General features: G+C 42.2%; 1 protein-coding gene across 1 annotated transcript; it reads left to right on the top strand.

The window, feature by feature from the left end:
- Positions 1-4,125: 4,125 nt before the first annotated feature.
- LOC128699293 (zinc finger protein 271-like) lies at positions 4,126-42,116 on the top strand. Its single transcript, XM_070081397.1, has 2 exons — positions 4,126-4,249; positions 33,549-42,116. Exon 2 carries the CDS (start codon positions 36,213-36,215, stop codon positions 37,437-37,439), a length of 1,227 nt encoding a protein of 408 aa, XP_069937498.1. The 5' UTR covers positions 4,126-4,249; positions 33,549-36,212; the 3' UTR covers positions 37,440-42,116.
- Positions 42,117-58,450: the final 16,334 nt, after the last annotated feature.

The following is a 58,450-nucleotide window of genomic DNA, read 5'->3' as shown; positions in this document are numbered from 1 at the left end:
TTCCATCTCATATTAGAAAAAATTTAGAGGGTACTTCTGAAGAAATGTTGAAACTGCTCCTGGAGAGGATGGTATAACCTATGATATTCTCAGAACCCTAAGGCACGTGCCTGATAACCCTTTGTTGGCACTGTATAATCTCAGTTACATTGAGGGCGTTCTTCCTACTTCCTGGACCAATAGTCTCATTGTGCCTATCCCTAAGCCCCAACAGCCTGATACATTTAGGCCGATCTCCTTAACTAGTTGTCTTTGTAAAACTTTTGAAAGAATGATGCTTAACAGACTGTACTACAGAATCAGAGATCAACTTTCCCCCTACCTCTATGGGTTCATGAAAGGTAAAAGTGTGCAGAACTGTATTTCCACCTTTCTCACTGCACACACCTCTACTAGTTTTACCACTTTTCTTGATCTAAAATCTGCATTTGATATTGCGAACAGAACCGTTATACTACATGAACTAGCCAAAATGAATATTGGTGGTAGCTTACTCTGCTGGATAATAGGATACCTGTCAAATAGAGTATCCTCTGTCCTTTACCAAGGCTTCAGAAGTGATTCTAAAGAAATGTCTTTAGGTACACCGCAGGGAGGAGTTCTTAGTCCCATGCTATTTAATATTCTGATTAATGCTCTCCTAAATGCTCTACCTGCCTCACCTAAACATATAGCTATAAGCTATGCTGATGATATCATGATCCATACAACAGGGCATAAGAAGATGAATACCATTCTTAATGAAGTTCAAGCAATTTGTAATCGACTAGGCCTCATAATATCTTCCTCTAAAACTAAGATATTAACAAGCAAACGACATCCCCCACCCATCTATTTGCAGGGTGAAATCATTAGCTACGTTAAAACTTACAGATATCTTGGTGTAGATGTACCCTTTAACAAATCCACTATACCACAACTAAACAAGAAATGTAAAGCTAGGCTAAATGCTCTCAAAGCTGTTGCTGGCTACAATCCCAACTATGGTGCAAATGTGAGAATCGTGAGAATGATGTACATAGCTTATGTTAGGTCCTTAATTGATTATGCTGCTCCCATGTTGATATTAGCTAGAGAAAGTTCTCTCCGACCCTTGGAGTTAATGCAAAATGAAGCTCTCATGATTATTCTTGGCTGTCCCAGATCTACAAAAGTTCTTAACATGAGGAAGGAGCTTGGTATTTCTAGTATCAGTGATAGGATTGTTGAAATTAACACTGTACTCGGTATTAGAATGTTGAGAAACGAACCAGACACTGTCACAGTGAATCTTACCAAGTGTCTAGAGGTAAATACACACAGATCTAAAAGGATTGTGAAAACGTGCAATTGCATTAAGTTTTATAACCTGCATGAACTGTATCACTGTAGGCAACAAGAGCATTTCACCCCTCCATGGAAGATGTGTTCATTTAATATCACATACCTACAAGTCCCTCCCAAGAAGCTCATTGCTAGTAATCCCTTCCTTAAATCTCTTGTTAGAGCAACTGCTCAAGAAGAAATTTCTCACCTAGCTGGTAGTAACAAGTTATCACAAGTTATATACACTGATGGATCTAAACAGGAGTCTTCTGGCAGGGCTGCATCTGCTCTTGTTGCCACCTTCCTAGTTAAGAACGATAATAAATTTGTTGAGTTAGGCATAAGAATTAACAACTGGGCGTCTACACTGCAAACTGAATTGTTTGCAATCCTAATGGCGCTAAAGCTAACCTATGACACTGAGCTTGACTCTATCATCATTACTGATTTTAAGCCAGCCCGTAATGCTATGCATAGTATAAGTGGCTTTGGCATGCTGCTCTTATCTGTATTTTTTTTTGTACCTCTGTATGTGTGCTCAAATTAATAAATAAATAAATAAATAAATAAATATGTCATCATTGAAGGCTCTTGGCTCATATAATGACTCCAACAACATGCTCATTGGGGAAGCCAGGTATAGATACTCAATCTAATCTAAATCTTCTCACAACACTGAAGGTACGGCCGGAACACTGTAGAACGTTCACAAAGGCATTCTGGGGTTCAGAACAGATGTAGCCTTATCCCATATGTAGATAATGGCGACAAGTTAAGGGATACCGGTGAATAGGAAAGTCGAGGAAGGGACATTCACCTCACTAGACACACGCAGTATGGGTGTAAGTGGCATGCGGGTCTTAGAGTGCCATTTTCAAGGTCACCCAGCAGGCCAGACATTCCTCACTCATTTTAAGCCTACGTAGGTACTGATGGTAGCACAATGTCCTAAGTCAGCGTAATCCACTCATGCAAATAGTTACAACAAATCTGCAGCACTTGCGGAACTCACATATTCGAGTACCAGTGGGGCAGCAAAATACACCTCTACACTGCACGTCGTTGATAGAGGCGAACGGCTGAGTTTAAAGGCGGGGAGTTGTAGGTACAGAACAGCAGGGGTAACTGAGCACGCACATTCGCCTTTATTCACATAGTCAATATGGGCGAAAGTCTCAGGCAGATGATGCAGTGCCTCGCTCAAGGTCACAGGCTGAGGCAGACTTCTCAAGAGTTACCAAACACTGCAATATTTGTACAGATTGTTACTCACTCCAACTTGCAAAACTTCTAGCACACCTGTCTTGGAGTGAAAGACGAATTTTCAGTGTGTGGACACCTGGGTTACCAACTCACGTAGGACTGCACACTCGTCGTTATTCCTCAGGTTGGTAAAGCGATGAGTTGTGAGCATTTTGAGAGGCACGAGTAGCAGTGGACTAGCAAAATTCGCCTCTACACTGTATGTTGATAGAGGCGAAAGGCTGAGGTCAAATGAAATGCAGAGGGGAAGCAAAGGCCTGTGAGGGCCTTTGCAAAAAGGAAGACTATTTCCAGTGTTTCACTAGGTATATCCTTAGTCACAGCTCGCACATAAGAGTTCTCACAACACTGAAGCTGTCTTCCAACAGTAGGAGTTTTAATGATGACTTATCAGTCGGGAGAAATGGGTAGGCCTGCGAATTAGTAGGTCCAGATCCCCAGCACACGTCTACTCCCCTCAACCCCTCAGCCGAGACTGTGTTTCCATTGTGTCGGTATTTTATACCATTTATTTTCATTGTAACCCTTATAGAGAATAAACTTGATTTGATTTGATTTGTGTATTTGATTTGGGTGCGCAAATTGTCTTCTCCTTTTCCAAATTATTTTATTGAAACCGTTCCTTGCTTTCTCATGGAAGTGTGTTGATTGAGTCCACTCATCTTTCTCGCCCAGTCATTATGCCAATTTTTTTCTCATACATCACCAAGAGAGGCTTGAAATAATTTGTCTAGGTATTATGCACTCTAAGGTTGAGGATTATTATTATTATAATCAAGGGGGAAGAGCTAAACCCGGAGGATTATACAGCGCCTGGGGGGGAGGGGGAGTGGAAGGCATTCAGGCTTAATTCGGGGAACTGGAGCACAGATCCAATTCCCTAAATCAAGAGCCCCTCACCAACATCAAGAAACCTTCCTTGAGGGGTCAGGTTGAGGAGATCATTATATTGGTGTCCTGTATGCTGAGTTTTCCTGCATTTCGGTTATGTCGACTCATTAGTTTTGTAACTACAAGATTATTATTTATTAAATTCCTAGACAGTGTCAGGTTCATAATTCCTGGACAGTGTAAGGTTCATTACTCCTGGACAGTGTCAGGTTCATAATTCCTGGACAGTGTAAGGTTCATTACTCCTGGACAGTGTCAGGTTCATAATTCCTGGACAGTGTCAGGTTCATAATTCCTGGACAGTGTCAGGTTCATAACTCCTGGACAGTGTCAGGTTCATAACTCCTGGACAGTGTCAGGTTCATAACTCCTGGACAGTGTCAGGTTCATAACTCCTGGACAGTGTCAGGTTCATAATTCCTGGACAGTGTCAGGTTCATAATCCAGTACACCTGGAGATACATTTAATAAACTAAGTTTTCTGCAGTTGATTCCCAATATATTGTTCTCATTTCTGTTTTTAAAGGAAACTTCGTCTCTTTTTCCAGCTAGCCGGCCGGCTGGCTGGCTGGCTGGCTGGCTGACTGGCTGTGTCTGTCTGTGTCTGTCTGTGTCTGTCTGTGTCTGTCTGTCTATAAGGTTCAATACGGTGTAATCTGTGGTGGCCTCAAATCCTCCAACAACAACAACAACAGTGGCGGTATTACGGGACAATTATTTAACATTTTTGTAGATTATCCTCAGTTAATTTAGTGATGAAGTAACTAGCGCTGTCAGACTGATTTATGAGGTAAGTTGGAAAATTGGGATAATAATATATATTGAGACAATATGGTAAATGCGAAGGACGGAAGGACAGTAATAGTTTCTCAGCGCTGCCTCACCATTAACACTCCCTACCCTGGGTTATCCTGGGTGGCTAACACTCCCTACCCTGGGTTATCCTGGGTGGCTAACACTCCCTACCCTGGGTTATCCTGGTTGGCTAACACTCCCTACCCTGGGTTATCCTGGTTGGCTAACACTCCCTACCCTGGGTTATCCTGGTTGGCTAACACTCCCTACCCTGGGTTATCCTGGTTGGCTAACACTCCCTACCCTGGGTTATCCTGGTTGGCTAACACTCCCTACCCTGGGTTATCCTGATTGGCTAACACTCCCTACCCTGGGTTATCCTGGTGGCTAACACTCCCTACCCTGGGTTATCCTGGTTGGCTAACACTCCCTACCCTGGGTTATCCTGGTTGGCTAACACTCCCTACCCTGGGTTATCCTGGTTGGCTAACACTCCCTACCCTGGGTTATCCTGGTTGGCTAACACTCCCTACCCTGGGTTATCCTGGTTGGCTAACACTCCCTACCCTGGGTTATCCTGGTTGGCTAACACTCCCTACCCTGGGTTATCCTGGTTGGCTAACACTCCCTACCCTGGGTTATCCTGGTGGCTAACACTCCCTACCCTGGGTTATCCTGGTGGCTAACACTCCCTACCCTGGGTTATCCTTGTTGGGTAACACTCCCTACCTTGGGTTATCCTTGCTGGGGAACACTCCCTACCCCGGGTTATCCTTGTTGGCTAACACTCCCTACCCTGGGTTGTCCTTGTTGGGTAACACTCCCTACCCCGGGTTATCCTGGGTGGCTAACACTCCCTACCCTGGGTTATCCTGGTTGGCTAACACTCCCTACCCTGGGTTATCCTGGTTGGCTAACATTCCCTACCCTGGGTTATCCTGGTTGCTAACACTCCCTACCCCGGGTTATCCTAGTTGGCTAACACTCCCTACCCTGGGTTATCCTGGTTGGCTAACACTCCCTACCCTGGGTTATCCTGGTGGCTAACACTCCCTACCCTGGGTTATCCTGGTTGGCTAACACTCCCTACCCTGGTTTATCCTGATTGGCTAACACTCCCTACCCTGGGTTATCCTGGTGGCTAACACTCCCTACCCTGGGTTATCCTTGTTGGGTAACACTCCCTACCCCGGGTTATCCTTGTTGGCTAACACTCCCTACCCTGGGTTATACTTGTTGGCTAACACTCCCTACCCCGGGTTATCCTTGTTGGGTAACACTCCCTACCCTGGGTTATCCTTGTTGGGTAACACTCCCTACCCTGGGTTATCCTGGGTGGCTAACACTCCCTACCCTGGGTTATCCTGGTTGGCTAACACTCCCTACCCTGGGTTATCCTGGTTGGCTAACACTCCCTACCCTGGGTTATCCTGGTTGCTAACACTCCCTACCCCGGGTTATCCTAGTTGGCTAACACTCCCTACCCTGGGTTATCCTGGCTGGCTAACACTCCCTACCCTGGGTTATCCTGGTGGCTAACACTCCCTACCCTGGGTTATCCTGGTTGGCTAACACTCCCTACCCTGGGTTATCCTGGGTGGCTAACACTCCCTACCCTGGGTTATCCTGGTTGGCTAACACTCCCTACCCTGGGTTATCCTGGTTGGCTAACACTCCCTACCCTGGGTTATCCTGGGTGGCTAACACTCCCTACCCTGGGTTATCCTGGGTGGCTAATCTCAGTAGTAGTAACCAGTTACCAGTAATATTTTTACTTGTAAATTTCAATGTAATTTTTATTTTGGCCAACAGTTCTTTACATTGAGTTGTCCTTCCTCTTGCAGTGTATCTTAGACATTTTTTTATTACTTATGCAGAATTGTTAAGCATTTTCTTCCACTTAAGCTTACTGTGTCATTTCTCTATTGTTTTTTTGCCTTATGCCCTTGAGTAAGTTCCCTGAGATCATGTCCCAGTCACTTTTGAATGTTCACTTAGTGTATCATGCCAGTCAAAGTCAATATGAATCAGTCCACAGTACCAACATTCCCTTACTGACTGAAAGACAATACCTAGCCCTTGAGCAATGTGTTTGTTCTCACTGCTTGTATCTGAGATTTGTTAAAGTGCTGCGAAATGTGAAGTTCAGATTAAGTTCCTATAGATCCGTGAATTACTTATTAACGTAGCCGAGCGGTCAGGCACTAGTAATACTGTCACTCCTGTCTGGACTCCAGCCACAATATCATGCACGCAGGATAGTGTGACTACTATCCTTGCGATGGCGACTTGTTCAAGTATTCGTTCCTTCCCAGGGGACGCTTTGAGAAGAACTTTACTTGCAACGAATTATGCCATCTCTTGCTGATGCCACAAGCCGTTGCAGAAAGACGTTTCTGTGGCTAGTGTGCTCACTTGTGTTGTTGTTGTCCCTTCTGTTTTAGATTGTGATCCCATCCTAGTTGACAGTAATCAGTGCATTGTAAGAAGTTATTTCTCGAGTAACTTCCACGTTGTTAACGTTTGTAAGTGAAGTTTATAGCTGATACCTCGTGTCACTGTGTGCGACTCAGATTGAATATCAGCATTGTTCACCGTGTTTATTTCTTTGCCTTTATGTCTCACATACCGTCAAGTGATACTTTAGTGAATGTCGACACTCAGACCTCTCAGGCTACTGCTGCTCCTGTCATCAGTCCTCACAGTTCCTTAGCGACTGACAGACCGACCCAGACACTGAGATACTATAGTTATACTCGTGATTCCCTTGATGCGTTACCTTTATTCAGTGGCCATGTACATAGTCTTGAAGCATGGTTTACTGCCATTCGTTCTCGTGCTAATGCTCTAGTTGAAGGTCCTCCTTCAGAGGAAAGTCTTATCAGACTTGCTAAAGAAGCTCTTCATCGATCCCACCGCTGCCACCATGTCATGTGGGGTTCGAACACGTGGATAGGGTAAAGAAATACTCACGTAGGCTGGTAGTACGTATATTACGGATAGTGTGGGAAGCGCCAAACAGCCGTGACCTGCCTCCTTGCTCTCACTCGTAAGACTGACTAACCCCAGTACCCATATGTGAGGGGGTGTTTGAAATACTGCTGTGGTCAGCAGCAATATGAATACGGACAGTGATTCATGCAGAGACGGTTGGTAGTGAGTCATCTACTGGTACACTGGTTACTGGTAACTGGTTACTACTACTGAGACTAACACTCCCTACCCTGGGTTATCCTGGGTGGCTAACACTCCCTACCCTGGGCTATCCTGGGTGGCTAACACTCCCTACCCTGCGTTATCCTGAGTGGCTAACACTCCCTACCCTGGGTTATCCTGGTGGCTAACACTCCCTACCCTGGGTTATCCTGGGTGGCTAACACTCTCTACCCTGGGTTATCCTGGGTGGCTAACACTCCCTACCCTGGGCTATCCTGGGTGGCTTACACTCCCTACCCTGGGTTATCCTGGGTGGCTAACACTCCCTACCCTGGCTTATCCTGGGTGGCTAACACTCCCTACCCTGGGTTATCCTGGGTGGCTAGCACTCCCTACCCTGGGTTATCCTGGGTGGCTAACACTCCCTACCCTGGGTTATCATGGGTAGCTAACACTCCCTACCCTGAGTTATCCTGGGTGGCTAACACTCCCTACCCTGGGTTATCCTGGGTAGCTAACACTCCCTACCCTGGGTTATCCTGACTGGCTAACACTCCCTACCCTGGGTTATCCTGGTGGTTAACACTCATTACCCTGGGTTATCCTGGTGGCTAACACTCCCTACCCTGGGTTATCCTGGTGGCTAACACTCCCTACCCTGGGTTATCCTGGTGGCTAACACTCCCTACAGTGGGTTATCCTGGTGGCTAACACTCCCTACCCTGGGTTATCGTGGGTGGCTAGCACTCCTTACCCTGGGTTATCGTGGTGGCTAACACTCCCTACCCTGGGTTATCCTGGGTGGCTAACACTCCCTTCCCTGGGTTATCCTGGTGCCTAACCCTCCCTACCCTTTGTTATCCTGGTGGCTAACACTCCCTACCCTGGGTTATCCTGGGTGGCTAACACTCCCTACCCTGGGTTTTCCTGGTGGCTAACACTCCCTACCCTGGGTTATCCTGGTGGCTAACACTCCCTACCCTGGGTTATCCTGGTGGCTAACACTCCATACTGTGGGTTATCCTGGTTGGCTAACACTCCCTACCCTGGGTTATCCTGGGTGGCTAACACTCCCTTCCCTGGGTTATCCTGGTTGGCTAACACTCCCTACCCTGGGTTATACTGGCTGGCTAACACTCCCTACCCTGGGTTATCCTGGCTGGCTAACACTCCCTACCCTGGGTTATCCTGGGTGGCTAACACTCTTTACACTTGGTTATCATGGGTGGCTAACACTCCCTAACCTGGGTTATCCTGGCTGGCTAACACTCCCTACCCTGGGTGGCTAACACTCCCTACCCTGGGTTATCCTGGGTGGCTAACACTCCCTACCCTGGGTTATCCTGGCTGGCTAACACTCCCTACCCTGGGTTATCCTGGCTGGCTAACACTCCCTACCCTGGGTTATCCTGGCTGGCTAACACTCCCTACCCTGGGTTAATCCTGGGTGGCTAACACTCCCTACCCTGGGTTATCCTGGGTGGCTAACACTCCTTAACCTGGGTTATCCTGGCTGGCTAACACTCCCTACCCTGGGTTAATTCTGGGTGGCTAATGCTCCCTACCCTGGGTTATCTTGGGTGGCTAACACTCCCTACCCTGGGTTATCCTGGGTGGCTAACACTCCCTACCCTGGGTTATCCTGGCTGGCTAACAATCCCTACCCTGGGTTAATCCTGGGTGGCTAACACTCCTTACCCTGGGTTATCCTGGCTGGCTAACACTCCCTACCCTGGGTTATCCTGGCTGGCTAACACTCCCTACCCTGGGTTATCCTGGGTGGCTAACGCTCCCTACCCTGGGTTATCCTGGGTGGCTAACATTCCCTACCCTGGGTTATCCTGGGTGGCTAACACTCCCTACCCTGGGTTATCATGGGTTGCTAATGCTCCCTACCCTGGCGGCTAACACTCCCTACCCTGGGTGGGCAACACTCCCTACCCTGGGTTATCCTGGGTGGGTAACACTCAATACCATGGGTTATCCTGGGTGGCTAACACTCCCTACCCTGGGGTATCCTGGTGGCTAACACTCCCTACCCTGGGTAGCTAACACTCTGTACCCTGGGTTATCCTGGGTGGCTAACACTCCCTACCCTGGGTTATCCTGGGTAGCTAACACTCCTTACCCTTTGTTATTCTGAGTGGCTAACACTCCCTACTCTGTGTTATCCTGGCTGGCTAACGCTCCCTACCCTGGGTTATCCTGGCTAGCTAACACTCCCTCCCCTGTGTTATTCTGAGTGGCTAACACTCCCTTCCCTGGGTTATCCTGGGTGGCTAACACTCCTTACCCTGTGTTATTCTGAGTGGCTAACACTCCCTACCGTGGGTTATCCTGGCTGGCTAACACTCCCTACCCTGGGTTATCCTGGCTAGCTAACACTCCCTACCCTGGGTTATGCTGGGTGGCTAACACTCCCTACCCTGGGTTATCCTGGGTGGCTAACACTCCCTACCCTGGGTTATCCTGGTGGCTAACACTCCCTACCCTGGGTTATCCTGGGTGGCTAACACTCCCTACCCTGGGTTATCCTGGCTGGCTAACACTCCCTTCCCTGGGTTATCCTGGGTGGCTAATGCTCCCTACCCTGGGTTATCCTGGGTGGCTAACATTCCCTACCCTGGGTTATCCTGGGTGGCTAACACTCCCTACCCTGGGTTATCCTGGGTGGCTAATGCTCCCTACCCTGGTGGCTAACACTCCCTACCCTGGGTAGGGAACACTCCCTACCCTGGGTTGTCCTGGGTGGGTAACACTCCCTACCCTGGGTTATCCTGGGTGGCTAACACTCCCTACCCTGGGCTATCCTGGTGGCTAACACTCCCTACCCTGTGTTATCCTGGCTGGCTAACACTCCCTACCCTGGGTTATCCTGGCTGGCTAACACTCCCTACCCTGGGTTATCATGGGTGGCTAATACTCCCTACCCTGGGTTATCCTGGGTGGCTAACACTCCCTACCCTGGGTTATCCTGGGTGGCTGACACTCCCTTCCATGGGTTATCCTGCATGGCTAACACTCCCTACCCTGAGCTATCCTGGGTGGCTAACACTCCCTACCCTGGGTTATGCTGGGTGGCTAACTCTCCCCACCCTGGGTTTTCCTGGTTGGCTAACACTCCCTACCCTGGGTTATCCTGGTGGCTAACACTCCCTACCCTGGGTGGCTAACACTCCATTCCCTGGGTTATTCTGGGTGGCTAACACTCCCTACCCTGGGTTATCCTGGGTAGCTAAGACTCCTTACCCTGTGTTATTCTGAGTGGCTAACACTCCCTCCCCTGTGTTATTCTGACTGGCTAACTCTCCCTACCGTGGGTTATCCTGGCTGGCTAACACTCCCTACCCTGTGTTATCTTGGCTGGCTAACACTCCCTACCCTGGGTTATCCTGGCTGGCTAACACTCCCTACCCTGGGTTATCCTGGCTGGCTAACACTCCCTACCCTGGGTTATTGTGGGTGGCTGACACTCTCTACTCTGGATTATCCTGGGTGGCTAACTCTCCCTACCCTGGGTTATCCTGGCTGTCTAATACTTCCTACCCTGGGTTATCCTGGTGGCTAACACTCCTTACCCTGGGTTATCCTGGGTGGCTAATACTCCCTACCCTGGGTTATCCTGGGTGGCTGACACTCCCTTCCCTGGGTTATCCTGCATGGCTAACACTCCCTACCCTGAGCTATCCTGGGTGGCTAACACTCCCTACCCTGGGTTATGCTGGGTGGCTAACTCTCCCCACCCTGGGTTATCCTGGTTGGCTAACACTCCCTACCCTGGGTTATCCTGGTGGCTAACACTCCCTACCCTGGGTGGCTAACACTCCATTCCCTGGGTTATCCTGGGTGGCTAACACTCCCTACCCTGGGTTATCCTGGGTAGCTAAGACTCCTTACCCTGTGTTATTCTGAGTGGCTAACACTCCCTCCCCTGTGTTATTCTGATTGGCTAACTCTCCCTACCGTGGGTTATCCTGGCTGGCTAACACTCCCTACCCTGTGTTATCTTGGCTGGCTAACACTCCCTACCCTGGGTTATCCTGGCTGGCTAACACTCCCTACCCTGGGTTATCCTGGGTGGCTAACACTCCCTACCCTGGGTTATTGTGGGTGGCTGACACTCTCTACCCTGGATTATCCTGGGTGGCTAACTCTCCCTACCCTGGGTTATCCTGGTTGTCTAATACTTCCTACCCTGGGTTATCCTGGTGGCTAACACTCCTTACCCTGGGTTATCCTGGGTGGCTAACACTTCTTACCATGGGTTATCTTGGGTGGCTAACACTCCCTACTCTGGGTTATCTTGGGTGGCTGACACTCCCTACCCTCTGTGGCTAAGACTCTGTACCCTGGGTTATCCTCAGTGGCTATTCCTCCGGGTTAAAAATCCCAACAAAATCTTATGAGTATTTGATTCTCAGTTAGTTAGACACTTAAGGTGGTAATTAAGGTCGTAATTAAGGTGGTAATTAAGGTGCTAACTAACTTGCTAATTCAGATACTAGGTGTTATATTTTCTTTCTTATAGTGTTAAAATCAATTGTTTGCCTCACATCTTTATAACCTTATAATACACCCAGTGTAATATTGCATCATCATAATTGTACTACAATAATTTTTAACTAACCCTCTTTTTTTATTCTTTTTTATTTTTTTTTAAATTTCCCATTAGTTACCATTATAAACTGTTAATATAGAACAGATAACGTCTGCAAGTTTATATTGTCAAACTTGTGCCATAGTAAGAGATAGCAATATCCCTTTATTATATAATTGCTCATTTTAATCTACTATTTATAAACTATAAGGTTTTGCTTCTTTACTTTCTCTTTTGACTACCATTACCTACAGACTATTAATTTTAATTATGACTTCCAGTACCGATCAGTATTATGGTGTTCAGTATTATTACAACAGTTCAATATTAAATCATAAAATTGTACCATATTAAGAGCTAACAGTATCTCTTTAAAAATTTTTTTGCTTTAAAAACTTCTTGAAACAATCCATTAGCTAGTAAGATAATTAAGTTTAGTATCATAATATTAAGGTCAACCCAATACTTTGTTTAAAAGTCTAGTTGTAGAATCACACACACAGTCATATGATTACAAGCATTGATCCTGATATCAACCTTGTATTAAATGACTTACACGCATCAAACAACAACTGTAATTGTTATACAGCAGACAAAGCAAAGACATTACTCAGAGCCAACAATAACATAACTATCTTTAACCCTTAAACTGTCCAAACATAGCTCTACGTTTGCAAGCGTAGCTCTCCTAACATAGATCAACGTTTTATTTTTCATTCCTTCAAATTTGGCACAGTAGGCTGAGTCGCCTAGACATGAAAGAATGGGTCTGTGCACTCAGTGTGTGCAGTATTAAAACAATCTGGGAGCATTTAGTACCTTGTGTGAACACCAGTTCAATTGAGCGCCAGCTAGAGCAAATTGTGTGTCAAACACCACGGATTCACTGATGCCATGTCGCATTGACACTCCCATTTTAAGAGGAAAGTAAAAATAGGTCAGATAAATACATGAGTGAGTGTGGGTGAGTGTGAGTTGGACCTGACTACCTTGTGCTACCAGGTCTGATGTCATGCTCCTTCCTTCAATGGATGTGACCTGATTAGGTGGGTCATTGGTCTAAGCCGGGGGGAGGGTGACACAGACCTGTGTTGCATGGACCAGTAGGCCTATTGCAGTGTTCCTTCTTTCTTATGTTCTATTGTATTCGGCAGGCTGGCTTGCTTTGGCTGTCTCTGGCTGTCTCTCTATCTAATCTCTATCTGTCTATATATCTGTCTGTCTATATCTCTGTCTCACATGTACACATAAGTACAGTTATTATACATTGTGTAAATTATCTAGGATAACCCAAAAATTCCAGGCAAAGGTAGACAGACAGAGGCAGATAGACAGATAGACAAACATGTTTGTGTGTATCATTGAAAACAAATAAAGCCAGGGTTCCTCGAGCACCCATTTATCAAGTGTTGCTGAACTGTCAACAGATGTTATAACACCATTCTTCAAGGAAATTCATATACATATACTCCAGGCAAACAGAAAGACAGATAAGTAGAGATAGACAGACAGACAGGCAGACAGATAGAGACAGACAGACAGACAGACAGACAGATAGATATACAGACAGATAGATAGACAGACATGTTTGTGTGTAATGGTGATAAATATATCAAGGGTTAGCTAAATACATGAGTGGGTGTGGGTGGGTTTGAGTTGGGCCTGACTAGCTTGTGCTACTAGGTCTGATGTTGTGCTCCTTCCTTCAGTGGATGTGACCTGACTAGGTGGGTTATTGGTTTAAGCTGGGGAAGGGGAGGGTTACATGGACCTGCCATGCATGGGCCAGTAGGCCTGCTGCAGTGTTCCTTCTTTATGTTCTTATGTATTTGGCAGGATGGCCGGCTGGTCGGCTGGCTGGTCGACTGGCTGGCCGGCTGGCCAGCTGGCATGTATGTATGTATGTATGTATGTTTGTGTTTGTGTGTAACAGTGATAACAAATACAGTGAGGGTTAGCTGGAGCAGTGGGCATTTATCAAATGTCACTGGGCTGTCAACAATATAGGGATGCCTTTCATAACACCATGCTTCAAGGTATATGCCATGGTATCTATAAATACTTTGGGGACCTATAAATACTTTGTATATATTTCTAGACAATTGTAAATAACCTAGGCAGGTGTAAATGTTCACCTGTCAATGTGATTGTGACTATTTGAGCACTTTTTCAGTACCTAATATTAGTGTCAGAGCAAAGATTGGCCATGAAATCACAAGAACTATTATAAATTGTAATTATCAGAACATAAAAAATATATAAATTAAAATAAAAATGAGAAAAAAAGGTATGTCGGCAACACCCCTGCAAGCGGCAGGAGTCGATGTTGCCATCAATGTTGCCCGAGTCGAACCTGGGCATATGCTTACAATTTTCACACACTGTGTCACACACATCTGTCATGTTCACTCACAAGAAATAACTGAGTAAGGGCTTGTGTATCAGTTATCAGTATATAAAATATGCCCCTTACCAAGATATGGTTCCATCATTGTTCTAACTACATCACCAGAGATACTCAGTAACTTCCTGGTATCTTGCAATGTACTACTGCCAGTTTACACAATTATATCCAAAACCAGACCACTTTTGCAATCACACAGCACAAATAACTTTATACCAGTTTTAATATATCATGGAATTCCCCTAATAATGGCAATCAAGTCTCTGTCCCTGACTTCCGCTTGGCTGATTTCATAGGACTGAAAAATTACTTAGGTGGGCTGAACTGGAATGACCTGACTAAGGGTCAGGTAGGTGGTGATGGATGCCGACATGACGCTTTCCAGGGCATAGTTCTAGCTGCTCAGTCAAATTATGTTCCAAATAGGGAAATCAGATCAAACAAAAATGATCCTAAATGGATGAACAATAGATTAAAATATCTAATTGGTCAAAAGAGAGGCATATATAGGCAAATCAAAAGAGGAGAGGGGCAATTAAGAAATCGATATATTCAGTTAAAGAGAGAAATAAAAAAAGGAATTAGAAAAGCAAAAAGAGATTATGAGGTTAAATTTGCAAGAGATTCGAAGACTAACCCAAAAGGATTCTTTCAGGTATACAGAAGTAAGATCAGGGACAAGATAGGCCCACTCAAAAGTTCCTCGGGTCAGCTCACTGACAGTGATAAGGAAATGTGTAGAAGTTTTAACACATATTTCCTCTCAGTTTTTACACAGGAGGATACCAGCGATATTCCAGAAATGATAAATTATGTGGAACATGACGATAATAAACTGTGCACGATTAGGGTCACAAGTGACATGGTCCTTAGGCAAATAGATAAATTAAAACCTAACAAATCCCCAGGCCCTGATGAACTGTATGCAAGGGTTCTAAAGGAATGTAAAGAGGAGCTTAGCAAACCTTTGGCTAATCTTTTCAACATATCACTACAAACTGGCATGGTGCCAGATAAGTGGAAAATGGCAAATGTGATACCTATTTTCTAAGCAGGTGACAGGTCCTTAGCTTCAAACTATAGACCAATAAGCCTAACCTCCATAGTGGGAAAATTTATGGAATCAATAATTGCTGAGGCAGTTCGTAGCCACCTTGAAAAGCATAAATTAATCAACGAATCTCAGCATGGTTTTTCAAAGGGGCGTTCCTGCCTTACGAATTTGTTAACTTTTTTCACTAAGGTATTTGAGGAGGTAGATCATGGTAATGAATATGATATTGTGTACATGGACTTCAGTAAGGCTTTTGACAGGGTTCCACATCAGAGACTATTGAGGAAAATTAAGGCACATGGAATAGGAGGAGAAAATTTTTTCCTGGATAGAGGCATGGTTGACAAATAGGCAGCAGAGAGTTTGCATAAATGGGGAGAAATCAGAGTGGGGAAGTGTCACGAGCGGTGTTCCACAGGGGTCAGTGTTGGGCCCCCTGCTGTTCACAATATACATAAACGACATAGATGAGGGCATAAAGAGCGACATCAGCAAGTTTGCCAATGACACCAAAATAGGTCGTCGAATTCATTCTGACGAGGACATTAGAGCACTCCAGGAAGATTTGAGTAGACTGATGCAGTGGTCGGAGAGGTGGCAGATGCAGTTTAAATATAGACAAATGCAAAGTTCTAAATGTTGGACAGGACAATAACCATGCCACATATAAACTAAATAATGTAGATCTTAATATTACGGATTGCGAAGAGGATTTAGGAGTTCTGGTTAGCAGTAATCTGAAACCAAGACAACAGTGCATAAGTGTTCGCAATAAAGCTAATAGAATCCTTGGCTTTATATCAAGAAGCATAAATAATAGGAGTCCTCAGGTTGTTCTTCAACTCTATACATCCTTGGTTAGGCCTCATTTAGATTATGCTGCACAGTTTTGGTCACCGTATTACAGAATGGATATAAATTCTCTGGAAAATGTACAAAGGAGGATGACAAAGTTGATCCCATGTATCAGAAACCTTCCCTATGAGGATAGACTAAGGGCACTGAATCTGCACTCTCTAGAAAGACGTAGAATTAGGGGGGATGTGATTGAGGTGTATAAATGGAAGACAGGAATAAATAAAGGGGATGTAAATAGTGTGCTGAAAATATCTAGCCTAGACAGGACTCGCAGCAATGGTTTTAAGTTGGAAAAATTCAGATTCAGGAAGGATATAGGAAAGTACTGGTTTGGTAATAGAGTTGTGGATGAGTGGAACAAACTCCCGAGTACAGTTATAGAGGCCAGAACGTTGTGTAGCTTTAAAAATAGATTGGATAAATACATGAGTGGATGTGGGTGGGTGTGAGTTGGACCTGATAGCTTGAGCTACCAGGTCGGTTGCCGTGTTCCTCTCTTAAGTCAATGTGACCTGACCTGACTAGGTTGGGTGCATTGGTTTAAGCCGGTAGGAGACTTGGACCTGCCTCGCATGGGCCAGTAGGCCTTCTGCAGTGTTCCTTCGTTCTTGTGTTCTTGTGTTTCCTCCTGCTTGGTATGTACTGCTTGAATGACAATCTGCCATTGAACAAAATCAAAGAATCATCAGTAACGGGCTTCCTGAAGGGATAAAAATACATACAACACTTTTATTTCAGGTACATAAGCACATTCCTGATCTTATATAACCTGTCGCTTCTGTTAGGCCTTGTTTTGTCTGAGAAGTGTAGCAAACAGTAGCACAAATCTATTCATTGGTATAATATCACTGAAAGCTGAGGTTGAAATCAGGCAGTCTGTTGACCAGTATGTGTTGACACATCTCTGCCACAGTTGTGTCCTTCCACTGATGTAGGCATGATCTTGGTGAAAGAATTGTGTTTGCTATGGTGTACTCAAAGTATGTATTGCTTATCCTGACAATAATATCCATCATGGGTTCATCGAAGAGTAACTGAAAGCATTCCAGTTCAGTGGCATTGTTCCCAAGTGTACACGATGGCCGTATTTCACTTTGTATTTCATCAAAGTGACGGGGATTGGAAATAAAATTGTCACCTTGCTGCCAATCCCAGATGCGGTCTGCTGGTGGGTACTGGATATTTACAGGTTGTGGATGTTGTGGGAGTGTGGGTTCGTTGAGGGTGGTTGTGGCTGGGCTGAATTTGCAGCGTGGGTAGTAGCATGGCCCGCTGCTGGTGCCACATGACTCATGCCACCACCACCTGCTGCCCCACTCACATTATTCATCCCCATTGTAACAATATCGTCATCTTCACTATAAGTTCTTGGTGTAGGGCCACGGGATGTGCTCCGAGATTTACTCCTTCCCCTTGAAACAACATATGACACACTACCAGAATGCATGCTGCATCATACGTACTGCCACTTCATTGGAGAATATTCACCCTCACTGTCGCAACTGGAATTGCTTTCAATAGCTTGGAAATTACTATCATTATCACTTTCACTGCTCACATCTGAGTTTTGTACATGGCAAAATAGTTTCCTCTTTTGTCCTGGTACAGGTGAATGTGAATGAGACGGCCCAGTACCAGAGGTGAAAGGTTGTGGGTCATCTGGATTTTCATGACTAATTACGTTATCATGGGCACTGCTTTCAGTCACACCCTCTCCAAAACCACGAAATTCACTTTCACTGGCACTTCCATCACTGTTAGAGCTATCACTTGGGAACAAAAGACCTCAAATCCGCCGAGGAGTGAGGTACTTCTTACTGCGAGGCATGGTGAACGAGGACTTCCAAGATGGCGTTCCCACAATGCACCACTGAGTCCCTGATTTTTTTCACTGGGTGCACACCCACCACACAGACCCATTCACTCACATGTAGGCCTACCAGCTTTCTCCCGCTTGATTTGAGGCCACTAGAATTTATGCGTATTGATACGTCAAACATGGTGGCTCGTAAGACGTATATATACGAATGAAACAGTCAAAGGATTAAGGGTTAATTACAATGTCAGATCTTTGAGCAAACATTACGATGACCTCACAGCATTACTCAGTTCCCTGCACACCAGTATGTCAATCATCACATTCACCAAAACCTGGCTAAAACCTGGTACTACAGATGTCTATGCCATTCCTGGTTACACAGCCATACACAACTGTAGGACAGACCAGCAAAAGTTACGAACACGGAGAATATATAATAACTAAATTTAAATCAAAAGACCTGCAAAAACCCCTCAGAGTCATAACCATCTACAGAGTACCACAGTCGAACATTTACCATTTTAGTGACAAATTAGGAAACATGATAATTGATGTGCACATGAACAAAGACCACTTACTGCTCACAGGAGATTTCAACATAAATCTCCTACATGACCAGGATCCACAAGTAACCGAATTCACAAACACTATGAGTAACTGCTTGTTGCTACCAACAATAACAAAACCCACAAGAATCTCTGAGACAAGTGTCTCCTTATTAGACCACATCTAGACTAACACCATATCCTCTTAAAAATCAGTCATTATCACAGACAACACCACAAACAACTACCCAACTTTCTCATAACCAACCTAGGTAAATTGCCCCAAGACACTACTACAGTTACCTTCAGACTACATATTGAGACAGTTAATAATAACTTTATAACAGCTATGAGTAACATCGACTGGAGTAATGAGTTAGAAACATATACAGATACTGATGAATGTGTTAATAATTTTCTACAAAAAAAACCACTACCTCTATAGCAAGCATTGCCCCCAAAAAACTAAACAGATCGCAGCTAAGAGACTAAACAGTCCCTGGCTAACACCCAGCATCCTTAAATCCAATAATACAAAGCACCTATATAAAAAAGTATAGAATGGGCCAAATAACCAGAGACTATTCTAAATGTTACTCGTCAATCCTTACCAGTCTGATAAGGTCAAAAAATTTATATTGTGAGAATAGATTGCTTAACATAAAAGATGATTTGAAAAAGACCTGGAAAACCCTATCTGAAATTCTAGGAACTAAAAAGATATCCTTTAAAAACAAAACACTCAAATTAACAAATTCAGGTGAACCCCCTACTCCCACTAACTGAAACAGCAGACTCAATGTTTTCTTCTCCACCATAGGAAAGAATCTAGTGAGCAAAATCCCAAGTTCAAACACCCTTCCATCAGACTACCTCACAGGTACCTACCTGAATACACTATTCTTAGCTCGAATCAACCCAACAGAAGTCTTGCTCATCATCAACACCCTTAAAAACAAGGCAGGAGATATAAATAACTTACCATCTTTTTATTATTTTATTATTTTTTTATTATCACACTGGCCGATTCCCACCAAGGCAGGGTGGCCCGAAAAAGAAAAACTTTCACCATCATTCACTCCATCACTGTCTTGCCAGAAGGGTGCTTTACACTACAGTTTTTAAACTGCAACATTAACACCCCTCCTTCAGAGTGCAGGCACTGTACTTCCCATCTCCAGGACTCAAGTCCGGCCTACCGGTTTCCCTGAACCCCTTCATAAATGTTACTTTGCTCACACTCCAACAGCACGTCAAGTATTAAAAACCATTTGTCTCCATTCACTCCTACCAAACACGCTCACGCATGCCTGCTGGAAGTCCAAGCCCCTCGCACACAAAACCTCCTTTACCCCCTCTCTCCAACCTTTCCTAGGCCGACCCCTACCCCGCCTTCCTTCCACTACAGACTGATACACTCTTGAAGTCATTCTGTTTCGCTCCATTCTCTCTACATGTCCGAACCACCTCAACAACCCTTCCTCAGCCCTCTGGACAACAGTTTTGGTAATCCCGCACCTCCTCCTAACTTCCAAACTACGAATTCTCTGCATTATATTCACACCACACATTGCCCTCAGACATGACATCTCCACTGCCTCCAGCCTTCTCCTCGCTGCAACATTCATCACCCATGCTTCACACCCATATAAGAGCGTTGGTAAAACTATACTGTCATACATTCCCCTCTTTGCCTCCAAGGACAAAGTTCTTTGTCTCCACAGACTCCTAAGTACACCACTCACTCTTTTCCCCTCATCAATTCTATGATTCACCTCATCTTTCATAGACCCATCCGCTGACACGTCCACTCCCAAATATCTGAATACATTTACCTCCTCCATACTCTCTCCCTCCAATCTGATATTCAATCTTTCATCACCTAATCTTTTTGTTATCCTCATAACCTTACACTTTCCTGTATTCACCTTTAATTTTCTTCTTTTGCACACCCTACCAAATTCATCCACCAATCTCTGCAACTTCTCTTCAGAATCTCCCAAGAGCACAGTGTCATCAGCAAAGAGCAGCTGTGACAACTCCCACTTTGTGTGTGATTCTTTATCTTTTAACTCCACGCCTCTTGCCAAGACCCTTGCATTTACTTCTCTTACAACCCCATCTATAAATATATTAAACAACCACGGTGACATCACACATCCTTGTCTAAGGCCTACTTTTACTGGGAAATAATTTCCCTCTTTCCTACATACTCTAACTTGAGCCTCACTATCCTCGTAAAAACTCTTCACTGCTTTCAGCAACCTACCTCCTACACCATACACTTGCAACATCTGCCACATTGCCCCCCTATCCACCCTGTCATACGCCTTTTCCAAATCCATAAATGCCACAAAGACCTCTTTAGCCTTACCTAAATACTGTTCACTTATATGTTTCACTGTAAACACCTGGTCCACACACCCCCTACCTTTCCTAAAGCCTCCTTGTTCATCTGCTATCCTATTCTCCGTTTTACTCTTAATTCTTTCAATAATAACTCTACCATACACTTTACCAGGTATACTCAGCAGACTTATCCCCCTATAATTTTTGCACTCTCTTTTATCCCCTTTGCCTTTATACAAAGGAACTATGCATGCTCTCTGCCAATCCCTAGGTACCTTACCCTCTTCCATACATTTATTAAATAATTGCACCAACCACTCCAAAACTATATCCCCACCTACTTTAACATTTCTATCTTTATCCCATCAATCCTGGCTGCCTTACCCCCTTTCATTTTACCTACTGCCTCACGAACTTCCCCCACACTCACAACTGGCTCTTCCTCACTCCTACAAGATGTTATTCCTCCTTGTCCTATACACGAAATCACAGCTTCCCTATCTTCATCAACATTTAACAATTCCTTAAAATATTCCCTCCATCTTCCCAATACCTCTAACTCTCCATTTAATAACTCTCCTCTCCTATTTTTAACTGGCAAATCCATTTGTTCTCTAGGCTTTCTTAACTTGTTAATCTCACTCCAAAACTTTTTCTTATTTTCAACAAAATTTGTTGATAACATCTCACCCACTCTCTCATTTGCTCTCTTTTTACATTGCTTCACCACTCTCTTAACCTCTCTCTTTTTCTCCATATACTCTTCCCTCCTTGCATCACTTCTACTTTGTAAAAACTTCTCATATGCTAACTTTTTCTCCCTTACTACTCTCTTTACATCATCATTCCACCAATCGCTCCTCTTCCCTCCCGCACCCACTTTCCTGTAACCACAAACTTCTGCTGAACACTCTAACACTACATTTTTAAACCTACCCCATACCTCTTCGACCCCATTGCCTATGCTCTCATTAGCCCATCTATCCTCCAATAGCTGTTTATATCTTACCCTAACTGCCTCCTCTTTTAGTTTATAAACCTTCACCTCTCTCTTCCCTGATGCTTCTATTCTCCTTGTATCCCATCTACCTTTTACTCTCAGTGTAGCTACAACTAGAAAGTGATCTGATATATCTGTGGCCCCTCTATAAACATGTACATCCTGAAGTCTACTCAACAGTCTTTTATCTACCAATACATAATCCAACAAACTACTGTCATTTCGCCCTACATCATATCTTGTATACTTATTTATCCTCTTTTTCTTAAAATATGTATTACCTATAACTAAACCCCTTTCTATACAAAGTTCAATCAAAGGGCTCCCATTATCATTTACACCTGGCACCCCAAACTTACCTACCACACCCTCTCTAAAAGTTTCTCCTACTTTAGCATTCATGTCCCCTACCACAATTACTCTCTCACTTGGTTCAAAGGCTCCTATACATTCACTTAACATCTCCCAAAATCTCTCTCTCTCCTCTGCATTCCTCTCTTCTCCAGGTGCATACACGCTTATTATAACCCACTTCTCGCATCCAACCTTTACTTTAATCCACATAATTCGTGAATTTACACATTCATATTCTCTTTTCTCCTTCCATAACTGATCATTCAACATTACTGCTACCCCTTCCTTTGCTCTAACTCTCTCAGATACTCCAGATTTAATCCCATTTATTTCCCCCCACTGAAACTCCCCTACCCCCTTCAGCTTTGTTTCGCTTAGGGCCAGGACATCCAACTTCTTTTCATTCATAACATCAGCAATCATGTTTCTTGTCATCCGCACTACATCCACGCACATTTAAGCATCCCAGTTTTATAAAGTTTTTCTTCTTCTCTTTTTTAGTAAATGTCTACAGGAGAAGGGGTTACTAGCCCATCTTTTATGTACAAAAATGCTTCTCAAGTAGTGTCACCAATTATTGCATCACTCTTTAATATCTATCGAATCCTCAACTTTCCCATCAATTTTCAAAATAGCAAGGGTCACCCCAGTTCACAGAGAGGAGATCAAACAGACTTGAATAACTATAGACCAATATCTGACTTACCTCTGCTCACTGAAATCTTTGAAAAATTAATTCATAGGCAGATCTATTCCTACCTCATCTCTCAAGACATACACCACCCCTCTCAGTTTGGATTCAGGACTAATAGAAGCACAAATGATGCTATTGTACACATGCTAGAACTAATATGTACCACTCTCGAGAAGAAAGAATTCCCGCTGGGAATCTTTATTGATTTACGTAAAGCTTTTGATACAGTTGACCACGATATGCTGCACATTAAATTAACACACTATGGTATAAGAGGGCACATCCTTAATTACCAGAAGCCAATATGTGCACACAAATGGAGCTAACTCTTCCACACAACCAATTACAGTTGGGGGTCCCACAAGGAAGTGTCCTTGGCCCTCTCTTTCTCATTTACATCAATGACCTACTGAATGCATCACGTATTATTTGCAAATGACACAACATGCGTCTTCTCTCACCCAAACCCAGTCATATTTGCCAACACTGTTAATGCTGAATTTCAGAAAATGTCTACCTGGATGATGACTAACATGCTTACACTCAATACTGACCAAACCTATTTCATTCAGTTTGGAAACAGAGCCACAAATGTTCTACTTAACTTAACATAGCACTAAATGGATCACCCATCACAAGATGCACAGAAGGAAAATTCCTAGGAATCCACCTTGACAGTAGGCTTAAATTCCAGACCCATATACTGTACAACAAATTTCCAAGAAGATCTCTTAGACAGTAGGCATACTATTAAAGATACGGTACTATGTTTCACAATCAACTCTCCTTGCACTGTATCACTCACTCATCTACCCTTATCTCACCTATGGAATTTGTGCATGGGGATCAACAACAATAAATCACCTGAGATCACTAATAACCCAGCAAAAGGCTGCAGTCAGAATGAAAACAAATTCCCACTCCAGACAGCATACTCTACCAATATTCAAAAGTTTAAAACTACTCACCGTAAAGAACATCCATACATATTCTTGCACCTACTACATACACAGAACACTACACTCAAACATAAACCCTTCACTCAAACTTCTCCTCACCAACCTTAATAGGACGCACGACCATAACACAAGGCAGATCACTTTTTGATGTACCCTGTGTCCACACCACACTGTAAGAACTCTATGCACATAAAGGGCTCCGAAATTTGGAACTCGTTACCAGGAAATACTAAAGTAACCTAGTCTGAACATCAATTTAAGACTTTTTTTAAAAACCATCTTCTCACCCTAAACTAAATATTATATACTCAGTACTTAAATTAAGATCTCCCAATTACGTAAATTGTAACACTTCAAAATTTAAATACCCAATGTTCATGCATAACTTAATACTACATTGTAGTATAAATACCTGCACAAAATTATACTGCCTTACACCATATTGTAGCATTCTCATACTGTAAGCTACTTTCACCAATGCTCAGTATTATATTCCAGTAATATAACTTAAATATTTACTCAAGAGTAAATATTGTTGTACACAACCTACAAATTGTCCCAATGTAATACACAAATTGTCCTAATGTAATAGCTCCAGATTGTAGCTTGAGTTAACTTACTGTCTGCTTTAAATAAAAACAGATGTACTGTTTAAACAAACTGTAATCAATATCTCTAGTATTAAGTAATCTGTAAGCCATTAATTTAGTCTGCCCATAATGTCGTGGTATGATAGTGGCTCTCTTTGCACTTCAACTCATTATTGTAACTACAGAGTCTCAATGTAAACTTGCAAAGAAATAAAAATTGTATTGTACTTGTAGATAACTACACTGATAATTGTTAGGCTGGTCACTATCAACACTGATGATTGTTAGGCTGATCACTAGTAGATAGCAATATATGAGTGATGATTGTTAGGCTGGTCACCAGCAGGTAACATGAGTGAAGATTGTTAGGCTGGTCATCAGCAGGTAACATGAGTGATTGTTAGGCTGGTCACAAACAGATAGCAGCGAAAATAAACTCAAAGACTTAAACCAGATGGTTTTATTTAGATTATTAATGCAGTGGGTTAGTAAGCCAGGAAAGCACAACAAAGACACCATTGTTATATTGGCATATTTCTGTTGGTACTCCTTAATCTCCCCAGGATGCATCCTAACAACAGTCAGCTAAGAAGCAGGTACCTATTTACAGCTAGGTGAACATGAGCAGCAGGTTTAAGGAAACAAAACAGTGGAACACTACAGTAGGCCTATTGGTATATGCTAGGCTAGTACAACCCACACCCATCATATACCCATCTAACCTATATTTCAAGCTAGCTATCTGAAGTTAAAGACACTATTTCATACCCGTACTTACCTGGATCGTGTTCTGAGGGTCACTGCCCCTTCAGCCCGATCCATGACCAGGCCTTGCAGTGGATCAAGGCCTGATCAACCAGGCTGTTACTACTGGTCACACACAAACCGTCGAATGAACCACAGCCCGGCTGGTCAGGTACTAACTAGGTACCTGTCTATCTCCCTCCTGAAGACAACCAGGGGTCTATTGGTAATCCTTTATGTATGCTGGGAGGCAGGGCCCCTGACGCTTACTGTGTTGTCCCTTAGTGTACTAATGACACACCTGCTGAGTCTTTTGCTTTCATATGAAGTGATTTCCTTGTGCAGATTTGGGACTAGTTCATTTTTGGATTTTCTAGGTGTATACAATAGACCCTTGGTTATCGGCCATAATCCGTTTCAGAAGCTTGGCCTAAAACTGGAATGGCCGAAAACTGAAATAATATTTCCCACAAGAATTAATGTAAATACAATTAATCTGTTCCAGACATCAAAAAATATTAACAGAAATACATTTTTTAAAGATTAATTATAGTTTTACATACAGAAAACAATGAGAACTAAATAAAATATACATTTAAATTACTATTACATACCTGTATTGAAGACTCTTGTTGGCTTATGGAAGACAGGGAGGAGGAGAGAGAGAGGACTGATTATTGTTTGGAAGGGGAATTCCCCACCATAAGGAATTCAGGTATCAAACCCCTCTCTGGGGTTACATCCCTTCTTTGTCTTTTACTGCCACCAGGACCAGCTTGTGCACACCTGTTGCACAAAAAAACTGTCCAGAGAGGTCTGTTTCTGGCATCTCTTTAACCCCTTCAGGGTCCAAGGCCAAAATCTGAAGTGGTGCTCCAGTGTCTAAGAAATTTTGAAAAAAAAAAAAAAAAAATTTTCTTACAGAATTAAAGAGCATATTTTTGTGAAGGTAATAAGACAATTTTTTTTTTCTGATCAGTACTTACCGAGATACAGCGGCGGGAAGTTGACCAAAATGACCAGGTGGCGGCAACATAAGTGACTTCCGTAAAATCCCATTTTTTTATTTTACGTTTTTTATACTTTTTTATTTTCTTTTTTAATTTTTTTCTTTTTCTAATAACATTTGTGGCCTGTGAGACCAGTGTAATGTATATTGTATAAGTGTACACTCATTGTATTCAACACAATAACTGCACTAATTTGTTTATCTTTATATTGCTTACAAAACTTGTTTACAAGTTTATTGTAAACAAAATGATGAAAATACTAGTGCGGTTATTGTGTTGAATACAACAGTACCATATAGTATCATATGGTACAATGGTGCTATAGGGTGCAATGGTACCATATGGTACAATATGGTACAATGGCACATGATACAATGGTACCATATGATACAGTGGTACCATATGATACAATGGCACCATTTGGTACAATGGTACCATATGATACAATGGTACCATATGGTGCAATGGTACCTTATGGTACCATATGGTGTAAAGGTACCATATTGTACCATATGATGCAATGGTACCATATGGTACATTGTACCATATAGTACAATGATACCATATGGTTCATTGTACCATATGGTACTGTTGTATTCACAATAAACACACTAATATTTTCATTATTTTGTTTACAATAGTTGTTTACAACAAAAATATGCAAAAATGTTATATATTAGTAATGTTGTATTATACATTTATAAGTGTACAGGAACTTGACGTGTTCCTTGAGGTGGATGACAAAGCACTTTGTCTCGGAAACTGGGGAGTCAGTAGGTAGCTTGTGTCGCCACTCACTTAGTCTTGGCTGGTGTCTCATGCCACCAACACCTATTGACCATATGGTACATGGTATCATGTGTCACAGGGTACCATATGGTACATTGTACTATATGGTATAGGGTACCATGCAGTACAGGATAACATATGATGCAGGGTACCATATGGTGCAGGGTACCATATGGTACAGGGTACCATATGGTACAGGGTACCATATGGCACAGGGTACCATATGGCACAGGGTACCATATGACACAGAGTACCATACAGTACAGGACACCATATGGTACAGATACAGGGATAACTATGGAAATAAGTCACCCTGACTTTTTTGGGTTATCCTAGGATTTTATATGTATGCTGCTATGTATGATAATCTATGTAACTGTATTTCTGTACACCTGAATAAACTTACTCAAGTGCATGTGGCATCATAAGTAAGTTTATTTAGTTATACACAAATAAAGTTACATAGAATATCATACTTAGCAGCATATGTTTGGAGAACCTAGGATAACCCAAAAAAGTCAGACAGACTTATATCCATTAGGGTCCCTGTACCATATGGTATAATGTACCATATGGTACAATATACTATATGGTACATTGTACCATGTGGTACTACTCTACCATACGATACCATTGCACCATATACCATTGTATGACATGGCACCATTGTACCATATGGTACCATTGTACCATATGGTACCATTGTACCATATGGCACAATGGTATCATATGGTTCAAAACCATAGAATTCATCTTCAGCTCCACTTCCATCAGTCTTAGAACTGTAAGTTGTGAAGAGGAGAGTCAGAATTCGCCCGGAGAGTGAGTGGGGAGTGAGAGCTTCCTTGCCGCCAGGCACAATGAACAAAGCTACTTTGACGGTGTTCCCACAATGCCATGCGGGCGTCCAGATTTTTTCTATGGTGTGCACACTGACCACCCAGACCCATTCTCTCAGATGTAGGCCTACCAGCCTTCTCGTGCTAAATTTGACACTGCTAGAATTTTGGCGTAGATCTACGGTTTGGACCCTGAACGTAAAGCCGTAGATCTACGGGACGGACCCTGAAAGGGTTAAGATTTCCCTGAAGTGGGACAACGTTTTATCACTGAACATGTAGCAGATATGGCTTGTTTCAGCTAGGTCAGGGTAATATTTCTCCACAAAAGTTTGCACCTCCACTTTGCACAAATGTTCTTAATCACTGAAGAAGGCATCTTCACCCCTCTCACTCCTCCTCCTCTAAATCAATTTCCTCAGCTGTGGCCTGTTGCTGTTCCAGACGAAGGTCTTGCAGCTCTTCGGTGGTTAGCTCTTCCCTGTGGTCCTCCAGCAACTCTTCCACATCCTTGCCACTAACCCCCAACCCCATGGCCCTCCCCAAAGACACAGTACATTCCACAACAGGAGTAGGGTCCTCAGGGTCAGCCCCAAACCCTTCAAAATCCTTGTTGAGGACACATTCTGGCCACAATTTTCTCCGAGCAGAGTTCAAAGTCTTGGAAGTCACTCCCTGCCAAGCCTTACCTATAAGGCTTATGCAATGGAGGATATTGAAGTGATTCCTCCAGAATTCTCTTAGGGTCAAGTCAGTGTCCGAAGTCACTTCAAAGCACCTCTGAAACACTGCTTTCATGAAGATTTTTTTGAAGTTAGAAATGACCTGCTGGTAAGCCTGTCTTTCATAGGCATGTGTCCTGGCAGTGCCTTTTCCTCCTGCGTGATGTAGGTCCTCTTTGGCATTTTCTTCCAAAAGAGGCCTGTTTCGTCACAATTGAACACTTGTTGGGGGGGGGGAATCCTTTAGCCTCTACGTACCCTTTGAATTCATGCATGAATTTTTCAGCTGCACATTTGTCAGAACTTGCAGCCTCACCATGCCTTACCACACTGTGTATGCCACTACGCTTCTTTAACCCATAAACGGTCCAAACGTATATATACATTCTTACCGCTAGTGCCCCAAACATACATAAACGTTTTATTTTTCCTGCCTTCAAATATGGCACAATTGGCCTGAGATGCGTTGTCAACATAGAATGGGTCAAAACATTCAGTGTGCACTGTATTAAAAAAATCTGGGACCACTTAGTACCTTGTGGGAGCACCAGTTCAAATGAGTGCCAGCTAGAGCAAACAGCAGGGCAAACACCTGGGATTCACTGATTTCATGTAGTATTAACCCTCCCATTTTAAGAGGAATGTGATGTTGACCCCGAGTTTAGTGGCTTTGAGGTGGATGTGGCCATAAATGGTCGAGAAAATATCAAAAAACGTCGATAATAACCCATGTGCAACATTTATGCAACACCCTTTCAGAATGTCTTACAACCTATGCTGGCCCTAAATTCACTAACAGCAGCACTCATTCCAGGCATTTTCTTTACGAGATCCACATGCAACTGTCTTGCCTTTTCACAATTGATCGACTCAACAACACTATCTCCTGCTAATTGTTTTTGGTGATCCACAAGAGCAATAACTTCTCCATATCTTCCATTATTGGTGACCTTTGTTTCGTTAGCACATTTACTCCTTTCGCAACATTAGCTTCCTTGATTTCTACTTTCTTTGCTAGGATGGAAGTGATTGTTGATTTGGGTTTCCCATGCATCCTGGCAAGTTCCAGCACCCACACACCACTTGCATATTTTTCAATAACTTCTTTCTTAACCCTTTGACTGTTTCAGTCGTATATATATGTCTTATGAGCCACCGTTTTTGACATATATATACCCATAAATTCTAGTGGCTTTAAATCAAACAGGAGAAAGCTGGTAGGCCCACATGTGAGAGAATGGGTCTTTGTGGTCAGTGTGCACCATATAAAAAAAATCGTGCAGCATGCAGTGCATAATGAGAAAAAAAACCTCCGACTGTTTTTTTAATTAAAATGCTGAATTTGTGGTCTATTTCGCATAGTATTTATGGTTGTATTCTCGTTTTCTAGGTCTCATTTGATAGAATTGAAAACATATTATAGAAGTAGAGGTGATTTTGATTGGTTTTACTATGAAAAGAACCTTGAAATGGAGCTCAAAGTAAGGGAAATGTTTGATTTTTACCGATGTTCAAAAGTAAACAAATGATGTAATTTTCCAATAAATATCCAAGTAGCCATTCTAATATGCAGTCATGAATGGGTTGACATTATTTATACAATTATTACAATATTGCAGTAGTCTGCATAACAGTAAATCTTCTATTTTTTGTTTGAATAAAAATTCAAAATAGAAAGCAAGAGTAATATCAAAAGGGGCCTGGAGACGTGACTGATGAACAAAGAAAATGTTATTTTAGAGCCAGGAATGTCTGCATTGTTCATTCTGGACCCTACTTTGAAATTGTCATATTTTTTAATTTTTGTGAAATTGGCCAAATTGCAAATTTCTGACCACATTATTGGGTAGTTGAAATTGGTAAATGGGCAGTTTCTTGTACTCAGTCGATAGAAAAAATGGAGCTCTAAAGAAATAGCTATGAGTTTGGTCGACTGGAACAATGGAATTAGCTGAAAATAGGGCTCAACATGGGCGAAATATTCATAAATATCGCCAAGGTCACTAATTTTGAGAGAGCATAATTCCATCAGTTTTCCATCAAATTTTGTTCCTTTGGTGTCATCACAATCAGGAATGGATTCTCTATTGTTTCATGAGAAAAATAGTTTTTTTTCTTTTTCAGAAATTCTGTGACACCAGGAGACACCTCAGGATTTGGGGTTGCAACAGTTGAAGGGTTAAATTCCATCATGTTTCTCACTTTCTTTACCAAAAAAACTTTACTAGGAATTTTTTTTGGGCTCATGGTTGCTTATTTTGCAGTTGCACTCAGTCAGTAACCACAAAAAACAATGGATTATAGTGAAATGTTTGGATGAATGAGCAGAAATTGTCTCACTCGCTCAGACAAACAGCCACCCTGACTCATGAATGTGCGAGTGGCTGGCAGTTGGATGTGTCCGGTACGGCCGATAAGTGAAACAACTGCCGATAACTGGAATAAAATTTCGGCCCAAACCTGGCGATAACCGAGTTGGCCAATATCAGGAACGGCCGATAACCTAGGGTCCACTATACTTTGTATGTACAGTGGACCCCCACCTTATGAACGCATCGCGTTACACTAAATCTGCCATACGAAGCATTTGAACGCAAAAATTTTGCCTCTCCTCACGATAAAAAACTCGCCTTACATGATTCATCCAGGACGTATCCCACATGTGGCCCCAGTGCCAGTGTTTACAAGCCAGCCAGTGCGGTTGCATCTATGCATACATTCTGTACATTTCACATTATCCCAGTGTTTTTAGTGCTTGTAACTGCAAAATAAGTCACCATGGACCCCAAGAAAGCTTCTAGTGCCATCCCTGTGGTAAAAAGGGCAAGAATTAGTATGGAATTGAAAAAAGAGATTAAGGAAATGTGTGCAAAGTGGGTTGAACTGCAAACCTTTACAGTGGGCAGTGGAGAACAACATGATGTTCAATGGTGATAAGTTCCAGCTGCTTAGGTATGGAAAGAATGAAGAACTCAAAAGGAGCACTATATACAAAACTCAAGTGGGTCACCAAATAGAATGTAAGGAACATGTGAAAGACCTAGGAATAATTATGTCAGCCGGCCATTCTTTTAAAGACCATAACAAGACAAAGATCACGACAGCCAGGAAAATGACTGGGTGGGTATTGAGAGCTTTCAAAACGAGGGAAATAATGCCGATGGTGACACTCTTCAAATCGCTAGTGCTCCCTCACTTAGAATATTGCTCAGTGCTGACGGCCCCGTTCAGGGCAGGAGAAACATCGGGGCTGGAACAAATACAGAGATCGTTTACGGCTCACATTGAGCCAGTAAAGCACCTAAACTACTGGGAACGCCTGCAAGTCTTGAACATGTACTCATTGGAGCGGAGGAGAGAGAGGTACATGATAATACATACCTGGAAGGTACTCGAGGGCTTGGTCCCAAATCTGCACACTGCCATAACAACATACTGGAGTGAGAGATATGGGAGGAAGTGTAAAATAAACCCAGTGAGGAGCAAGGGCGCAGTGGGGACAATAAGGGAACACTGTATCAACATCCGGGGTCCCAGACTTTTCAACATCTTGCCAGAAGATATCAGAAACACTGCTTGAACAAGTGGTGAAGCCTTCAAGAGAAAACTAGACAAGTATCTTCACCAGGTGCCAGATCAACCAGGCTGTGATGGATATGTGGGGCAGCAGGCCTCCAGCAGCAACAGCCTGGTTGACCAGGCAAGCACCAGACGAGTCTGGTCCATGGCCGGGCTCAGACAGTGGATATACTCTCGAAATTCTTCAAAGGTATAAGGTAGACCCTGACACAGCTACTGCAAGCCGTGTTGGCAACCTGTACAATGACAACGTTATGGCCCATTTTAGGAAAGTCTTAAAGGAATGGGTGGTATAGAGCTCTATGGACAGATTTGTTGTGTGACAGAGGTCCAGTGACTCTCAAGCTGGTCCTAGTGGCATTAAAAGAAGAAGGGAAGTAACCCCTGAAAAGGACTTGCTACCTCAAGTCCGAATGGAAGGGGATTCCCCTTCTAAACAATAACTTCCACACTCTCCCCTCCTCCCATCCCATCAATCATCACCAGATCTTCAATAAAGGTGAGTGTCATGTATTCTATTCTTAGTAGAGTAGTAATTGTGCATGTCTTCTTCAGTTTGTGTGTATTAAAATTAATATTTCATGTGGTAAATTTTTTTTTTCATACTTTGCGGTGTCAGGAACGGATTAATTTGATTTCCATTATTTCTTATGGGGAAAATTAATTCGGCTAACGATAATTTCGGCTTACGATGAGCTCTCAGGAACGGATTAATATCATAAGGCGGGGGTCCAATGTATTTCTAGACAATAGTAAATGACCAATGCAGGTGAAAATGTTCACCTTTTGGTATGATTGGGACTATTTGTGTACTATTTCAGTACCTAATATTAGTGTCAGAACAAAGATTGGCTATGAAATCACAAGAGCTACTATAAATTGTAATTATCAGAACATAAAAAATTATATAAATTAATATAAAAATAAAAAAAATGGTATTTCCGCAACACTTCTGGAAGCAGCAGGACTCAATGTTGCCGTCAGGTGAGTATCAATGTTGCCGTCAGGCGAGCATCAAGTGCCAACTTTGCGGTCTTATATCTTGGTAAGTACTGATCTTAAAAAATTTTTTGATATTATTACACACAGGAAATTGCCCTCTTTAATAATTTTTTTTTTTTTAAATATTCGGAGCACTGACAGTGAAAATGTAGATCTACGTCTGGATAGTTTAAGAGTTAAAGAAAATGTTTAACAGAAGATTGTAATATTCAGTTATTTCTTTTATACAGGTCATCCTGGTAGCAGAGACTGGTACTTTTAGTGCCAGTACTGCAGGTCAACCTGGTAGCAGAGGTTGGTACTTGTAGTACCACCACTACAGGCCATCCTGGTAGCAGAGGTTGGTACTGGTAGTACCAGTACTGCAGGTCATCCTGGTAGCAAAGACTGGTACTTGTAGTACCAGCACTTCAGGTCATCCTGGCACCAGATATGTTATTCTTGTAGTGTCAGTTTTCATTATCATAAGGCTTCCGTAAGTGTCAAATTCTGAAGCATATAGGGACAACACTGTGTTACTACAGTGTTAGAAATATATAGTGACAACACTGTATTACTACCATGTTAAAAATATATAGTGACAACATTGTGTTACTGCAGTGTTAGAAATATATAGTGATAACACTGTGTTACTACAGTGTTAGAAATATATAGTGCTGCTACAGTGTTAGTTATAACATTTACAGTGTCATCCGTGTCATGAAATTGTGTAACAATACTGTTAAACATCACCTTAACATTTTACTGTTAAGCATAACCTTAACATCCTACTGTTAAACATCACCTTAACATCCTACTGTTAAACATCACCTTAACATCCTAGTGTTAAACATCACCTTAACATCCTAGTGTTAAACATCGCAGTAACATGTTAAACATCACATTAACATAATGTTCAACATCATCTTAACATCCTACTGTTAAACATCATCTTAACATTCTATTGTTAAACATCACCTTAACATCATAGTGTTCAACATCACCTTAACATCCTGCTGTTAAGCATCACCTTAACATCATAGTGTTCAACATCACCTTAACATCCTGCTGTTAAGCATCACCTTAACATCATAGTGTTAAACATCACCTTAACATTCTAATGTTAAACATCACCTTAGCATCCTAGTGTTAAACATCACTTTAGCATCCTAGTGTTAAATATCTTAACATCCTAGTGTTAAACATCACCCTAACATCATAGTGTTAAACATCACCCTAACATTGTAGTGTTAAACATCACCTTAACATCCTAGTGTTAAACATCACTTTAGCATCCTAGTGTTAAATATCTTAACATCCTAGTGTTAAACATCACCCTAACATCATAGTGTTAAACATCACCTTAACATCCTAGTGTTAAACATCACCTTAACATCCTAGTGTTAAACATCACCCTAACATTGTAGTGTTAAACATCACCTTAACATCCTAGTGTTAAACATCTAACATCCTACTGTTAAACATCACCTGAGCATCCTAGTGTTAAGCATCACCTTAACATCCTACTGCCAAACATCACCTTAGCATCCTACTGTTCAACATCTTGCTGCATTGACAAACATCATTGTATTGTCACTGTAATAAGAACTTTTTCATAATATTTGTTGTTACAAAACTGTTGTGAAAGCTTTATCAAGAAACATTGAAATTCATGTAGATTATTAGAGAAGCCTTCAAGGTAGGTGCTGGTCAACTGCTTGCTTGATCCAAGGAATTGGAGATATCAAGCACAGTTTAAACCTTACTGGTTTAGTGCTTGGCCATGTTTATAATATTGTAATAATAGAGTATTACAGACATATTTTTTTTCATTGTAAGAAAGTGATCACAAATTGTATGTGGTTAAGCACTTCATAATTCATTTATAAGAGTATTACCCCATTTTACTCTATATTAGATAGATCAACATTATTGACCTTAGTGTTATTCATGTATATTTACATTACTGAACCCAGTGTTACTCATGTAAATCTGCATTATTGACCACAGTGTTACTCACGTAGATCTACATTAACCCCAGTAGCACACATATAGGTCTACAATTTAAGCACAGCTCTCTCACATATGCTGTGAGTAGTAAATTTGGGTGTAGACATGCGAGGATGTATCTTTGGAGTGAGTGCACAGTATAAATCAAGTCCTTCCCCAAGCAGTGCATGCTGGGAAAAACAGACCTCTGACCTTCTGTTTAGTATAAATAGCAACTTTGAGGTGTTTTTAGGATGTGTTTTGGTATTGGTTGATAAAATGGACATCAGTCTACTGAAAAGGATAATTTGGTTGATTTCAGAACTGGAAGCAGCTTGAAATATTTGATTTTTGACATTTTTTTCTTTAGGACAGACTCCCTCTCCTCCCTCATCTTTTTTTATGGGTTCTTACTTAGGTCTGCTTCAATTATTGGGATGCCCTAAATCATGACAATTTTTCCTGGTTATTTTTTATTTTCTGGGAAATAGGATAAAACGTATATTTTGTGTGATGATGATGAATTCAAAACAGAGGGAAGGAATAATATACTAGAGGCTGGGAGAGATGATTAATGAGCAGAATGCATACTCTGTTTATTTTTTATTGTTTTCAAATTAGAATTTGTGAATTTTGTGTAAAATCAAATTAGCAACTTTTATGCACTTGACATACTGTGAATAAGCTAAAAATTTCTTTGGAATGAGCAAAGGCTGAGATTGTTGATGTGTTAATTGTGCTCAGATTGCCAACTTTGTGCCTTCTTAATTATATAAGTTTGCATTATATTTTGTGCTTCTGGAGTCATTATTTTAAGAAAAAGATTCTCTACCATTTCCAGAAAAAAAAATTTCTCCTTGTAGAAATCCTGACACTTGAAGCACTTTTAATTTTTGGGTCATTATAGTGAAAGGCTTTTGATCACTATGTCTGATATACTTGAAAAAGAAAGCGTTCAATCAACGCATGTTACGGTTCATCCAGAAGTCAAACTACATCAATATTCACATTCCTCACAAAAATCTCATTGTGTATCACTTGTAACAATTAATGAAAGCAAAAACACAGTTCTGTGTTTAATGTGTATGAAAGAGTTTTCTGAAAAAAAATATTTAATGAGACACATGAAAATTCATAACAAAGAGAAACAATATCAGTGTTGTGTGTGTCTAAAAAAGTTTTCAGATAAATCTTATTTATTAGAACACATGAAAAATCATTCTGGAAAGAAACCATATCAATGTTCAGAATGTCTAAAAGAGTTTTCAGGTAAATCAAGTTTAGTAAAACACATGAGAAATCATACTGGAGAGAAACCATATCAGTGCTCAGAGTGTCTAAAAGCATTTGCCAGAAAATATGTTTTAGTAGAACACACGAGAATTCATACTGGAGAAAAACCATATAAATGTTCAGAGTGTCTAAAAGAGTTTAACAGAAAACATATTTTATTACAACACCTGAGGATTCATACTGGAGAGAAACCATATAAATGTTCAGTGTGTCAAAAAAAGTTTTCACAAAAATCTCATTTAATACAACACATGAGAATTCATACTGGAGAGAAACCATATCAGTGTTCTGAGTGTTTAAAAGAGTTTTCAGAAAAATCATCTTTAGTACAACACATGAGAATTCATACTGGAGAGAAACCATATCAATGTTCAGAGTGTCTAAAAGGTCTTTCAGATACAACTACTTTAGTAGAACACTTGAGAATTCATACTGGAGAGAAACCATTTCAGTGTTCAGAGTGTCTAAAAGGGTTTTCACGAAAATCTTGTTTAGTAAAACACATAAGAATTCATACTGGAGAGAAACCATATAAATGTTCAGAGTGTCAGAAAAATTTTTCACAAAAATCTCATTTAATACAACACATGAGAATTCATACTGGAGAGAAACCATATCAGTGTTCAGAGTGTCTAAAAGGTTTTTCAGATACAACTACTTTAGTAGATCACATGAGAATACATACTGGAGAGAAGCCATATCACTGTTCAGTGTGTGTAAAAGAGTTTTCACATAAATCTAGTTTAGTAAAACACATGAGAATTCATACTGGAGAGAAACCATTCAAGCGTTCAGAATGCCTTAATGCATTTCCAGATAAATCAAATTTAGTAAAACACCTCAAACTTCATTCCAGTTAGAAATCATAGTGTTCAGTTTCCCAAAAATCAAATTGATTAAAAAAAAAAAAAAAAAAAACATGGGAGGGAAAACTTTTTAGTGGACAGTGTGAACAGACGATATGATAATATATGATAGTAATTAACCATATTAAGGTTCAGACCCCTGATCTGAAAATTGCTCTCAAGGTCAAAGAATTTAAAATAATGTATTTTTTTCTTATTAACCCTTTCAGGGTCCAGAGGCCAAATTTCAAAGTGTGCACCAGGGTCCAAGAATTTTCAAAAAATAATTTTGTTATTTTTTCTTATGAAATGGTAGAGAATCTTTTTTCTGAAGGTAATAAAACAAAAACTACGAAATTTGATGGAAAATTGACAAAATTATGCTCTCGCAAATTTTGATGTGTCGGCGATATTTACGCATTGGCAATTTTGCTGACTTTGACTCCCATTTTAGGCCAATTACAGTATTCCAGTCGACCAAATTCTTAGCTATTTCACTAGTATTACTTCTATTCTATCGATTGAGCACAAGGAATCACCAAGTCAACTGTTTCAACAACAAAATAAAGTGACCGGAAATTGGTAATTTGGCCAATTTAATGCAAAGTTTAAAATATTCCAATTTCAAAGTAGGGTCCAGAATAAACAATGCAGGCATTCCTACCACTAAACTAACATTTCCTCTGTTCATCAGTTACATTTTCAGTCTTTACAAATGAATTCCATTTTGATTTTTTATTCACATAATGAATTTTTATTCAAACCAAAAAATAGAAGATTTACTGTTATGCAATACTGTAATAATTGTATAAATAATATCACCACATTTGTGAATGTATATTAAACCCACCAGCTGTCATGTATTAGAGTTGTGAGGTCATTTGTTTACTCTTAAACATCGGCAAAAATTTAACATTTCTGCTAATTTGAACTTAGTTTCATGCCATTTCCAGTACTAAAACCAATCAAAATCATCTCTATTTCTGTAGTATATCTTCCACTCTATCAAATGAGACCAAGAAATTGCAAATACACCTATTAAAAACATATGAGAAAACACTGTAAAGTCGCTGTTTTAATCGAAAATTACGATCTCAGTTTTTTTCTCTCATTATGTACTGTGTGCTGCAGGATTTGTTTTATGTGGTGCACACATACCACATAGATGCATTTTCTCATATCTAGGCCCAAATTTACTGCTCACAGCTTATCAAGAGTGAGCTGAGCTCATGGCGTTGATCTCATGTTTGGACCCTGAACGTAAAGCCGTAGATCTATGGCACGGACCCTGAAAGGGTTAAAAGAGTATATTTTAGTGGAGGTAATGAAATCAAAGAAGAAAATCCCATCAGTATTTACTGAGAAATAGAGGTGTAAAGTTGTCAGTAAATCACAGGCTGGTGGCAACTTTGGCAACTGCTGTACACTTTGTGTTTGTTTTTTAATTGTACATTTTTCTGTGGTTTTCTAATTTATTTTATTTTTTCCATTAATATTTGTGGCCTGTGAGACCTATATAATGCACGATATATATACATTGGAATCCCGAATATCAGCTGCTGTGTTTATCGGCCGATTCGTATTTAGGCCAGTTTTTGGGTGGAAATTTGGCTCTGTATTTCAGCTGGTGCCTTGTAAATCGTCTGTATTATATGCTTCAGCCCACCTCCCACTGGGACACCTTGTGTAGGTGAGTCAGTCTCCGTGTGACTCTTGGTGAATGAGCATATACTCCGCACTTTTATCCAAACATTTCAGTAATATCCATTGGTTTTTGTGCTTGTTTATTAAGTGTGACTGTGAAATAAGCCACCATGGGCCAAAGAAAGTTCAGAGTGCCAGCCCTTTGGTAAAGAAAGTGAGAAACATGATGGAATTTAAGAAAGAAGTTATTGAAAAATATGAGAGTGGTGTGCGGGTGCTGGAACTTGCCAGTATATATAGGAAATCCAAATCAACAATCACTTCCATCCTGGCAAAGAAAGAACAAATAAAGGAAGCTGATGTGGTGAAAGGGGTAAGCATGTTAACGAAAAAGAGATCACAAACAATGGAAGATGTGAAGTTGTTGTTGTGGATCAGCGAGAAACAGTTAGCGGGAGATAGTGTTTCAGAGACGATCATTTGTGAAAAGGCATGGCAGTTGCATGCAGATCTTGTAAAGAAAATACCTAGAACTAGTACTGATGTTAGTGAATTTAAGGCCAGCAGAGACTGGTTTGACAGATTTAAGAAGCGTAGTGGCATACAGTGTTGTAAGGCATGGCAAGGCTGCTAGTTCCGACAAACATGCAGCTGAAAAATTTTTGCAGGAATTCAGTGGGTACGTTGAGACTGAAGAATTCCAACCTCAACAAGTGTTCAGGTGTGACGAAACAGACCTCTTTTGGAAGAAAATGCCACAGAGGACCTGCATCACGCAGGAGGAAAAGTCACTGCCAGGACACAAGCCAATGAAGGATAGGCTAACCCTTGTTCTGTGCTAACGCTAGTGGGGATTTCAAAGTGAAGTCTTTACTGGTGTATCACTGAAAATCCCAGAGTGTTCAAGAATAACAATGTCATCAAGAGTAGATTGTGTGTGATGTGGAGGGCTAACAATAAGGCATGGGTCACAAGGCAAATTTTCATTGACTGGGTCCATGAAGTGTTTTGCTCAAGTGTGAAAAAATACCTCCAGGAAAATAAATTGCCACTCAAGTGCCTCCTGGTACTGGACAGTACTTCTGCTCATCCTCCAAACTTGGTAGGGATTTCAGTTTTATAATAGTGAAGTTCTTGCCTCCTAACACTACTCCTCTCATCCAGCCCATGGACCAGCAGGTCATATCTAACTTCAAAAAACTCTACACAAAAGCAGTGTTTCAAAGGTGCTTTGAAGCGACCTCGGACACTGAATTGACCCTAAGAGAGTTCTGGAGGAATCGCTTCAGTATCTACAACTGCATTAGCCTTACAGGTAAGGCTTGGCAGGGAGTGATTTCCAGGACTTTGAACTCTTTTTGGAGAAAATTGTGGCCAGAGTGTGTCCTCGAGAAAGATTTTGAAGGGTTTGAGGCTGACCCTGATGACCCTACACCTGTTGTTGAATCCATTGTGTGTCTGGGGAAGTCCATGGGATTGGATGTGAGTGACGAGGATGTGGAAGAGTTGTTGGAGGACCACAAGGAAGAGGTAACCACTGAAGAGCTGCAACACCTTCAACTGAACAGCAGCAGACCACAACAGTGGTGAACTCTCGGCGAGCCTGAGTACTCTCTACCAGCCATCTGACTGTGAAGGAGTCGAGTCGGAGCCAAAAGTGTGACGAGGGTCAATGTGTACATAAATGTGAGTTGAGGCAGTGGTTGACAACCTTCGGTAACATGAGACGTTCAGGAAGGTATGTGATGTTGTGTCTTGGTGTGCTCTATATACAAAACGGCCCGACGATTTGCCTTTGTGGTCCCTTGGACCCCTTCATGTTCTATGTCTGCCTCCTCTTCATAAGTTTGGAGGATCTGTGTGGAGTGGGACCTCGGAAGATGGGCTTGAGTGCCTGACCATGTTAAGGATCATGAGTGTTGACTGGAAGTCTCACTGTTTGGTTCGGCCACCAAGTGAGAGACACCTTGACATGTTTTGTGAAGTTTCCTGCCTGGTGTACACCTGACTGCTCTGGGTTTGGCTCTACTCTCGTCTCCTGATCAGGAAGATGCCACCCTGGAGTACCAGTTGCTTGCTAGATTACCGCAGCAGAGGCACAGGCCTGTTGGTGCGGGCTTTCACAGTGAGCATTGTGTGCAATTTTTGCATTGTAATGTGTATTGTTTAAAAGTCACTAAAATTGTAAATAGTTACACCCTTGAGTATATGGGTATGGTTAAAATGCTTTTCTAAAAAATTCTGCAATCTGTTGTAAATAACAGTAAAGTGAAGAGTAGTTATGGTGCTGGGAAATATGTAGCATTTCTAGTAGTCTTGTTTACCGCCTTCAGACTTAAGCAATATACTTTTTACTAGCCGTATCCTGAGGGACACTGCTAGCTTTTGTGAGACTTCGTCTGGAGGTGGGGGTGTTATGGGGCTATAGGACCCAACATGTATTTATAAGTAACAGTTACTCTGGAATACCTAATTATATTGAATTGATGGGGATTAAGCTCTAAATGTCATAAGGACTGATCACCCTTAGGACTGAGAGGCAGCTGGGTCAAGCCTTTTTTCTCAATATAATAGGTTATACTATAGACACACAAACACACAATTTAAACAAGTAGTTTATAAAGTTGTATTTCTTTTTGTAACAGTTAAATAAGGTATAGTAGAATTGTGGTAACAAGAGAATTGTGCATGGCAACAGTCTTTTGTTTTGGTGGGAGGAGTTTAGCTAGGATCCTCCCTCTCCCCTTCTCTCTCTCTCTCCTTTCTCTTGTGGACATGGAGGTGGCAAGATCTCTGGGTCCTTCTTTCTATCTTTTGGGGCATTATGTGTGCTCCAGGGGGGAGTTTTTATAATTTAAGTTGTGGCCACCATACCCAGGGTGACTAAAGTGTGTCAAAACACTGGTTAGCCCAGAGTTAGTCAAAAGAGAGAAGGACAAAAGTTAATAAGATACACCATGTGGGAGAACAGCTATGGAGTTTTGAAAGTGTGAGGCTGTAATTGTATATTCTGTACATATCTATTGAGAATACAGTTATATTTTTATAGTAGTAGTTTACATAACCTGTGAAGAGGGCTGGTGAGAGGATATCAGACACTCAAGATGATCAGCCATGATGTAAGTATTACCCCTAGACAGATAAGGCCATTAAGTAAAAAGCCACCCCACACTAGAACATGTAGTGAGAACCTTACTATCAAAGTAATAAGGGACAAACCAACATCACAACCTTCAACTGAACAGCAGCAGACCACTACTGAGCAACTTGCTTCAGAGGAGGAGGAAGAGAGAGGGAAGGAGGTGCCTTCGGAGATTAAGGAGATTTGTGCAATGTGGAGGAGGGTGCAAGCTTTTGATGAGAAATATCACCCTGGCCAAGCTGAAACAAGCCATATCTGCAACATGTTCGGTGACAAAATCTTGGCCCACTTCAGGTAAATCTTACAGAGGCACCAAAAACACAGCTCTCTGGAAGAGGTCCAGTGGCTCTCAAGCTGGTCCTAGTGCCATTAAAAGACAGAGGAGGAAGTAACCCTAGGGAGAGGCTTGTTACCTGAAGTCATTATGGAAGGGGATTCCCTTTCCAAACAATTACCACAACTCCCTCTCCTCTCCTCACCTTCAATTCAATTAAATTCAAAGTTTATTCTCTATAAGGATTATAATGCTGAGTTTACAGAATTTGGTTATTGTGTGATTTACATGTAGTAAAATAATAATTACAGAGTGTACCACTAGAACACCTAGCATGGCTAGGCATTTCGGGCAGACTAAGATTAATTCTTAAATTTAAAATATTATAAATTATGAGGTACAGTGGAACCTCAAAAAACGAACGTATCACATATTGAACGTTTCGAAAATAAGACCATTTTTTCAGACAAACTGTGTTCCTATTATCGAACGCGCCCTCTTCAAGGGGGGCTCCTTGGCGTGGTGAAGAGGCTCTTGGTCTGAGGAATTAGCCCTGTCGGTCTTCTTCCTCAGACCGAACCTAATTACCCCCCATTCTCCCCTCCCCTATCCCATCCTCCCCATCCTCCCCTTTTTCCATTCCTCCTCCTCCTCCTCACCCCTCCCTTTTGCCCTTCCTCTTTTTAGCCTTCGTGATTTCTCCCACAGGCGTGCTAGTTCCTAGGTAGGGGAAAGGACACCGGGGTCGATCCCATTCCGTTGAGGTTTCTTGGCGGTGGCGTAGTTTGCCGTGGAATCTGGATTGCCTAGGGATGTCCCGATCCCTCTCCGGTATCCCGGAGTAGCTTTGGGTGTCTTTTGGGCGACGGGTGTATCTCTGGAAGCCACCTTTCGGATTCCGGGGGTGGTGGCTGAAGGAGGTATGCTTTGTGGCGGATATCCGGCCGCCCTCTCTTTTGTCCACCGAGGTAGCTCGGCAGATGTGAGGTTGCTATCCCGGATTGCTGGTTTACTGGCATGAAGGGTAGGGTATGGCACAGGTTCCATGCTGCATCTGCGCTACTAGCGGTGTCGAGTCCTCTTGGGCGCGGAGGGAGATTTCCGGCCCTTTCATTCCTCCTGGGAACTATTCCTCCCCGCTCCCCCCTTTTTTTATTCTTTTTTTTGTTTTTATTTTCTTTTCTTCTTTCTTTTTTTTTCTTAAAAACAAAAAGCAAAGGAGTAACCTAACCATGGCAGCCCTAGTCCATGAAACCACTACCCCCGGGCCCCTTCTTGATACCGCACCCCATTCTGACCCTGCCTTGTGTTTAGACCACTCTTCGGACACTCCTGATGCCCCTGTACCTCTTGCTGGTGCTGTTTCCTCACCCGCTTCAGGTACCGGGGCTTCGACTGACTCCTTCGATTTGTCTGAACTCCGCTCTCCTTTGACTATGCTTCCGGCTTCTCCCTCTACGGTACGGCAATTTTCGAATCGCCCACCCATTTCATGCCGGACCAACTCCGGTCCTACTCCTAAACGCCAACGTCAATCTCCTGATGATGCTCCGTCGTTACCTTCCCATTCTACTCGGAAACGACCGACACGTCAAGCACTCCCTCTCCACGCTCAGTTTCGGACCACACAATGGACTAAATTCTTTACTTTAAGACCAACTTCTTCTTCTGCCTACCTTTCTGACCATAGTATTGCCAAAGCGCTCCTGCGTCATGTTGGCAGAGATATTTCATTTCACGCTCTCAAGAGCGGTACGCGCATCGTCACTGTCCAGAATGCTACCCAAGCTCATGATCTTTCTCTCCTTTCGAATATCGATACTACTCCTATCACTATTGAAAAACATCTTTCTCTCAATTCTTGTAGTGGTACTGTCATTCTGCCCCATACCATAGTCCAACAGAATTTCCAGTCATGTGGCAATGACATTTTTGAACAGCTGGAACTCCAGGATCTCCCAATCCTCAAAGTAGACACTTATGTCCTTCCTGCCCGGGGGCGGAGACGTTACCCTTGCAATGTGGCTCGTTTAACTTTTGACAGCCGAGAACTCCCGTCCTCTGTATATGTCGCGGGACATCGGTTACAAGTTCGAAAGGTGATACCTACACCGCAACAATGTAGAAATTGCTGGCGTTTTGGTCACCCAGCGAAATATTGCAGATCTATGGCCGAATGCCCAGTCTGTGGTGCCGACAACCATTCTAATACATCTTGCAGTCAACCTCCATCTTGCCTTAATTGTAATGAAGCTCACCCTTCGTACTCCCGCCGTTGCCAGGTCTACTTAAATGAACGTGAAATCCGTTGCCTCAAAGAGGCAGAAGGTCTCCCTTATGCTATGGCAGTTACTCATCTCCGCCTCCAAGGGAGACTACCCCGTGTTTCTTATTCTCGTGTTTCCAAACATCCCCCCACTTCTGGGGTCCCATCTTCTGCAGCCTCCTCTGTTGTTACCCCTCCCATAGCCATTACGGCATCTAATCCTTTTGCTGTCCTTGGCTCTGACGTCCCGACTACAACTCAGTCTGTTCTCACATCTTCGCGTCCTTCCTCACAAGCCCCAGTATCGACAAGACCTCGTACGACACCTAATACCAATCGCCCCTCTACTCAGAAGTCCAAAAAATCCACATTGCTCAAATCTTCTTTGCCCCTTCCTTCCCTTCTTCCACCTCCACACGTTACCTTTCCAGTCTCTGTACCTAGTTCTTCCCCTCTCTCTGGCTCTATTACAAGTGTGGAGATTCACCCTCCTCCTCGTACTATGCCTTCCACCCCTGTCCCCTCCCAAGTTTCTCCCTCTTCTGTCACCTCCCAGGTTTCTACCTCTTCTGTCCCCCCCCACACTTCATCTCCAGTCCCTTACACTTTTCCCTCCCCCTCTACTTTGGTACAGTCCATTACTGTCCCAATCTTTACTCACCCTCCTCCTCCTATCTCCAATATGGTTTCCCATACATCTTTGAATTCAGAAACACTTGAAGCCATTTCAGAATATATTGCAGAGACTAAACCTTCAATGGACACTGATTCACTTCCTGTTCCTTCTCTTCCCTCTCCTCCATCTTCACAACCCCATTCTTCGCAACGCTCCGTTCCTTCGCTACTTGAACATCTTCCAATGCCACCATACCTACAGATTCCTGATATTTTCTTCATCGCCAATCATGGCCTATTTACAGTGGAATATCCGCGGCCTCAGGGGTAATCGGGGTGAGCTTCAGATGTTGCTTTCCAGGTTTTCCCCTGTTGGTGCTTGCTTACAAGAACCAAAATTACACTCGGCTGTTTTCCAACCTATCTCAGGCTATAATTTATTGTATTCTTCGGATCCTTTCTCAGATGGGACCTTTAATGAAAGTGCCCTTCTTCTACGCAATGATATTCCGTACTGTCAACTATTTGTCCATACCTCGCTGCATTACACTGCAGCCCGTATCCACTTGAATAAGTGGTTTACAATATGTTCTTTATATCTCTCTCCTTCTCGAGCATTTTCTATCCCAGACTTTGCCTTTCTTGTTTCATCCTTACCACCACCACTTCTGTTACTTGGTGATTTTAATGCCCACCATTTCCTCTGGGGGGGGTCTCATTGTGACTCACGTGGCATTCAGTTGGAGGCTTTTCTTGCCTCTCACCCCCTCCATGTTTTAAATACGGGTACTCCCACCCATTTTGATCCTCGTACTCATACTCTCTCTTGCATCGATCTATCAGTCTGCTCTTCCTCCACTGCACTAGACTTCACCTGGTCTGTTCTACCAGACTTACATGACAGCGATCATTTTCCGATCATTCTTACTTCTCCTTCCTATTCACCACCTTCCCGTAGCCCTCGCTGGCAATTTGATCGGGCAAATTGGGATCTTTACTCACACCTCACTGCTTTTAGTGAGGTTCCTTCTTCATCCTCCATTGATGAGCTCCTACACATCTTCTCGACATCAGTTTATACCGCAGCTTCTCATTCTATACCCCACACCTCAGGCAGGCATTCTCAGAAGTGTGTGCCTTGGTGGTCTCCTGCTTGTGCTCGTGCAGTACGTTTGAAACGTGCTGCATGGGGCAGGTACCGGTACAATAGAACCGCTGAGAGACTTGTTGATTTTAAGCAGAAGCGTGCGATCGCTCGCCGTGTCATCCGTGAAGCTAAACGCACTTGTTGGCGAGACTATGTTTCCACCATCACCTCTGCTTCTTCTATGAGTGCAGTCTGGAAAAAAGTGAGGAAATTGAGTGGTAAATACTCTCCTGACCCGGCTCCTGTTCTACGGGTCACTGGTGTTGATATAGCAAACCCTCTCGACGTTGCCATTGAACTTGGCACACATCTGGTCCGTATTTCCCGAGGGCTCCATCTATGCCCCTCGTTTCTTTCCTCAAAGTCTGCCAGAGAGTTAGTACCCTTGGACTTTTCTTCTCTCGGAGAAGAACAGTATAATGTGCCTTTTACACTTCAAGAACTGGAGGCAACGCTCTCAGCTTGCCGATCATCGGCAGCTGGGCCTGATGACATTCATATTCGTATGTTACAACATTTACATCGGTCAGCCCTTGTAGTCCTCTTACACCTCTTCAATCTTATTTGGGCACAAGGAGTTCTTCCCCAGCTGTGGAAATCTGCCATTGTTCTCCCTTTCCGCAAACCGGGTACTACAGGACATGATGCCTCCCACTATCGCCCCATCGCTCTTACAAGTGCAGTTTGCAAAGTGATGGAACGCCTCGTAAATCGACGTTTAATGTGGTATTTAGAGACTCACAACAGTCTCTCCGCTAGTCAATATGGCTTTCGTAAGGGTCGTTCTACCATAGACCCCTTACTACGCTTGGATACGTATGTTCGTAATGCCTTTGCGAATAATCACTCAGTTATTGCCATATTTTTTGACCTTGAGAAGGCATATGACACAACTTGGAGGTATAATATTTTGGCCCAGGCCCATTCCTTAGGCCTCCGAGGCAATCTACCATCCTTCCTTAAGAACTTTTTAACTGACAGACATTTCCGTGTTCGAGTCAATAATGTTCTTTCCCCGGACTTCGTCCAAGCTGAAGGTGTCCCTCAGGGATGTGTTCTAAGCACAACACTTTTTCTCCTTGCTATAAATGATTTGGCCTCTGTTCTTCCACCCAATATTTGGTCATCACTCTATGTTGATGACTTCGCTATTGCTTGTGCAGGCGCTGACTGTCACCTTATTGCAGTTTCTCTCCAGCATGCGGTCGACCGTGTTTCCACTTGGGCCACCACACATGGGTTTAAATTTTCAAGTACCAAAACTCACCAAATTACTTTCACTAGACGCTCTGTTATCTCCGATCATCCTTTGTATCTCTATGGCTCCCGTATCCCCGAACGTGATACAGTCAGGTTTCTAGGCCTTCTCTTTGACCGTCGGTTAACCTGGAAACCTCACATTACCTCTCTGAAGGCAACTTGTCACAGCCGGCTAAACCTTCTTAAAACCCTTGCTCATCTTTCCTGGGGAGCTGATCGTCGAACTCTGCTTCGCCTACATTCAGCCCTCGTTTTATCGAAACTCGATTATGGTGACCAGATTTATTCCGCGGCCTCTCCTGCTACTCTCTCTAGCCTTAACTCTATCCATCACCAAGGCTTACGTTTGTGCCTTGGTGCTTTTCGCTCTTCCCCTGTTGAGAGCCTCTATACAGAAGCAAATGTTCCATCCTTGTCTGATCGCCGTGATGCCCATTGCCTTCGTTACTATGTACGCTCTCACGATCTACACAATCCTTCCATTTATAGAATGGTCACCGATATTAGTAGACATTCTTTATTCGTTCGCCGCCCCTGTTTGCTCCGTCCCTTTTCTCTTCGCCTACTTTCACTCTTGTCTTCCCTTCAGTTACCACCTTTATATGTTCATGTAGCATCTCACTTTTCCCTACCCCCCTGGGAAGTTCCAGCTGTTCGGGTCTGTTCTTTCTCACTCCCTTGCTCGAAAGCTCAACTGCCTACGGTGGCTTCCCGCTCTCTTTTTCTTGATCACTTCCACTCTCATTCTCATGCCACCGCTGTGTACACAGATGGCTCTAAGTCTTCAGACGGCGTCGGATTCGCAGCAGTGTTTCCGGACAGCGTCGTACGAGGGCATTTACTATCTTCAGCTAGCATTTTTACTGCTGAACTGTATGCCATTCTTGCAGCACTTATTCGTATCGCATCTATGCCTGTGTCATCATTTGTAGTAGTCTCAGACTCCCTTAGTGCTCTACAGGCTATACGAAAATTTGATACATCTCATCCCCTAGTTCTCCGTATCCAACTTTGGCTACGCCGTATCTCTACCAAACATAAAGATATTGTTTTTTGTTGGGTCCCTGGTCATGTCGACGTACAGGGCAATGAACAGGCAGACACTGCTGCGCGGTCAGCAGTATATGACCTACCAATTTCCTATCGAGGTGTTCCATTTCTGGACTATTTTGCTGCAATAGCTACCCACCTTCGCACCCGTTGGCAACAACGTTGGTCAACTCTGCTCGGTAACAAACTTCATTCTATTAAACCGAGCATAGGTTACTGGCCGTCTTCTTGTCATCAGTGCCGAGGTTGGGAGACCACTCTCTCCCGCCTTCGCATTGGCCACACTCGTCTTACTCATGGGTATCTCATGGAGAGGCACCCTGTTCCTCTCTGTGAGCAGTGTCAAGTTCCAGTATCGATTAGCCACATTCTGTTAGACTGCCCTCTCTATCAACGAGCACGCAGAATTTACCTCCAACGTCGTCTTCGTTCCCCTACTCTCTCTTTACCTTCCCTTCTTGCTGATGGACCCTCCTTTAATCCTGACTCTCTCATTGACTTCTTGACAACGACTGATTTACTCCACAAACTCTGATGATACTTTTCGCACTCCCCTCAGCCCTTTCTGGTTCAGTCTCTTGCTGCCCTTTACCCTTTCACCATCCACTGCCCCGCTGTTATCCGTAACCTGTTGCTCATCCATCTCCCTTTTGCCACCTGATGCCCTCGCTTCCTTCCTGCCCTGCAGCGCTGTATAGTCCTTGTGGCTTAGCGCTTCTTTTTGATTATAATAATAATAATCGAACGCGCCCCTATTTTCGGACCGCCGGGTATGGGACCTGTCCGCTGGCCCACTCTGTCCGTGTCCCCACACAGGCGCCATGAGCAGTCTAGCTTTGTTTATGCTTGAGTGAACACTAACTTGTGATCTCATTCACACATTTTACGATTATTTAATTGTGTTTAGTGCTTGTGGGGCTGTGAAATAAGCTGCCATGGGCCCAAAGAAACTTGCTAGCGGTACCCTGTGGTAAAGAAAGTGAGAAACACCATAGATGTGAAGAAGGATGCTGTATAGCCCTTGTGGCTTAGCGCTTCTTTTTGATTATAATAATAATGTGAAGAAGGAAATAATACAGAAGTATGAGATTGGAGTGAGACTTGTTGAGCTTGCCAGGATGTACAGAGGACTGTGGACAGTTATTTTGTGAGACAGAAACAGACGACTGTGTACAGTTATTTTGTGAGACAGAAACAGACGACTGTGGACAGTTATTTTGTGAGACAGAAACAGACGACTGTGGAGTTATTTTGTGAGACAGAAACAGACAACTGTGGAGTTATTTTGTGAGACAAACAGACGATTATGGACAGTTATTTTGTGAGACAGAAACAGATGACTGTGGAGTTATTTTGTGAGACAGAAACAGACAGACAACTGTGGAGTTATTTTGTGAGACAAACAGACGATTGTGGACAGTTATTTTGTGAGACAGAAACAGACGGCTGTGGACAGTTATTTTGTGAGACAGAAACAGATGGCTGTGGAGTTATTTTGTGAGACAAACAGACGATTTTGGACAGTTATTTTGTGCGACAGAAACAGACGATTAGTGATTGATGATGGCATCTTCCAGATGCCATCACCAATCTTCAATAAAGGTAAGTAAAAATGTTATTTTATATTACTATACATAATTAAAGACTATAGTATTTGTTGTGTATGTAAAACTGTAATTAATCTCTATAAAATATATTTTTTTGGTGAATATTTTTGGGTTTCTGGAACGGATTAATTGTATTTCCATTATTTCATATGGGAAATATTGCTTCGAATTTCAGACTTTTCGAATTTAGAACTAGCTCCTGGAACGGATTAAGTTCGAAATTTGAGGTTCCACTGTAAGTTGGTATTATGGCTAAGTGACTAAATACTAGTTTGTGAGTTTAGCAATGTGAATGCTTTTGTTTTGGCACAGTACATAGTTTCAGTATTGGAGTATCACAGGCCAACTTATGACTAGTTAGGATTCATTATTTTAAGATTGAAATTGATATTTCTGTTTATGGTCAAATGGGTGAGTGAGCGTAAGTGTGAACCACCAGGTGGTATTCATGTAGTTAGTTGATGGGGTGTATCAGGGAGATAAGATGTTTTCTAATGGTACTTTTGAAGGTGATGAATATGTCTGCAGTTCTAGAGTTTTCAGGTAGGGTGTTCGAGATTTTAAGGCCTTTTACATACATTGAATTTTTGTAAAGGTTTAGTCGGACATGGGGAATGTCATAGAGATGTTTGTGTCTGGTGTTATGCCTGTGGATTCTGTCACAACTATCAAGAAAGTGTTTTAGGCCAAGGTTAATATTGGAATTTAAGGTCCTGTAGATGTAGACTGCACAGTAGTAAGTATGGAAGTACTGAACAGGGAGTAAGTTTAGATCTATGAAGAGTGGGGGGGTGTGTTGCCAGGGATGGGATTTAGTGATTATTCTTACTGTGGCTTTTTGTTGGGTTATTATTGGCTTTAGGTGTGTTGCTGCAGTTGATCCCCAATCATAAATAGCATAGGTGAGGTAAGGATAAATAAGTGAGTGGTATAGTGTGAGAAGGGCATTTTGCGGCACGTAGTATCGTATCTTGGAGAGGATCCCAACTGTTTTGGATACTTTTTTGGTTATGTGTTGGATATGGGTGCTGAAATTCAGGTTGTTGTCGAGGTATAGGCCTAGGAATTTGCCCTCATTATGTCTGGTAATTAGAGTGTTGCTGATCTTAATGTTAATTTGTGTAACTCCTCCTCTGCTGCCAAACATAATATAGTAGGTTTTGTCAGTGTTAAGCGTAAGTTTATTGGGTGTCATTCAAGTCGATATTTTGATCAGCTCCTCGTTAACAATGGTGTTGAGGGTGGCAAGATTAGGGTGAGAGATGACATAAGTAGTGTCGTCAGCAAAGAGAATGGGTTTCAGGCGTTGGGATACGTTTGGAAGATCATTGATGTATATGAGGAAGAGCAGGGGACCAAGGGCACTTCCCTGCGGAACTCCAGTATCAAGTGGCCGTGTTGTTGATGCTGTGTCTTTAATGGTGACATACTGATACCTATTAGTAAGGTAAGATTTGAAATATGCAAGCGCATGGCCTCTTATACCGTAATGGTCAAGTTTGTGGAGTAGGATGCCGTGGTCTACTGTGTCAAAAGCTTTTCTTAGATCAATAAAAATTCCGAGTGGATATTCCTTATTTTCCAATGCTGTGTAAAGCAGATCTAGCATTTTTATGATTGCATCATTAGTGCTTTTATTTTTCCTGAATCCAAATTGGCAGGGGTTGAGTATGTTTTGTGCCGTTATAAATGAATATAGTCTCCTGTGCACAAGTTTCTCAAAGATTTTGGATAGCAATGGTAAGTTTGATATTGGCCTATAGTTGTTTAAATCTGTAGGGTCACCACCTTTATGTATTGGTGTAACCCTTGCTGTCTTGAGTAGTTTCGGGAAGGTGCTAGTTTCTAGTGACTTGTTAAAAAGTAATGAAATAGCATGCGAAAGGATATAGGCCACTCGCTTGTACAGTAATGGTGGGACATTAGACAGATTCCCTGAGTTGTTTTTAAGTGATTTTATAATCTCGGTGACTTCCGAGGGCTCAGTTGGTGAAAGGTAGAAGGAATTTGGGAAATTCCCATCTAGGTAGTCCCTGGCATGGGCATTGGTACTTGGGATTTTATCGGCGAGATTAGATCCTATGGTTGAGAACAAGTTGTTTATCTTGTTAACTGTGTCAGTGGGATACAGTGGTGTTTCATTAGGTTTAGTTAGGACAATATTCTTGTTTTTTTTTTCAGTTTGTGGGTCCCTAGAATCTGAGAGAGTGTTTTCCAGGTCTTTTTTATATCTCCTCTTGTGTCTGTGAATCTACTGGAGTAGTATAGTTGTTTCGCTTTCTTTAATACTTTGGTGAGAACTGATGAATAGTGTTTAAGAATATCTTTGTGTATTAAGCCCTGTCTATATTGCTTTTCATATTGGTGTTTCTTATCAATGGATTTCAGAATGGTGCTGGTTAGCCATGGGCAACCAAGCCGTTTGTTTGTGATCTGTTTCGTTTTTATAGGACAATGTTTGTTGTATAGTCTAAGTAATTTGTTAAGAAAAATGTCTGACCAATCATCAATACCATTGGCCTTGGAGAATTCTGTAGGCCAGTCAACAGTCTCTACGTCAGCTGTGAACTTCCTTATTGAGGCCTTGTCATGGAGTCTAAATGAAACTTTGTTGTATTCAAGTGGTGGTTTACTTATGTTTGTCAACAGGAAGGTTGGGTAGTGGTCTGTAGTGCTATCTGTGATTATCCCTGATTTAAGGGCCCTAGTATATTGGTCCCTATGTGGTCTATTATGGTTGCACTTGTCTCAGTGAGCCAAGAAAACGGCAATCAAGGAAGCTGTTCTTGCCAAAGATGCAACTTTGTTTTTGAAACAGAGATCAAAAGTGATGGAAGATGTTGAGAGACTCTTATTGGTATGGATAAATGAAAAACAGATAGCAGGAGATAGCATCTCTCAAGCGATCATATGTGAAAAGGCTAGGAAGTTGCTTGACGATTTAATTAGAAAAATGCCTGCAACTAATGGTGATGTGAGTGAATTTAAGGCCAGCAAAGGTTGGTTTGAGAGATTTAAGAATTGTAGTGGCATACATAGTGTGATAAGGCATGGTGAGGCTGCCAGTTCAGACCAAAAAGCAGCTGAAAAATATGTGAAGGAATTCAAGGAGTACATAGACAGTGAAGAATTGAAACCTGAACAAGTGTTTAATTGTGACAAAACAGGCCTGTTTTGGAAGAAAATGCCAAGCAGGACCTACATTACTCAGGAGGAAAATGCACTCCCAGGACATAAGCCTATGAAAGACAGGCTTACTCTGTTGATGTGTGCTAATGCTAGTGGTGATTGCAAAGTGAAGCCTTTATTGGTGTATCACTCTGAAACTCCCAGAGTGTTCAGGAGAAACAACGTCCTCAAAGCTAATTCGTGTGTGATGTGGAGGGCAAACAGTAAGGCATGGGTCACTAGAGGCCTTTTCTATTACTGGTTACACCATGCATTTGCCCCCACTGTGAAAAATTACATCCTGGAAAATAAATTGGACCTTAAGTGCCTCCTGGTATTAGACAATGCTCCTGGTCATCCTTCAGATGTGGCAGAGCAACTTTCTGGGGACATGAGCTTCATTACGGTAAATTTTTTGCCTCCTAATGCCACTCCTCTCCTGCAGCCCATGGACCAGCAGGTCATTGCAAACTTCAAAAAACTCTACACAAAAGCTATGTTTGAAAGGTGCTTTGTAGTGACCACAGAAACTCAATTGACTCTAAGAGAGTTTTGGAGAGATCACTTTAGCATCCTCAATTGTGTAAACATTATAGGTAAGGCTTGGGAGGAAGTGACTAAGAGGACCTAGAACTCTGCTTGGAAGAAACTGTGGGCAGAATGTGTAGACTAAAGGGATTTTGAAGGATTTGAGGCTAACCCTGAGAAGCCTATGCCAGTTGTGGAATCAATTGTGGCATTGGGGAAGTCCTTGGGGTTGGAGGTTAGTGGGGAGGATGTGGAAGGGTTGGTGGAGGAGGACAATGATGAACTAACCACTGATGAGCTGCAAGATCATCTTCAACAGCAAGAGACCAGACCTGAGGAAACTGCTTCGGAGGAGGGGATAGAGAAATTGAGGAAGTTGCCTACTTCAAAGATTAAGGAAATGTGTGCAATGTGGTTTAAAGTGCAAACCTTTTTTGATGAAAATCACCCTCACACAGCTATTGCAAGCCGTGCTGGTGACTATTACACTGACAATGTTGTGAAACACTTTAGGAATGTCATAAAGAAATGGGAGGTACAGGCCTCTATGGACAGATATGTTGTGCGACAGAGGTCCAGTGATTCTGAAGCTGGTCCTAGTGGCATTAAAAGAAGAAGTGAAGTAACCCAGGAAAAGGACTTAGACACCTCAAGTCCTAACGGAAGGGGATTCCCATTTTAAACACTAACACTATCCACAGTCTCCCCTCCTCCCATCCCATCAGTCATCACCAGATCTTCAATAAAGGTAAGTGTCATGTAATTGTACATGTCTTCTTCAGTTTGTGTGTATTAAAATTAATATTTCATGTGGTAAAAATTTTTTTTGTTCGTACTTTGGGGTGTCAGGAACGGATTAATTTGATTTCCATTATTTCTTATGGGGAAAATTAATTCGGCTAACGATAATTTCGCCAAACGTTTAGCTCTCAGGAACGGATTAATATCGTTAGGCGAGGGTCCACTGTATAGTTAAACTTCACAAAACGTACTTTTTTTCATTATTTTTGGGTGTATGGAATGGATTAATTGTACAGTGGTCCCTCGATAATCGTCGGGCTTGATAGTCATCCTTTTCAGAAATCGTCGCGTTATTTTCATCCAAACATTGGCTTGCAAATGGTTGACTCACTAATCATCGTTCGTCCTGGATGCCTATTCATGGCTCTGAGTCGCCTTGGCCTCCCTTCTCAGCCAGTGTGCCATTGTTTACCAGTGAGCAACGGTCCCCTCACTTGCTCATACGAAATATTTTATAATACAGTGGACCCTCGGCCAATGATATTAATCCGTTCCTGAGAGCTCATCGTTAATCGAAATTATTGTTAGAAAGTTAATTTTCCCTATAAGAAATAATGGAAATCAAATTAATCCATGCAAGACACCCAAAAGTATTGAAAAAAAAATTTTTTACCACATGAAATATTAATTTTAATACACACAAACTGAAGAAGACATGTACAATTACATGACACTTACCTTTATTGAAGATCTGGTGATGATTGATGGGATGGGAGGAGGGGAGACTGTGGATGGTGTTAGTGTTTTGAAGGGGAATCCCCTTCCATTAGGACTTGAGGTGTCTAAGTCCTTTTCCAGGGTTACTTCCCTTCTTCTTTTAATGCCACTAGGACCAGCTTCAGAGTCACTGGACCTCTGTCGCACAATATATCTGTCCATAGAGGCCTGTACCTCCCGTTCCTTTATGACATTCCTAAAGTGTTTCACAACATTGTCAGTGTCACAATTAAACACTTGTTCAGGTTTCAGTTCTTCACTGTCTATGTACTCCTTGAATTCCTGCACACATTTTTCAGCTGCTTTTTGGTCCAAACTGGCAGCCTCACCATGCCTTGTCACACTATGTATGCCACTACGATTCTTAAATCTCTCAAACCAACCTTTGATGGCCTTAAATTCACTCCCATCACCACTAGTTACAGGCATTTTTCTAATTAAATCCTCATGCAAATTCCTAGCCTTTTCACATAAGATCGCTTGAGAGATGCTATCTCCTGCTATCTGTTTTTCGTTTATCCACACCAGTAACAGTCTCTCAACATCTTCTATCACTTTCGATCTCAGTTTCGAAAACATAGTTGCACCTTTGGCAAGAACAGCTTCCTTGATTGCCATTTTCTTGGCCACAATAGTAGCGATGGTTGATTGGGGTTTTGTGTACAACCTGGCCAGCTCAGAGACACACACTCCACTTTCATACTTAGCAATGATCTCTTTCTTCATATCCATAGTAATTCTCACCCTTTTTGCTGTAGGGTTGGCACTAGAAGCTTTCTTGGGGCCCATGGTGACTTATTTTGCAGGTGCAATCACTAAAAATGCTGTGACAATATGAAATGTTCCGATTGTATGCTTGGATCGGACCGCAGTGCCTGGTTGGCTTGTAAACACTGGCCACAAGTGGGCGCGTCTCAGATTGGTCGAGTTTTTTAGCGCTAGTCGAGGCAAAATTTTTGCGTTAAAATGTATTGCTAGTCGGATTTAACGTTAGACGATGCCATCGTTGGTCAAGGGTCCACTATATTCTATTCATTTTAGTGCTTGCAAGTGCTAATTAAGCTACCATGGCTCCAAAGAAAGCTCCTGGTGAGAAATATGATTGAATTTAAGAAAAACATCATTGAACAATATGAAAGCGGTGTATGTGTGGCCGAACTGGCCGGGATGTATAACAAACCCCATACAACCATATCTTCCATCGTGGCAAAGGAAAAGGAAATCAAGAAAGCTGTTGTTGCTTGGAGAAAATTGTGGCCAGATTGTGTCCACAAGAGGGATTTTGAAGGGTTTGTGGCTGACCCTGATGAGCCTATGTCATTTGTGAAATCTATTGTGGCATTGGGGAGTTCCATGGGGTTGGATGTGAGTTTGGAAGATGTGGAAGAGTTGGTGGAGGACCACAATGAAGAGCTAACCACTGAAGAGCTGCAAGAGCTTCAGCAGGAACAGCAACAGATCACAGCTCAGAATCTTGCTGCAGAGGAAGAGGAAGAGAGACGGAAGAAGGTGCCTTCTTCAGAAATTAAGGAGAGTTTTGAAATGTGGGGTAGGATGGAAAGACTTATGGAGAAACATCACCCTGAGAAGGATGTTGCAAGCCATATCGGCAACTTGTACAGTGACAGAGCCTTAGCCCATTTTAGGGAAGTTTTAAAGAGACGCCAGAAACAGAGCTCTCTGGACACTTTTTTACGAGACAGGACTCCAGTGACTCTCAAGCTGGTCCTAGTGGCATAAAGAAACAGAGAAGACAAGTATGTAACCCCAGAAAAGGACTTGGTACCTGAGATGTTGATGGAAGGGGATTCCCCTTCCAAACAGTAACTAATCCAATCTCTCTCCTCCTCCAGTCTTCCATACACTAAGAAGAATCGCCAATAAAAGTAAGTGTTATACTGTTAATGTTTCATTCATCATGTCCCATTGTATTGTTTATGTACTACATCTATATTTCATGTAAAAAAAATTTTTTGTTTTAATACTTCTGGTGTCAGGAATGGATTAATTGTATTTACATTATTTCTTATGCGGAAAATTTATTTGAAAATCGTCTATTTCGATAATTGTTGCACTTCCAGGAACGGATTAATGACGATAAACGAGGGACCACTGTATTTACATTAATTCTTATGGGAAATATTGCTTTGATTTTAAGCTGTTTCAAATTTAGGCCAACCTTTTGGAATGGATTACAACTGATATTTGGGGTTCCACTGTATATATATATATATATATATATACAGTGGAATCCCAAATATCAGTTGTATATATATATATATATATATATATATATATATATATATATAGGTATGTATATATATATATATATATATAGGTAGTAGGTTGGTAGACAGCAACCACCCAGGGAAGTACTACCGTCCTGCCAGATGACTGTGAAACAGAAACCTGTAAATGTTTGGCATGATGGTAGGATTGCTGGTTTCTTTTTCTGTCTCATAAACACGCTAGATAACAGGGATATCTTGCTACTCCTACTTACACTTTGGTCACACTTCACAGATACGCACATGCATATATATATACATACATCTAGGTTTTTCTCCTTTTTCTAAATAGCTCTTGTTCTTCTTTATTTCTTCTATTGTCCATGGGGAAGTGGAAAAGAATCTTTCCTCTGTAAGCCATGCGTGTCGTATGAGGCGACTAAAATGCCGGGAGCAATGGGCTAGTAACCCCTTCTCCTGTAGACATTTACTAAAAAAGAGAAGAAGAAAAACTTTATAAAACTGGGGTGCTTAAATGTGCGTGGATGTAGTGCGGATGACAAGAAATAGATGATTGCT

The sequence above is a fragment of the Cherax quadricarinatus genome, unplaced genomic scaffold (assembly GCF_038502225.1).
Source record: "Cherax quadricarinatus isolate ZL_2023a unplaced genomic scaffold, ASM3850222v1 Contig2565, whole genome shotgun sequence".
Taxonomy (NCBI): Eukaryota; Metazoa; Arthropoda; class Malacostraca; order Decapoda; family Parastacidae; genus Cherax; species Cherax quadricarinatus.
This window is presented reverse-complemented; position numbering and strand designations above follow the sequence as displayed.

What these genes read in the sequence shown, in the direction of transcription:
- LOC128699293 (XM_070081397.1), top strand. Translation starts at nt 36,213, where the DNA reads ATGTCTGATATACTTGAAAAAGAAAGCGTTCAATCAACGCATGTTACG.